Source organism: Ochlerotatus camptorhynchus, unplaced genomic scaffold, assembly GCF_037179485.1.
Source record: "Ochlerotatus camptorhynchus isolate MF236.1 unplaced genomic scaffold, CSIRO-AGI_Acam_v1.1 ptg000794l, whole genome shotgun sequence".
In the NCBI taxonomy this organism is placed as follows: Eukaryota; Metazoa; Arthropoda; class Insecta; order Diptera; family Culicidae; genus Ochlerotatus; species Ochlerotatus camptorhynchus.
This window is the reverse complement of record NW_027041259.1, coordinates 16,394-88,482: the sequence shown is the minus strand read 5'-3', so window position 1 is coordinate 88,482 and position 72,089 is coordinate 16,394. Positions and strand designations below refer to the sequence as shown.

Here is a 72,089-nt window from a genome sequence, read left to right as displayed (position 1 = left end):
CGCAACGTACTCTGGTAGTACTGAGTTCGAAAGCGAGTAGGTTTTCTTCGTTCCAACGAGGGACACTGAATGCAGTCTAGTATTTCAACTTCGTTACTTGGAGTATACACTCGATATTCCAACAAAAAAAGCTCAAAGGCAACAATCTTGTTTGCCTGCACACGATCGCTAACGGTAACGCGCAGTTATCTTCAAAATCTCGATCACGGCTGAAAAATGTTTCATCAGATTCTTTGAAATCTGATGAAAATTCAAAGCCTTTTGTTTACGTTGGGAAAAGACAACCCACGGACCTTTCGAGTCTTTTAGGTAAGCCTTAGAGCAGGGCGAAGTGATGATCTCGGGGGAACGGGTGGAACAGGGGGCAAAGTAGGAGCTGGTGTAGAAGGGGGCTGTGGAAATCGTTTAACCTTTGGATACGCTCCGGTGTAATTATGGGTGGCTGAACCATCATCACCAGATGCATCCATCGCCTCAGAAGAAGTAAGTTCCATTGGAGAATCATCGTCGGAGAGTGAGATCCTCCCTGTCATCACCTAAAATATCCATTGCGGGCACTCACGTACCACCGCAACAGATTTACCTCAACACAGAGAAAAGGGAACGAAAATAAAACCAAGAAGGGGACAAAAAAAAGATAAATACAAAAACCGGAATTACTATCTTCAACATATCTCGGCACGCTAGCACACAGCGTGTGCATGGTGATGACGGCGATCTTGATGTGCGGATCATGCCCAAGCAGCATTGCAAGTTTTATCGAGGTTTTAATGCATTCTACAAGTCTAAACCATGGCCTAAAGAACCCGCATAAAACCAGAAATGCTATTTGGGTGGTGACGATGTAAGTAATGGTGAAAACAAAACGATGCGATGCGGCTGTGAACGGCTGCTTCCCTTGAACACTTGATCACTTTGGATAACTGAGAGTGAACGGAGCGAAAACAAAACTTAACCGCCTTGTCCGAGAATCAAGATCTCTAAACTGAAACAAATTGGCATGTATGGTTTATTGGGTCCATCTTATAACATAGTAATGTCAGAAGTTTTATTTATTCTATGTGATGATTGATAGATTCCATTGCATTATCTGTTAAAAACTATGATTGCGATATGGAATGATTTCTATGATAATTTCCCATACTTAGCACAAGACATTCCTTTACCCCGACACGAATGCCACGATGATGGTAAAGTGTCGTTAATAAATAATAAAAAAAAAATCCTTTACTTTGAACGTGGTAAGCGATGGGTAAGATGTACAGTGTATCACAATAGTAAGCGTACAGATGTCCTTAAATTTTAGAAAAAACAGCTGTAAAAGCCCAACTTAAAAAGAAACCTTTTGAATTTTTGGTTGCTGAATCATCATACATTCATCAATTATTAGAACAGTATTGGGTTGCGTTCAGTGTTGGCAAAATCAGAAATCAATTGATATTTTTCCGCTCTCATGCGCTCGCAATATCACGCGTGATATTGGAACAAAACATCATGCTTGATATTGATTTTACAAGCTCCTTTGATATTGTGAGACTATTCACAACGTGTAAAAACCAAGCTGAGAGTTGACTCGACACAAAAATGATTCCATTGCACATCGTTTTCTTAGAAAGAGAAAGCATAGTTTGCTATCTCTTTTTAATCTTCACCGATGGCAGACGCGAAGGGACTGCTGCAAACCGTTACGAAAGTTTCGGCTGCATTCGGGTGTAAAGCAAAAATCATTAAACTCAATCTCACCACAGTTTGGTGAGATTTGCAGTTGGTGAGTTTTGTTAGCTTGATATTCCGAGCTGCCATATCACAGCTTGCAAAATCAACCGCAGTTGTTAGCTTGTTGATTTTTGTCTACGAAAATCAAGCGTGATATTGGGCGTTAGTGATATTTGATTTTTTGATATTTTCCCAACACTGGTTGCGTTTATTAAATGTAAACCTATTTGAGAAAAGCGCTTTTTTCTTGAAATACCTTAACATCTTAAAATACAATGAACTAAACTTCTTGAAATTTTGCTCATTTTTAGTAAAGATCATTGATATTCCACTCTTTTTTCTAAAATTCGTCCAATAGCGTTTTACTAAAATTAATCTAACTTCATACATGTTCTTCCAATAAAGTTCAAAACTATAGCGAAAATCAATAAATATCTGTTTAACCACCAGCCAAGATTAAAAAAAAATATATTATTTACAATGTTTCAAAAAAATCCACTACGGTGTACGCTCAATTTTGCGATACACTGTATATGAATATTATCCGATGTGTTTTATAATGAAGAACTTTTGATATGTCATGGCTGGGAAGAGACATCTAGAAACTATTATTGGAAAGTCATATAAGTATGCACTTTAAGAAATTCCAGTAAAATATACCTGTATTCGTGATGAATATTGCTCACTAAAAATATATCTTATATGATAATCATGTTTTTTTTAGTGGAGTTGCTTTTAACGATTTTTAACGTTGGTTGATATTTTGCGTATGCATGAGTACGGATTTCCGGATAAACTGATGCGATTGGTCATGTCGACGATGGATCGAGTGATGTGCGTTGTTCAAGTATCGGGTACACTCTCGAGTCTTTTGACGTTGGATAACGTCTTTCGGCAACATACGGGGGTACAAAATTGAAAACAGTCATTTTGGATGAGTTACGAAAAATTAAAAGATTTTGAACTATAATAACTCAACCGTCTCTCGATAGATTTACGAGATAATGGCATCAATCGATTGGAAATATTTCTAGCAATTTGCTGAATGTTTCAAAACTATTGATTTCATTCTGTAAACTATTGAAAAATGGTTAAAAGTAAACCATTGTCTAAAGATGGTGAAAATCGATTGATTTTTTTATATTCTTATACTTTCTCCAACTGAGACATCAGATGCGAGTATCTGACACCCCTTATATTTTCTGTTCTACTATATAAGCGTCCAACAAGGTCGCCCGTTCCATCATTGTCCATCCGATCGTCGACCCAGCAGCAGAGCAGCAGAGCAGCAGAGCAGCGGAAGCAGAGCAACGGCAGCAGAGCAGCGGCAGCAGAGCCTGGGGGCGAAAGGGCAACTACGCCGAGTGCGTTGGTGCCAGTGCTCCGGTATACTGGGCCGCCGTCATGGAATGCCCAGCTGCTGCAGTTCTCAGTCGGTCGTATTCACCGTCTGCTCCGCAAGGGCAACTACGCCGAGCGCGTTGGAAAAATGGCCCTTTTCAGGGCCACAACATTATCAAGAAAGGGTTTAACGATTAATTTTCTAGGGTGGTGTACAAGGGAGTACCCAGCACAATCATGGGCATTGGCTCCAAGCAATATTTCATCAGATTCCAGACAAATCTGTTCGATAGTAATTAGAACAGAAAATGAAAATATAAAAATGAGGTAAGGAAAATAATTAAAATATGGTTCAGATTAATACCTGCCTGAATAAAGATACACATTACCATTTATTATATTAGACCACGTAGTCCTACGTATCCATTGCGTACAACCCCATAGGGCTGTCCCTTGTAGTTGGAGGGTGGTGTACAAGACACAACCGCATTGTTGACGTAGGACTACGAAATTTTTTACGGTTCAGACTCCCTTGTACACCACCCTCCAACTACAAGGGACAGCCCTATGGGATTGTACGGAAAGGTGACGTAGGACTACGTGGTCTTAGGGATGGTCCATTAATTATGTCACGCAAATTTGGCCCGTATTTTTTGTATGTACCTTAATTTTTTTTTGTATGGCTCGTCACAGTTTTCAAAACCCTCCCTCCCCCTAAATGTGTGACATAATTAATGGACGACCCCTTATATAATAAATGGTAACGTGTATCTTAATTCAGCCAGGTATAAATCTGAACCATATTTTAATTATTTTCCTTGCCTCATTTTTATATTTTCATTTTCTGTTCTATTTAAATACTTTCGTACAGATTTGTCTGGAATCTGATGAAATATTGCTTAGAGCCAATGCCCATGATTGTGCTGGGTAATTAAAATTTTTATTCAACAGATTGCGTTCAACGTATCCACATCGTATATAATGGCCGTATCAAGCAGATCGCTTGTAAGTCCACCGGAGGAAAGGCTCCTCTCAAACTGATGGCCACCGGTGGAGTGAAGAAGTCTCATCGCTACCGGCCAGGAACTTTCGCTCTGCGTGAGATCCTTCGTTACCAGAAATCGACCGAGCTGCTGACTGCAAGTTGCCTTTCAAGCGTCTGGTCCGTGAAATCGCCCAGGACTTCAAGACCGATCTGCGCTTCCAGAGCTCGGCCGGTAATGGCCCTACAGGAATCCAGCGAGGCCTATCTGGTCGGTCTGTTCGCCATCCACGTCAAGCGTGTCACAATTCAAGACCAACAATTGACAACAAACCTTGTAAGGCCATTTTCTCGCGAACGGAAGTCCGCAAAGGCAAACCAACATAATGAACAGGTAGGAGAAATTCTCCTCTACCCGATTGTGGTTTAGGTTTGCAAATGTAGGTTTCGGTTCGCGAGCAAATGGCCTTACAAGGTTTGTTTACAAAATGGAGTTAAGGCCATTTCAATTGTTGGTCTTGAATTATTTTATGTTCCATTTTCGGTTTTCACAAACTGTACCCCCATATAGAAATCACAGACGTCAAAACCGTACGGTCTTATTCTTTTTGTCAACATTATTTTCATAATGCAAATCAGCTGATTTCTTATTACGAACTTTGCTAACGCTGCTTTCGAACATTTAAAAGTTCAATAAAATCATCAAAACCTCTTTCACGTTGGAAATCGATTTGTGGCCCTGAAAAGGGCCGATTGATTGTTTGGATGGTACGAATCTACTTTGAGCTAGTGTACTTGGTGACGGCCTTGGTTCCTTCAGAGACAGTGTGCTTGGCCAACTCACCCGGAAGCAGCAGACGGACCCCAGTTTGGATTTCGCTGGACGTGATCGTCGAGCGTTTGTTGTATTGAGCCAGACGGGACGAGTTCGAAGATGCTTCAACACCTTGTAGATGTAGATGGCATAGCTTTCCTTACTGCGCTGTCTCTTCTTCTTCTTCTCTCCCTTGACGATGACTTTCTGCGCCTTTCCAGACTTCTTAGCGGCCTTTCCACTGGTTTTCGGTGCCATGATGAAAAAAATAACTGATAGTCGTTTCGACGGTGGTGTCTCGTTTTGTGCCCGTAGCATAAGAAGCGAAACTCCTCCCTTTTCCAGTATTTTGCTGTATGTATTGTTCCTTCCCTGTATTAATAATATGCTACTCGACGCAGGTATAAGTATACCCTCGACGAGTGAAATAAACAGACATTCGCTGCCAGACTGTTTAGCAGTTCAGTCGATTTAAATTCTCTCTAAGTTTCGTTCGTTCGTTCGCAAGTCGAATTAGCTCCGCGTTGTGTAGTGACGCTCTCGCTGACCCAGCCATGGGTAAGAAATCGCGCGGTAACGCGAGTGCCGGTTTACCGGGAAAACAGACTCTCCCAGGAGACGGCGCGACCACCGAGCCAGCCCAGAAGAAGCAGAAGAAAACCCCATTGCCCATCCCGACAGGCGTTGCGGACCCGCAGCCGGGGCCTCCCGGAACTAAACGACCCAGACCTGAAGACAGCAGCGCCACCGTATCAGCAGCAAAAAAGCTGCTGAGCAACAATCCGTTCTCCGCCCTGCAGAACGGAGCCCAGCCGCAGTCGGACCCTGAGACGGTGCCGAAAAAAGTTAAGTTGCCACCCTTCTATGTGAAGGGCTTCCCTCCCGGGCTATGGGAGCAGCTGGATTTCTACATTAAGCAGGGCCTTCGCTGCACCATTCAACGGTGCACGGAAGGCTACAAACTGATGGTCCCGGCCGAAAAACACTTCAACGCAGTTCAGGCCCTCTTGGACAGAATGAAGCTGGAGTACTTCTCCCACGACATCGAGGCCACCAAGCCGCTGAAAGTGGTGCTGCGCGGGCTCCACGACATGGACACCACCACCTTAATGGACGAGATTAAGGCGAACGGCCTCAAGCCGGTCGAAGTCCACAAGATGACCCGCAGCAAGGCCATCAAGTATCGTGACCAGCTCTACCTGGTCCATCTGGAGAAGAACTCCACAACCGTGAAGGATCTCCAGACGACACGCACACTGTTCCACATCGTAGTGAAGTGGGAGTGGTATAAACCCACCCACCGTGGCGTCACTCAGTGCTCGAACTGCCTATTGTTCGGGCATGGCACCAGGAATTGCCGCATGGCCAGCCGCTGCATCAAATGCGGCAAAAACCACAAGATCGACAACTGCGACAGCATCGAGGAAGCCACTCCCACATGCGCCAACTGCGGTGCCGCCCACAAGGCCACAAGTAAGGCCTGTCCGAAGCGGGCCGAATACGCCGAGATCCGGAAGAAGGCCTCGTCCAACAGCCAGCCCGGTCGCAAGAAGGTTCCAGAAAACAACGCGCAGAACTTTCCTCCGTTATCACCGGTCCAATCACGGCCAATTCCAGTGTTGCCGCCGCTCCCGCTCAACCAACAGTTGGCTGCCGCTGCAGTACCCGGTCAAGCCTCCGGGCCATCGACGGATCCCCCTGCTCCGGGATTGGCCGGTACAACCGGTGAAGCTACAGACGATTCTCCGCTGTCAACGGATGAGATCGTCACACTGTTGGCCCAGGCCATCATCATCAAGCGCACCTGTGCAACAAGAACACAACAGCTCCAAGCTATCATCTCCTTCGTCGCTAATTATGGACCGTGAACCCATAAAGATCGCCAACTGGAACGCTCGCTCCGTAGGGGCGAAAAACATTGAGCTTGCAGACTTCCTCCGCAAGCACGACATCGACGTGGGCCTTCTCACCGAGACCCACCTCAAGACCGGTGACAGTTTCTGGCTGCCCGACCACAGCATTGTCCGGCTTGATCGCACCAGCTCCAGGGGGGGCGGTGTCGCGGTCATCATCAAGAAAGGCATCAAGTACTGCACCCTACCCCACTACCGCACTTCCATCATCGAGGCCGTCGGCGTTGAGGTGGAAACATCGACCGGAAACGTCCGGTTCATCGTTGTCTACTGCCCCCGGCAATGTACCGTTAGCAATGGTACAGCACAGCAGTTCAAGAACGACCTTGCCATCATAACCCACACCAATGCCCGCTTTGTAATCGGAGGGGACCTGAACGCCCGGCACGAGGCCTGGCGGAACTACCAGCAGAACCAGAACGGCCGCCTGCTATTCGACCATTCCCAGCATGGTCTCTATTCCGTCTGGTTTCCGGACGAACCAACCTTCACATCACCGACGGGCAACCCATCGACGCTGGACCTGTTCTTGGCAAACACCAGATTAGCCAAGCCGGTTGCCGTCAACGACCTGAGTTCGGACCACCAACCGGTGCTGACCGAGCTGGGCTACAACGTGGCCCCTGCACCGTGCCAGTGGAAGGACTACCATCGAGTCAACTGGGTCCAGTTTCGACGCGTGGTCGACCGCCACATCGACGACAACCCACCGCTCGACACAGTGGAGGACATCGACCGGGCCCTGGAGGGTCTCCATCAAGCCATATCCGTGGCTGACGAAGAGTGCGTTCGACGAGTTCCTGTGAGGGGTAAGTTTCAAGCAATTGATTCCCACACCAAACTCTTGATTCGGCTCAGAAATGTTCGTAGACGCCAGTTTCAGCGGACTGGGGATCTGCAGCGTAAATACGAAATGGTCGATCTGAATCGGCAGATCGCTTCCAGAATGGTCTCAATCCGGAACGAGAGTTTCGGGCGGCTCGTTCAGAACCTGGACGACCGTTCCAGACCATTCTGGAAGGTTGCCAAGGTGCTGAAGTCTCACCCCAAGCCCATTCCACCACTTAGAGTCAATGACGAACGGCTTATCACCAACGAAGAGAAGGCCAATGCAATTGGGGAGCACATTGCCCAGTCGCATTTGCTTGGCTCTACAATCCCAAGTCCACTCGAGAACCAGGTTGTGCAGTGCGTCCAGACGTTAGATGCCTCCCCTTGTGCCGTCCCTCCAGAAGAACGGATTACAGAGGAACAAATTTGCTCAGCGCTGAAACACAGTACGAACATGAAGGCTCCCGGGTTTGACGGAATATTCAACCTAGAGTTGAAAAATCTCAGCGCGAGGGTGCACTCGCTGCTGGCTGCCATCCTCAACAGATGCTTGGAGCTGCACTACTTTCCAAGCATCTGGAAGGTGGCAAAAATCATCCCGATCCGCAAACCTGGGAAAGACCCTTCACTACCGTCAAGCTACAGACCGATTAGCCTGCTCTCAGCGCTGAGCAAGCTGTTCGAAAAATTGATCCTCAGCCGACTAAACAAGTTTGTGGAGGAACATGACATTCTTCTTCCGGAACAGTTCGGGTTCCGCAAGGGGCATTCCACCAATCATCAGCTAGTGCGGGTGATGAATAACATCCGAAGTAACAAAGCTGTATCCAAGTCCACAGCCATGGCCTTGTTAGACGTCGAAAAGGCGTTTGACAATGTCTGGCACGACGGACTTATATACAAGCTTTGTAACTCCAACTTTCCACCATACCTTGTGAAAATCACCCGTAACTATCTCCAGCAAAGGTCGTTCAGGGTGTCGTTGAATAGTTCCCTTTCGGGACAATTTCCGATCCCAGCAGGTGTTCCGCAAGGGAGTCTGCTGGGACCACTGCTTTACAGCATCTACACGTCGGACATCCCTCCTCTAGGAGACGGTTGCGTGTTCTTTCTGTTCGCAGATGACACCGCGATAGCCGTCAAGGGTAGGATGCCTCGTGAAATTACGAACAAGCTCCAACGATGCCTTGACACCTTGACTGATTATGCCACCACGTGGAAAATCAAAATCAACGCCTCGAAAACCCAAGCGATCATGTTCCTTCACAGACAATCACCAAAACTTAAGCCGTCTCCCTCCTGTACCGTAATAATGGATGGTACAAGGGTCGAGTGGTCCACTGATGTTACTTATCTCGGGATGTTGTTCGATGAGAAGCTCCTGTTCCGCTCGCACATAGAGAAAACCCTAGTTAAGTGCTCCGCCTTGGTTAGGTGTTTGTATCCGCTCATTTGCCGCAGATCCCGCCTCTCAAGGCAAAACAAACTGGCTGTTTACAAACAGATCATAGCCCCCGCGATCTTCTATGCCGCCCCGGTGTGGGAATCGTGCGCTCAGACCCACAGGAACAAAATCCAGGTTGCACAGAATAGAGTGTTGAGGATGATCCTAGATCGTCCATTCGACACAAGAATAGCAGACCTCCATCAAGAGGCAGAAATTCCCAAAGTAGATTCCAAAATTGATGATATGACAACCAAATTTATTCAAAAATGCAATCTTTCTGAACATGCTTTAATAAGCAATTTGTACATAGTAGGTTAAGTGTATATAGTAGAGTAGGTAAGTTTTAAGCTGTAAATAGTAGTATTAAGTAGTTTCTCTTCAAATTCTAAAAACAAAACAAACCAATCCTACCAAGGTGGTCGACCGTGTACTAAGTCTAGGACTAATTCTGTAAAACAAATTTTGAATTTTGCCCATACCTAAAGATGAAGAAAGCAATTAAATCACTTAGTAAAAATTTATATGGTAATCGTCCAAGTTAAACTAAAATAAAGATCATTTAAACTAAACTAAACTGAAATAAACAGACCTGGTCGGTCTGTTTGCCATTCACGCCAAGCGTGTCACAATTATGCCAAAGGACGTTCAGCTGGCTCTTCGTATTTGTCGTGAACGTTCTTAATTTTTCCGTCGAAATCTATCAAAACCGGCCCTTTTCAGAGCCACTAAAAGATTCCACAAGAGAGTTGGGAAGGAAATTTCTGCTGCTTACAACTGATCGCATCACAGTGAATCCTGATCGAAAAATTGCAACCAGCAAGTGCCCTAGAACCAAAAGCGGTGCGATGCTATAACGATGACTGTAAGGGGCTTAGAAGCAGAAGGGTGAAAGCCAATTCTCTTTTTCGATTTCCTCTTTTGTGATGACCATGGTTTCCTATTTCGCACTATTTCTGCTATGCCTTTCTATCATCCACAACAACAAACGTGTCAATGAATGTGTTTGCCGTCGAGTTATCGTTATCTGACCGTGCACTTCGTAGTTGCTCCTCCGTGAATGATCACAACTCAAGAGCAAATTTTCATTACGTCGAAAGTAAAGGTAAACAAAGTCGAGCTATCAGTGTCAATCGATGCTCCTGCTATTACACTATATACTGTCCGAATATAGGATCACATCCCATTTTTAAATTTATTTACTAGTCAAATTGCTTTTTGACGTAATCACCTTCCGATCAAAATAGTTTTCGATGTTACTTAAGTCACCCGATTTCTATGGAGCTGCCGTTTGCCTTAAGTAACAGCGCTGAGAATCCCGTGAAAAGTGTTCGTTCGTCGTTTCGCTTTCTCATTATTAAAGTGAATAAATCGAACTGTTGGTTGCTAAGATGATTTCGGTGGTCCTAAAATGATGAGGGCTGCACGTAAGGAGACGTAATTGATAATTCTCCCGAATATCCTGGTAAATACACTTTGACTTAAGTAACAATAGGGGCCATCAAACGACGAATAATAACTTTTGACTCAAACACTAGTATTTTTTAGCATGAAAGCTAGCGATTTGCATTTGTATGATTAAAACCCTGCTAAATATGTTAAACATTGCTATCACTATGATATTATATGTGTTTAATTGGAAATAGGAATAACTTTTCGGCGTCTGGCTCGACGTGGTTATGTCAAGCGCCTCCGGTCTGATCTTCGAGGAAACCCGAGGTGTGCTGAAGGTGAAAATATGCGTGATGCCGTCACCTACACTGAACACGCCAAGCGCAAAACCGTCACGGCCATGGATGTCATCTATGCTCTGAAGCGACAGGGACGCATTCTGTACGGTTTCGGAGGTTAAAACTTATCACCAATGTAACAAAACGGCCCTTTTCAGGGCCATCAAGTTCATTTCAGAAAAGAGTTAGAATAGAATTTATGTAGAGTATCCCCTGCTTCCAACTTTGGTTACAAGATTACAACTCTAGAGAGCAGCGGCGCCCGTGGTGTAGTGGTAAGCGTCCCAGCAGGTCTGGGTTCAATCCCAGTCAACGCTGCCGGGAAGTTCTGAGGCATAACATCTCTGATCACGCCTTCCTTCGGGGTTCCCGGTTCATGAGTTGATGGGTGATAGGTAGGGTCCAGGTGTGGGCATGCACAGTTGTACACACCAACTGCTAATTTTTTAATAACTTTTCACTCAGATGTTGAAATTTATTTTTCTTTAAAGTAATTGATAAATTGGGCTCATAGTTTACTATAAATATGCGAAGATTAGGTAAAACTTAACATTTGAATCAACACTAATCAATTTAACACTTAAATTCCGAGATGTGTAGTAAGCATTTCTCACCTCATTTTTACAACGCAAAAACAAATACAGTTTACTACTAGCATTAAAATCTACTTTATTTTACATATCTATAACAAGCTTACACTCTATTCTATCTACTGCTTCGAAAAGAACTATGTTCCGTCAACTGTGTGCAAAGTTATTAGCAAATGAGCAGTTCGTGACAAAACTGTGTATGCCAAGCATGGGTGTGGGTAGCATTGGTGCTCAGCACGAAAAACAAGGAATATTCCTAAAATATAATATACACAATTAAGTACAACACATAACAGACGTTATCCAACGCCAACCCTGCGGTCGTATCTAGTATACAACCCTTCCAACTTTTTGAATCTCGAAGGGGGTGATGGACTTTCGTGTCTGCTATTTAACATCGCGTTAGAAGTTGTGATCAGAAGAGCAGGGATAGACACGATCTTCAGGAAGTCCATCCAGCTCCTCGGCTTCGCCGATGACATCGACATCATGGCACGGAACTTTGAGACGATGGCGGAAACGTACATCAGACTGAAGGCTGAAGCTAGGCGGATTGGACTTGCCATCAACGCATCAAAGACAAAATACATGAAAGGAAGAGGTTCTAGGGAAGACAATGTTAGCCTCCCACCCCGAGTTCAGATTGACGGTGACGAAATCGAGGTGGTCGATGAGTTCGTGTATTTGGGCTCACTGGTGACCGCCGAAAATGATACCAGCAGAGAAATTCAAAGACGCATTATGGCAGGGAATTGTGTCTACTTTGGACTCCACAACACACACAATTTATGTCATTCGTAACTTGTCTAACGATGAGATTTAAACTCGTGAATTATAATATAGCGTGAGAAGCACTACCACAACGCTGGACCCGTCGCCCGAACAAGGACATAGTAAAATAACATATACCATCTGATTGACTGTAAACGCTATATTTATTATTATTTTTTCATTATTTTTCGCGTCACCATTTGCTTAGTTATACTGACGGCGTGGGTATATGATGTTGGTAGCACATTAGAATATTTTCTTACAAGAAACATACATCCATATTTTACACTTTCATGATGTATGCGTTATCCACTGATACTGTTAGTTTAAAAACTATTTCCATTTGGCATAATAAAGTTCACTGCAAGTCCATTGCTGCTAAACAGAAGATACGATAACACCATTTGTCCAATATCAACACTGTTTTTTTTTTAGATTGTAGCTCTTCACGCATTTCGTTTTCCAGTTGTGTTATTGCATTAGCGCCCTAAGTGTTATGTATATAAAACAAAATTCAATATCGAAAAACAACTTATTCTATAACAGACTGTGTTGTGGATATATACAAATTCAGTGAGCGGTAGTTGGTGATAGGATAATTAGTAACTATTGCTATTGCCGCTATCTCGTTTGCCCCAGGACGATGATAGTTTATTCCATTTCTCTGATCTTTTACCCCACAGTCCTTTCAGGTTGTTCCATCCTGGTTCGCGTTTTCCCCATGCTCCTAAAAAATGAACCATTATTACATTTATATATTTTTTATTGAATGCACAACTATACCTCTGAATTTGTTCCACTGAGCTGGGCCAGAGTTGACTCGCTTTCCCCAACCACCGTTAATCTTATTCCAAGCTCGCTTTTCCATTGGGTATTCTTCGTCAGAACCGTCGTACTGCGTATCCATTTGTGCCAGACGCTGGTTAATTAATCCTTTTATAATATACTTGTTGAGTTTATCCAAATCGTTTTCTGCGTTGTTATAATCAGTTGGATCCTCATTCTTTCCGGGGTATCCATAATAGTCTACATTCGCATCGGGTTGTTCATTCGTAGGATTCCGTTTACCCCATCCCCCTTGCAGACTTTTCCACGTACGCTTCTGAAGGCTATGTGATTGCGTTGACTGGTCGGCGTGTTCCATCTGATGCTGCTCTGCGGATGCGTCGTTAGCCTGGATGTGGCTAACTAAGGTGCATACAACAAGCAGCGCTAGAATCTTTCCGAAATTCTCCCATTGAAGCAAGTGTCGGTTGATCATAGCTACGAAGTGCTGTGAATACAGAAAAATGTAAAATTTTATTAAATGGACTAGTCTAGACTAGTCTGCACATTGTGCTATTTCTAAAAGTGTGATACAACATTTATAAAAGTTTAATTTATTTTAATTGTGTTTAATGTACTGTCACAGTCGAGTATAAGTACAAGACACTGAAGAAGCCTGCACATTGTAGACGAAATACGCGTATCTGTCAAGGATAAGCAAATATGGTAGTGGAATTAAGTGGAAATTACTAATCCTTCTCTCTCTCTCTCTCTCTCTCTCTCTCTCTCTCTCTCTCTCTCTCTCTCTCTCTCTCTCTCTCTCTCTCTCTCTTTATACTGGTATTCTACTAAGACGCCCATTCATCAGGATTCACGTTTTATAGGTCATTTGGTGTTGGTTAGTAGGATTGCATTAAAATATTGTAATTTTATTAGAAGGCATTTATTTTGGATTTGAATTTGTGGAGTTTGATTGAGCCAAAAAACTTAACTTATTTTTGTCACATTCACTTCAAGTCTCCGCGTACATCGTACGGGTTAGGCAAAAGATGTGCGTCTGACTTTAAAAACTGTCGCATTAATGGCCCTTCGCTCATTTTCAACTTCTATTCAATTTTCATACTGCCGTACTCTAACGGAACTATCCACCTACCCTCTTCTAAAGATCATTCTCTAGCTAATAAACTTTCACACTAAAGCTTCATGTTAGCATTTCCAACCAACTCTTATTTTTGTCGCTGTCTGAGGTCCTTAAAATCTAGCTATTCATATGTAAAAATCACGACAATTCGATTGGTGTTGGTTTCATCGACGGCAGATGACGGGAAGGAGTCTATTTTGACTCATTTCCCCTAAATTTTCCATTGATCTTAGGAAATCCTTGTATAGTGTACCGTTTCTCAAATTTTGATGGATAATTCAAATCATTTCTTGAATGGAAAATGTCTGTGAAACATATTTCCACTTTAAAAATAATTCCACTGCCTTGCCCGAATTACCCTCTACTGTCTCGGAAGTAATTGTATTCTTCAATGCACGACGCGTAAATATTTACATCATGCGCAAATATCAGGTAATCATGACATTTTGATCTTTGAAAACAACGCGAATGAAAAAAGAGACCTACTGCATCGATGTGCGGTATAAGAGGTGAGGAGAAAGGAAACTAGTGGACTCTTTCATTCTGACGGTGTTCTTATGCAACAGTAGACGTGACGTCACGTCTGTTGCTGCATAAGAAGACGCGAGAACGAAAGAGTCCACTAGTTTCCTTTCTCCTCACCTCTTTTACCGCACATCGCTACTGCATTAGGATCTGTCATGATCAGAGTCTGTTTTCCCATTTACTCTCACACGCACTGACTATCGCTTCTACTCAGTGTAGATGAATTGCGAATGTTTTGAAAATCTGCGCTGTCAACGTATGAGTGAAATGCTTGAGTTTCCAACCCAAAATTGTCTAAATCGGAAACGATCCTCAAAAGCAAAAAAATCAAATTCATTTTGCCATAAATCATTGTTTTGAATATTATCGATTGCAGAGCCTAAAACCTCGATATTATCATCAATTTGGCAAAAGGCAATAATCTTCTATCGATCTGAGTGAAATAAGCAACATAAAACGTTCCATATTGACGTAAAACGAAAATAATCATTTCCTATTTGATACTCAAAATCACCCTCACCAAGATGATTCTGAATATTGATATGACAACAGAACTGACGATAATGAATACGCATCTTTGAATGAAGAAAAACAATTGTTAACTTCGAAACTCAGCGGTTGGCTTCATCAAGAGCATGTTATCATATCAAAATTAAATCATGTCAAATTAATGCAGGTAGTTGGTTCATCTTTCAAGGTTGCCTACATTTTCAATTTATTTTAGTGTAGAATAAATGATTTTTATCAGCACTGATCATGAGTTTGGTAAAAAAAAAGTAAATATTTTCACTGTGTCACGAAGAATAAAACTATTGTATAATATAATATTAAACTACACCTGTCTCGAATGAAAACATTAGGAGACTCTGATCGCTCTTGCTCAAAACCTCGAAAAGGTCCACTTTGTCTAAATTCCACCTTATTCGGCATTAACATCAATTAACTGCACAAAAACTAATATGACTCTCGGAAAATAAATGTATTCTACACTTTTCTATTGATAATAAGATATGGCGAATATGGCGAACTTAAAAAAGGTCCACTTTGCCTATGAACTGTATGAAAATGAAATCTAATATGAACCGTTGCGAGCGAAAGTGGCTCATAGACCATTTTCATCTATTTTCATGTTTTTGCATAAACGGCATCAGAATGCAAGGTTTTACTGGAAAAAATCACAAACAAATTTGGTATTTTTTTTTACATGTTATGAACAATTTAATTTTTGATACATATCACAATGGCCGTACATATTACAGTTGCGAGGAAAAGTGGTACATGTCCATATAGAATTTGACTTCATTGGTTCCAACGTGAAATGTCTCGTGATCCTGCCCATAGAGAAGGTTACTATCTTCGGGAAAGTTATTCAGTAGGTCAAGACCTTCCGGATGTTGGGCGATTAGTTTAGAATTTTCTCACTACGTGGCGCTAGCGTGCATGTAAATTTCCTGTATAAGCTGTGTCTCGAGATCCTGGTCATCTAAGAAGTTGGCGTCATTGGCAAAAATGTTCTAGAGGCCAAGACCTTTTAGATGGTGGACAAATTAGAATTCTTCCACTACGCGCAGAAGACTCACTCATCTGACCATAGGTAACCCACAAAACATGTTTTCAAATAATTTTCCTTACGGAACACATCTTGTAGATATAGAGTATTTCCAGCCAAAAACGTAAAAAAAAAAAATGTAAATTTTGTCTCGACTCCTTCCGATTTAAATGAAACATTGTTTACATGTTCGCTGCTACCAATGGTTGCAATTTTCATTTAAATATGATTTTTTTCTTCACAGTAACTTTTGGATTATATTTTACTCAAAAAATTATAACATGAGAAGAAGTTGTAGGTAGTTAAATTATCTTTGAGGAAAAAAGAAAGAGGTTGTATTCAAGGCACGAACGTAGATTTGATGTAGGATTACGTGCTCGGTATCAATATTCGGCGACTGTGTTAAGTGAACCACTTTTCCCATCATGAAAACGGCTCATTTTCTGATGACAAAACTACGCATTTTCGTGCACTAAATGTACGGAATTTTTGGTTTATTCAATAGATAATAAAAAAGCGAAAATTGATTGGAGGAATTTCTTGGTAGAATTTTCCGTTCCCAAGATTTTTTATTATTATTATTATTATTATTATAGCCACTTTAACGCTCTTGGGTCATTCATGACTTGTCCGGGGTTGAGATTTGAACTCATGACTTTGGCGTGAGAGGTATCGATGCTAACCACTACGCCGGGGTCGCCCCCCATTCGCGAGATATTAAATTCGAGATTTTTTTGCTTTTTTTTTTAAATCATGATGATAAAATGATGATGATGGTCCCACCTCTTAACCCTACAAAGGTTTGAACTGGACAAGTTATCTTTAAGATAATTATATATAAACATTTTAACCAGATTTGCAAACAAAATCGAGCTGCTTACAAGTCCAGATATAGCGGCGCCGGTAGTGTAGTGGTAAGCGTGATAACCTCTCACCCCAGCAAACCTGGGTTCAATCCCAGTCGGCACCGCCGGGATGTTCTGAGGCATAACAGGATGTTCTGAGGTTCACGGCTTCCTTCGGAAGGGGGAAGTAAAGCCGTTGGTCCCCGGGTTCATGAGTTGATGGGTCGATAGGTGTGGAAGCTGCCTCCCTGGCGTCGGTAGCATTGGTGCTCAGCACGGAAAACAAAATCGACGCAAAACAAATCAAGGGGAAAAAAGTACAGATATAAATTTCCTGTAAAATATGCTATAGTACACTGGCCTACAAAAATAAAAGTTCTAATTTTCCACGGGCCAACCCCTATATTTATGCCATTAGGTGAGAAAACCACTGTGGGGCTGTTCATAAACTACATAGACACTCCTACACTCCATCGATCATAAAAAAAAAGTTTCCTTATTCTTGAATTGATTCAGCAAACTCGAATTTAGCTCAGAATTTCAGCACACGTAGCTTAAACTATAAGCACAGACAAACAGACGTAACTCTTTGAAAAAGTTGTTCTTGAAAACATAGTATCTCAAAACATAGGACCTCAGTAACGACATCTCTCTGGCTTCTCGCGGAAAACAAGCTTGCTCGCTAACTCGCAAAGAATATTGTATAAAAGTTGTAATGTATAGAAACGTCAAAGTGATCCGATGCCAGCGCTGCGGCGAGTAGTTCGCGGAACTGATAATGTTCAAATCAACAGTTAAATGCGTGAACGAAGATACACAATGAAGAGTTACGCCTGTTTGTCTGTGCTATAAGGAACAACTTTGCTGATTGCTTTGCACGATTCAGGATAGTATTATGCAGATATTAATTGATTATGTGAATTCTACCCGTATATTGCAACAAAATACAGGCAGCTTATGCAAACGTACCAACTAGATTACCATTAAAAATAAAAGATCATATTTTCCACAGGTCAACATCCAGGCTCGTGTATTTTGGTGTGACAACCACTCTCTGAATGTTTCAGCTTTTTTTGACTTTACACGGGTTGGCGCTTTTGATTTAGTATTCATATAAGAGATTTGGTTGAAATTTTCATAAACAAAATGCTCATATTCATTCAAAAGCGAATATCTCAATAAAACTGACTGAATTCATGATGTAATCTTCAGCAAAGTTGTTACTCATTAATTGAACAACTTTTATACCTTTGAAAAATAATGAATTTTGTCGCTTTTCTAATGTTTATATCTATGAAAATCACTTCCTCTTTCAATCCGATCACACAAATATCGAGGCAGCAAACCATTAACTACTTCATAAATGAACACTATAGTCAAATACACAATTATTTGCTTCACTGACAGTCATTGCAAAACGCCCTGCATAAAAGTTGAGGAAGTGAATCTATTACATCGCATTGCTTTATTCTGCAAACGCTGTAATCTCGATATTTGTGTTTCATTGGCCAAAAATAGAATGGACGGACGAAAGTCTAGATGAGAGGAGATGATTGATTTGTGTAACTGTATTTTACTACCAATAGTTAAATCGTTTTTCAAGTGACCTAGAATTCCATACTTCTTGGCAATTTTCTTGATGACATTGTCAATATGAGAATTGAACTTGAGTTTGTCATCAATAATCACGCCAAAATATTTAGTTTCCTGAACGCGATCAATTGTATCATCATCTATAACAGCAGAGACATCGTCATCTACACGAATCCGCGAAATTACGATGCATTTAGTTATACTTATATTCAATTTCAATTGTTTATACTTCAACCAACTACTTAAAGAACGCAAATCTTCATTGAAGCGTGAAACGGCTTCTTCTAAATCTTTAGCTGCAATGACTAACACAGTATCGTCAGCAAAACAATTAATATCACAAAACCGTAAAACTCGTCGCATGTCATTAATATAGGCATAATAAATAAAACGGGCATGGGCTAACTGTAAAAAAAAACCTGAAAACTTATCCATTGTGCGCCGGCCTTAACTCTGGTTTGCTCTGATCCACATCGGAAAAAAAACTAAGAACAAGGCATATCTCGCGTAACATTTGAAAAGGGTCTATAATCAAAATGTAAACAAATCGGTTTTTAATACCATTCCATAGCATCGCTTGATAGCTATACCAATCGTGCAGGAATGTTCCACATAACCGGTAAAATTCATTATAAATAACTCAATTTTCAAAACGGTCGATCAAAGAAATTTTTCGAATCATTTATTAGCCCGCACGTTGAAACGGCCAACAATGTATTATTTGGGTGTTGTGTACTAAACTGTATAAATGCTAACAAAAAAACTTAGATTTTCTTATATAGGAATAGATGTAGGCAGATTATTTACAATCCATTTTCTGGTTTGTTTATATTTTGTTTGTAAGTCCTTTTAAAATGTTATGCGAGATTGGAATTAGAATGATTAAAAAGGCAGAGATTATTTACAATCCATTTTCTAGTTTGTTTTATAACAAAAACTAACTGTCCGCTTTCCGGCTTGCTTGGAGCTGCAACCTGAGTGTGACTTCGATGATGCGGAAACATTATTCTGTATCCCGATTTAAGTATTTAAGACAGTTAAAATCAACAACAGTGAAATCTAAGTCTAGCTGAAGATTTCAAAAAGCTTTAAACGAACCTTAAACTCGAATTGTTGTCAAGAAATAAATAAAACCTTTTGCAAAAATACACTAGCAATGAGAGAAAGATTCGCTCTCAGAGCAATAGAGTTTCTCAGAGTAACTCTAGATTGCTCTAAATTTTTCACTGACCCCCCTCGGTCCTAAATTTGCAATTTTGTCAAATATGAAATGCAGTGTTTCATTCTCCCCAATTACAATTGTACTTTAGCGCTATAATTTTTAAGTAAATTGTGTGTCCAATTTATGTAAGTCCATATCTGGTGCGTGGTTGACACGTGGCTTCAAATAAAAGTTTCCCAAAATGAAGCACCCTGATTTCCGAGCTTATTTCAGGCTGACCACGTATATGCACAGGGGAACCGAAATAGTTGTTATTTGTCTTGCAAAAGTAAACACAATAAATAACGATTAAAACATTACTACGTCCAACATTAATTGCTCTGTTACTACCCTAGAGAAAAATCAAAATGAATGGAAGAAGCGGTCATAATTTCCGCCAAATCCAGTCAATTAGAGAAGATGAGTGAAAATGAAACGAACAGAGGTTCACCTACTTCCGGTTTTCCGGACGTAACGGGTCAACAATCACAGGAAATAATCTCATTTAAATAACCCTAATTTGCATAACGTTTTTGTGAGGATTATGTATGAGATGAATGCTTCACGTTCGCATTTCTCTTGAACGCCCACTAAGCCGTTCCGGAATAAACAACTCGAGGGACCAGGCGCGTAAGTGTACCTGTGCTGTTCCTGATAAAGTGACGTGGTTTTTTCCCGCTCACTTGTGCCAACTGTCACCTGTTTCCATATATGGAATTCATGGCGTAGGAATCTGCTGCTAGTCAGTCAGTCAGTCGTTCGTGTCGAGCTTCTTTAGCACGTGTTCCTTCTTTTTGATGCTGCATCCAGAGACACTTCATATTATTCCATTCTATTAGCAATTGACTATTGCTGCAGAATGTCCTCTTTAAGTGGTGGAAGAGAAAATAGCTCCCCACTCGAAAACTTTAACGAATGCTCAGTCCGTATGCAAACAAAACTCTTGAACATTTGACGAAGACTGTCCTCTTGACAATAGATGCAATTTTTTGCTACTTACATACATACATCACAGTTTCATTTTCGAAGATCACAACGCAACGACGCAACGACGCAACGAGCATAGAGTAAGGAACTGACTAGAAGACTTCCATATGAGCAACATGTTGACTTGTTTTTAGGTACAATTACGGTCGTGTTGTTTACCCACTTCATGGGTAGTGTCAACACTCCCTTCTTATGTTGGTTTTACACGCATCTTACAACTCTATGAATGTACAGAGAAAAAAATGCTTTATGACAAAGCTGTACAATAGGGTGGGTTAACTGTTCAACCGTTTGCTCCTCACTGCTCTTTTGATTTGTATTGAGGTCTCCATCAACTGTGCCACATTTGAATCCCTTTTGAGATTTTTATTAACAGTATCGAGTCTTGCCAATGATTAGTCCGAGCATTAGTATACGAATACCTATTATTAGAATTGTGATAGAGAGAAGAGTAAGCAATGCCATTTTTTTTTAACTCTTGATTTGTTCCAATTTCAAAATAAATTACATTTAATTTTAACCTAGGTGCTCCAGTTACTACAGTAACTTACCAGCCTTAATTGTTATGATATATATCTAAGTGTTTTTACATTGTTCCTGTCTTGGCAATTCAGTATTTTAAACAGGTTTTTTAAACCTGCATGTCAGTATAACAATTGATATCTTAAAACTAAAAACTAAAACCAAATCTTATCAAAGTATAAAGAGAATTAATCGTTGCAATTGAGGATTGCAACGATTTTTGCCTGAAATTATTAATTATTTTGTTGGACATTTGTTCTAAAGTCTCAACATTCGAAATTCTATGTACCTCGGTAGTACTGTACCAGGGAGGCAACTTCCAATCATCTTCAGAACTTTATTCTGAATCCTTTGATGTGCTTTTTTCCTGGTAGTGCAACAACAAGACCATATTGGCACAGCGTAAAGCATGGCCGGTCTAAAAACTTGTTTAAATATTAGAAGTTTATTCGTCAGGCAAAGTTTGGATTTCCTGTTTATAAGAGGATACAAAGATTTTATATATTTGTTACATTTGGCTTGAATGCCCTCAATGTGATCTTTGAAAGTTAATTTTTGGTCAAGTATTAATCCAAGATATTTCGCTTGGTTTGACCAGGAAATTGGAACTCCGTTCATAGTGACTATGTGACTACTACTAGGAGTTTTGGAAGCGTTGGGAGAAACCTCCCATTTTTGTAAATAAGAAGAGAAAATATCTAAACTTTTCTGCAGTCTGCTGCAAATAACACGAAGACTTCTTCCTTTAGCGGAAATGTCTGTGTCATCAGCGAACAAAGATTTGTGGCAACCCTGAGGCAAATCAGGGAGGTCCGAAGTGAAAATGTTATGCAATATAGGCCCAAGAATGCTACCCTGAGGAACTTCAGCTCTAACAGGTAGTCGATTAGATTTGAAATTTTGATAATTTACCTGCAGAGTTCTGTCAGTTAAATAATTTTGAACTAATTTTATAATGCAAAGTGGAAAATTAAACTTTTTCAATTTAGCAATCAAACCTTCATGCCAAACAATGTCGAATGCTTTTTCTATATCTAGATGAGCAACTCCAGTTGAGTGGCCTTCAGATTTGTTTGAACGAATTAAATTGGTAACTCTTAAGAGTTGATGAGTAGTTGAATGCCCATGGCGAAATCCAAACTGCTCATCTGCAAAAATTGAGTTCGTATTGATGTGAAGCATCATTCTATTTAAAATTATCTTTTCAACGAGTTTACTTATTGAAGTAAGCAAACTTATTGGATGGTAGCTAGAAACTTCAGCTGGATTTTTATCCGGCTTCAAAATGGGAACAAATTTTGCATTTTTCCATTTATCAGGAAAGTATGCCAAATGGAAACATCTGTTAAACAATTTTACCAAGAAAGACAAGGTACTCTCTGGGAGTTGTTTGATGAGGATATAGAAAATTCCATCATCACCTGGAGCTTTCATATTTTGAAACTTTTTAGTTAAAGACCTTACTTCGTCCAAATCAGTCCTCCAGGAATCATCAAAAATATTTTCCCGAGAGAAAATATTCAGATAAAATCCCGAGCAACCTGATTCTCAATAGGACTAGTAAGACCCAAACTGAAATTGTGGGAACTCTCGAATTGCTTAGCAAGTTTCTGAGCTTTTTCCAAATTTGTGATCAAAATTTTACCACCTTCTTTAAGCGCTGGAATAAGCTTTTGAGGTTTTTTTTTCAAAATTTTTGTGAGTTTCCAAAAGGGTTTGGAACTCGGGTCTAGTTTAGAAACATTATTTTCAAAAGTTTTGTTCCTCAGGACAGAGAATCGTTTTTTAATTTGTTTTTGCAAATCCCGCCAGATAACTCTCATGGCAGGATCGCGTGTTCTTTGATATTGTCCCATACGGACATTTTTAAGACGGACCAAGAGCTCTTGCTTCAACTATAGAAGTAGTCAAAGATTCAAGAGCATAATTAATTTCATCTTTGGTTTGCAAAGGAATGTTTGGATCGAAGTTATATTCCATAAATGTTCGATATTGCTCCCAATCAGCTCTATGGTAATTGAAAGTAGAGCTGTTGGAATTACAAATTATTTCTTGGGATATTTCAAAAGTTACTGGAAGGAGATCAGAACCGAAGTCAGCATGGGTAACCAATTGGCTACAAAGTTGACATGAATCAGTTAAGACCAAATCAATAGTGGAGGGATTTCTTGCAGAAGAAAAGCATGTTGGGCTGTTTAGATATTGAATAGTGTGATAACCTGCAGAAAAATCATCAAACAGAATATTACCATTGGAATTGCTTTGAGCATTATTCTATGAGCGGTGTTTTGCATTAAAATCACCAATAATGATGAGTTTAGACCTATGACGGGTAAGTTTCTGGAGGTCACCCTTGAGAAAATTCTTTTGCTGGCCCACGCATTGGAATGGCAAATAGGCAGCTATAAACGTAAGTTGTCCAAATTTTGTTTCAACAGAAACTCCCAAAGTTCCAAAAACTTTGGTTTCAAATGAAGAAATTTTTTTATGTTTGATTCGTCTATGAACAATGATGGCACCACAAGGTCCATCAAGACGATCATTTCTATAAATGAAATAATTTGCGTCCTTCTTAACCATATAGTCAGGTTTAAGGAACGTTTCAGTTATAAAGGCAATATGCACGTTATGAACTCTCAAAAAGTTAAATACCTCGTCTTCATCGATCGAGCATTCCAATTTAAAATATTTAATGCTTTAAAATCCATTACTGAATTTTAAAGTCATGAGTCATGACAATATTATTTGCAAATTTTACTCCAGTTTGAATAGCATCAAACATGGAGTTAGATTTAAGCATATCAAAGATCATGTCAATTAATGATTTCTGTAAAAATTCAATTTTAGGGGCAGTAATGCTTCCTAAGTCAAAATTGTCAAAATTTCCGTTAGAATTACGTTGGTAAGTATTTTGATTTCTACCCGGTGCAATAGCAGCATAGGTAGCTCCATTAACTCGCTGAACATTGTTAGCAGCGAGAAGAGGGGAGGTACAGATGAAAGCAAGGGTGATATTTGTACCTACGGGTACGAATGTAGAATTTGTTCCTCGCTGACCGTTGTTAACAGCAGAGTAATTTGTGCCTGGTCTGAAACGTGGAGCGTTTCCTACCTGTCGCTTAGAACGAGATTGTAGGATCGCTTTGCGAGTCTTACATTCCCAAAAATTGGATTTGTGGTTTTCACCACAATTTGAACATTTAAATTTCTTAGGATCTTCCGTCACAGGACAGTCGTCCTTTGCGTGAGAGGAAACACCACAATTCATGCATTTAGCTGGCATGTAGCAATTTTTAGTTCCGTGACCCCATCCCTGGCACTTACGGCACTGAGTGAGGTTTTGGAAATTTCCTCCAGTCTTCCTGAAGTGTTCCCACTTCACTCGGACATGGAGCATAAGGCTAGCTTTTTCTAAGGCCTTAAGGCTGTTTAGTTCACTAGACTTGCAGTGAACTAAATAAAAATCATTAGAAATCCCGTTGCGTGAATCGCCAGAAGGGATTTCATTTTCATTTTGATTACTTGGAGTGGCACAACTCCAAGTAATGTTGCCAGTTCATCTTTGATCTGATCCAGGGATTCACCACTGGGCAGTCCTTTGATGACAACCTTGAACACACGCTCAGTTTTGATGTCGTAAGTAAAAAATTTGTGCTGCTTCTCAGTAAGATACTTGAGAAGACATTTAAATCCGTCCAAGGTTTCAGCCAATACACGGCATTCACCCCGACGTCCAATTTGTAGTGAAAACTTAACTTTCACGAAATTCAAAAGTTCCATGCGAAGAGCATGGAAATCGGAAGTGGTTATCACAATAGGGGGAATCTTTTCCTTCTTGGCATTAAGCCGGGAAAGTTTACTAGAATTTTTCTTGGATGATGGATCATTCTCATCATCCGTGAGCAAATCAAATTGATTGCTCAAATTAATTTCATCAGAAGGGGGGTCAAGAGTTTGCCCCTTTCTTTTGCGTTTAGGTGCCATGGCGGCAGTAAATTTTTATCCAAATCGATTTCCAAGCAGAAAAAATGGTCAAAAGTATGAAAAAATGGTCAAAAGTACTCGACATTGCTTTCTTTTTCAAGTTCCATACACCGAATAGGGCCATTTTTTGGATATGCATGTCCATCCATCGATAGCTAACTCCCAAAGGAACAAGTAGGTTATATAATATTGCCAAATAACTTTCACTGGGATTAGTTACAATTCAAATAAAAAATCCAAGATCGATCATAAAATTTGCCATCACTATTGACCAATGCACGGAATGAACTCACGAAAAAAATGACGTTTGATCGGTGCTGTGTTTACTAAAAATGAACACATGATGTAATGCTCACGTAACTTTTGAAAAGGGCCAATCAACTTTTATTAACAACTTCGTATGCCCTTTTCACGCGAACCAAAGAACAGCCACGCAAACCAAGAGCTTTATCGGGAAGGGGAGAATTTACCCTCCCCGATTGTGTTGTTGGTTTGCGTGGGCGTACTTCGATTCGCGCGAAAAGGGCTTAACAAGCTTTGTGTACAGAAGTTGATGGGCCATTTTTAAATATTACGCGAGCATTATCAATGTGTTCATTTTTAGTAAACACGGCACCGCTCAAACGTCAAATTTCTTCGTGCAGTTCATTCTGTGCATTGGTCAATAGTACCATCTTTACAAGGCCACTCATGAACCTATCGAGATTGACCAAAATGAACAAAATTAATCATCAGAGTAATCCACTGTGCGGCATTTCATAAAATTAGAACTGCAAGGCTGGTGACGATATTTTTTTTTATCGAATACTCAGAATTTGTTCACGTTTTCCTGAAATTCCTCAATTTTATAAGAATCGTTGAAAAGTTATTAGTTTACATTTTCCTGAAAACAAAAGCTCCATATGGCATACCACGAACTACATCAAATTGAGCTGCACTGTGATATAATAGTGCAATGATAAAACGGGGTAGAACATGGATAATTGCTAAACATTGGAACCCTACCATAACTTCTTCTTACCACAATTTCTAACAATGCCTACTATCCAGTTTTTTGCAGATCGAACGATAGTTTCAACCAACATAATTGCATACACCTACCATAATCATTGTATTATGAACTCCTTTTTGGTGCACCCATTTATCCTGTGCGGTGAATATGCTTGTATAGGTGCGCTAAATGGACATGATCATATTACCCCCGTGATTGTTTGAAATTTTTATATGAAATTATATACATATATTTTATAACAAATAATTACTAAGAGCTAAAGCAATCCAATGATGCCAATTATAGAACACAAATAATAAGTTCATAGCATACTTTTTGGAATTCCAAATCATGCACAAACATTCCCCGCTATAGCAGCAGCACGCAGTGTGAGGTGGAAAATCTTCTTCTTCTTCTTTCCTTTATTTATCGTCCGTCTCTGTTCCGCAATCTAGTGCCAATCACCGACGGACATCGATTGCCATCCATTGACGGCAATCGAATGTGCAGGAAGGCAGCTTCCACACCTGCGTAGGATATCACAAACACACATGGGCCGGGACCAACGGCTTTTACTTCCCTTCCGAAGGAATTAATTAATTAATTTATCTTTATTAGGGAGGCTTTCAGCCTTGGGCTGGTTCGCCTCCAATTCCGAAGGAAGCCGTGACCAGAGATTTTTATGCCTCAGAAAAATCCCACCGACCTCAGCTGGGATTGAACCCAGACTCATTGGGGTGAGAAAGCAGTCACGCTTACCACTACACCACCGGCGCCGGCAGATGGAAAGCCGAGAAATAAAAACAACCAACAGCGTTCATCTACTTTGGATTCATTTTCGTTATGGATAGCGATAGACACAACAAGCAGTTAATAATTTTATAATGCAATGCGATCAATGCCAGTGATGGGCATGTGATTCAGAAACATTTAAATATAATTTCCTAACAATTTTCTTTTACGTCCTATTGTGTCATTGTGGGCAAATGTTTATCTTCCTATTCATTATGTTTCTATGTGAAATGTGTTTTTTTTTGTAACTTGAAGCCTCGGGTGTTCAGCTAGCTAATTTGTGTGGTCTTAGCGTCAACAGATAAGCTATTGCGTTGAAATGCATATCAAAGCTAGGTTGCAAGGTCACCCACTTGGCACCTACCAACTACCCTTCGATCTGGCTCTCCGTTAGCTATTTCAGATCAAAGTACAAGGATAAAATGTTTACTGAACTTCTACATGAACATTTCTTTTCGGTTATAGGGCGCTCTTATAGTAGCGCTCTTTGCTACTTCGTCGTAATCGCCCATTTCCGTTCTATCGAGCAGAAATCATCAATAATATCAATAATTTCACCATGCACAAAACATTAATACGTTTGATCCGATCCGTTAAGTGGACCCTACACGATTGCTTTTATTGACAATAATCGTATTGTCAATACATTCTATATTGACGTCAATACATCGAGATTGACAATATTTCTGAATTCACATCATCAATATTATTTTCAATAATTGCCCTTCGCGTCAATATATTGATGCGTGTGGGGTTTGCTTTAGTTCATAAGCCACAACATGAAGCCTATTTCAGCGCATTGTATGAATATTTACACTCATTGTTCTCAAAACAAAAGAAGCACTCCTAGCGAATCCACTTTTTCTACCATTATTCATATGACGAAGAAAATCTAATGGCATTTCAAAGCGTTAGGACGAAATTGAAACTCGTAGGACGAATTTAGAATGAAGAAGCAGTGTTAGATTTTTAATAATATCTCAACATTGATTGACTCTTTATCAAATCCAACGGTACGTATGGAAAGGTGAATAAATTTAGAAGTTATCTTTGATGAAAACATTCCATGTTTTGTTCAAAACCTTTCAAAAAAGAGAGGTAAAGTGCGGGATGTGCTTAGTAGGACGGAAATTAGATCAAAAACCCTATTTGGAAATAATTTCAACTTGTTGCGATGGCTCTCTGTAGTAGCATATGTTTGCTGTTCAGAGTGGAGACTAGGTACATTTACAATGCCTAGCTCGTTGGTCGAAAAAGCGGAAACAATTTCTAGATGAGAACCAGAATGTAATGTCTATAAATAGGATGCTGCACGCTGACGCCACGAATGAACGCGATGAACCCGCATTCATCAGTTTGACATACAGTGGTGGTTTGTTTACCTCTGCTTGTTAGTCGATTCAAGTGAATTTGAGGTTTAAAAAATAAAGAATTAAAAGATATGATATCCGACTATGTTCGTTTGAAAATATTCCTCTCCAAAAAATCTAAAAAAAATATTATTAATATTTATTTTCTTTAGTCCATGTAAACAAACCACTGCCAGATGTCAAAATAATTGAGGTTAACCGGACGGTGCAGCTCCCTATTGTAGAAATGATTTCCTCTGACGCATTCCGAATCTATTCAAAAAAGGAAATGTGTGCATAGCTGGATGAACACACGCTGCAGTAACTTATTTATTTTTTTTTTTTTTTTTTTTTTTATAGTGCGGCGCCGGTGGTGTAGTGGTAAGCGTGATTACCTCTCACCCCAGCAGGCCTGGGTTCAATCCCAGTCGGCGCCGCCGGGATGTTCTGAGGCATAACATCTCTGATCACGCCTTCCTTCGGATGGGAAGTAAAGCCGTTGGTCCCCGGTTCATGAGTTGATGGGTCGATAGGTAGGGTCCAGGTGTGGGAGCTGCCTTCCTGGCGTCGGTAGCATTGGTGCTCAGCACGGAAAACAAGATCGACGGAAAACAAATCCAAGGAAAAAAAAAAAAAAAACTGATTTTTTTCGTTTCTTGGTTTCCACATCACGATGGTCTATAGCGAGAATCGTTTTCATTTGTTTTGAAAACTCAAAAAGTATGCTACAAACTTTCTACTTGTGGGCTATTATTGGTACCATTAGATTCCTTATGATTCGAGGAACTTTTTGGTATAGAAATAATTGCATACTTCTATATGAAAAAAAAAGCAACTAATCATAGGTGCTAGATGATTACTCCCATCATGCTTACCCATGCACACATGCGCGCGGCGTAGGATGAATGTGTACAGCAAGTACCAAGTAGGAGTTCATTTCATTTTATGATTAGGGTGGGTCTTGACATTGGCACCGTTTGCACCACAAACGAAGTGACAGACGGAGCGGCTCGAAAACTTTGGTGACTAACCTGCTATTGCAATTTTTCAGTGTACCACATGGCAACACCACTACTACTGGATTGTACCACATGGCAACACTACTACTAGATTGAACTAGCATTTTCACCAAATGTACTAGAATGTTTTGGTTCTATCTCTTTCACTCTACTCAAAACTGAAATGCATAAAAAAAAATGACAAAATGATACGCACTCTTTGCACACTGTCAAAGAATCATTGTACACAAAATCAACTTTGTTCAAATCAAAACAAAAAAACTAACCCATCTGGTGGATGATGGCACAAGCTTCCAAGAAAATTCTATTACAGTGAACCACATTATTTTAATGGATTTCTTCGCCAGTTAGTCGTCTGTCACTTCGTTTGTGGTTTGCACCATTCGCTTCTAAGAACTTAGAAAACTGATAAAATTTGAAAAACAACGCAATTCGAAAAGAAGATCGATGATGGTTATAACCACAGCCCGGGACCACATTGGCGACAGCTGGACATGTTCCGAGTACCCCTGCGTGTTCCTGAGTTCATCTAAACCCATTATGCGGCACCTCGCATAGAATCTGAATTCAAAAGCATCTTTTTTTTTAGAATGGGAAATTGTGCAATGAGCAAAATTTAAATAAGATGAAGGAACTTCTTTCACTCAGTCGGTAGATGCGCAACCAGATTCTGTTTTTGCACGAGGAAAAAAGTGACATAGAGAAATCGTGCAGAAAAGTTGATCTAGAGAACCCGGGAAAACTGAAAAAACCGCGGAAAATCGTCAAATATCAGTATTTCCGGAACCAGAGTGTAAAAGCCAAAAATTCATGCTTAGCGCCATTTTGAAATCCAAGATGGTGGCTTCCGGTTTGCTGATAAACTGCGAAAACTAGTCAAATATTATACAATATGGATATTTCCAGACCCGGTGTGATATATACAACCTGTGTGACATGTAGATCCGGTGTGACATATAATAGCAGGAACCGAAAGTTACCATCTTGGATTTCAAAATGGTGCCAAACATGAATTTCCGGCTTCTACATGTTACACCGTTCCGGAAATACCCATATTGTATTGTATTTAACCTTTGAGAAAAAATTAAGTGATATGGAAGAAAAGTTTACGCTGCCTAATTATCGTGTAGCTTCAGATTTGGTTAAAGGAAAATATGCATGGAAACTTCGGGTATGTGATCGGGATGCATACATATATAAATTTGGTGAGTTAGACTGGCCCACAAAAATAAAAGTACTAATTTTCCAAGGGCCAACCCCTAGATTTTTTCATTTAGGTGAGAAAACCATTATCCGAAAGTTTCAGCTTTTAGTTTGAATTTTGTATGGGGAGTTTCTATAAAATACATGAAAAAATTACACTCCTACACTCAATCATAGAAAAAAAGTTTTCTTAAACTCGATTTGATTCAGATTCTCAAACTTTGCTGAACATTGCATCATGAGTCCAATTAGTTTTATTGAGATATTCGCTTTTGAACGCATATGAGCATTTTGTATATGAAAATTCCATCCAAATCTCCTATATGAAAAAAAAAACCAAAAGCGCCAGCCCGTGGAACGTCAAAAAGAGCTGAAACATTCACAGAGTGGTTATCGCACCAAAAGCCACGAGCCTGGATGTCGGCCTGTGGAAAATGTGATCTTTTATTTTTAGTGGTAATGATACGTTGTTACGTTGATACGTTGCATAAGCTGCCTGTATTTAGCGGCGCCGGTGGTGTAGTTGTAAGCGTGATTGCCTCTCACCCCAAAAAGACTGGGTTCAATCCCAGTCGGCGCCGCCGGGATTTCCTGAGGCATAGAATCTCTGCTCACGCCTTCGGAAGGGAAGTGAAGTCGTTGGTCCTCGGTTCATGAGTTGATGGGTCGATAGTTAGGGTCCAGATGTGGGAGCTGCCTCCCTGGCGTCGGTAGTATCACAAACGAAATGACAGACGGAGCGGCTCGAAAACTTTGGGACGAACCTACTATTGCAATTTTTCAGTGTACCACATGTCAACACTACTACTGGATTATACCACATGGCAACACTAAATGTACTAGAATGTTTTGGTTCTATCTCTTTCACTCTAATGACAAAATAATACACTCTTTGCACACTGCTAAAGATTATTGCACACAAAATAAACTTCGTTCAAATCAAAACAAAAATACTAGCCCATCTGGTGGATGATGGCACAAGCTTTTAAGAAAATTCTATTACAGCGAACCACATTACTTTAATTGATTTGTTCGCCAGTTAGTCGTCCGTCACTTCGTTTGTGGTAGTATTGGTGCTCAGTACGGAAAACAAGATCGACGGAAAACAAATGAAAGGAAAAAAAGCTGCCTGTATTTTGTTGCAATATACGAGCAGAATGTACATAATTAATTAATATCTCCATAATACCACAAACGAAGTGACAGACGGAGCGGCTCGAAAACTTTGGTGACGCACCTGCTATTGCAATTTTTCAGTGTACCACATGGCAACACCACTACTACTGGATTGTACCACATGGCAACACTCCTAATGGATTGTACCACATGGCAACACTAAATGTACTAGAATATTTTGGTTCTATCTCTTTCACTCTACTCTAAACTGAAATGCATAAAAAAAATGACAAAATGATACACTCTTTGCACACTGTCAAAGATCATATTGCACACAAAATCGACTATGTTCAAATCAAAACAAAAATACTAGTCCATCTGGTGGCTGATGGCACAAGCTTCTAAGAAAATTCTATTACAGTGAACCACATTATTTTAATTGATTTCTTCGCCAGTTAGTCGTCTCTCACTTGGTTTGTGATAATACTAACTTTAATCGTGACGCTTTCTTCAGCTAAGTTGTTCCTTAAAGTTTAAGCTACGTGTGCTAAAATTCTGAGCTTAATCGAGTTTGCTGAACCAGTTCAAGTTGCGGTCTTCGGCAAATTTCTAGCTGGGAAAAATTTACATTAGTACAGATACCGTAGATCATTACCGCAAAGGGCTAGAACGATGGTGATCAAAAAGTTCACTTTTCCCATAGTAATTCCCATGTAAACAATATTCCAGTGCAGTATGAGTTCGTATCCAAATGAGCTAAAATCATAACCTGTTTTGAAATCGATTGAGCTTGGTGGACGATATAACGATATTTTGAACTTCCCTAATACTGTTGAGGATAAGCAATAAAGGTTATACGCAAGTGGAAACTAGTACATTTTCGTTGATTTAATTAATTCTCGGTTGCTAGCTTCATATAGAAGCAGAAAACTAATTCAGCGATTTTCATTTTTGTTTTCAATAATTTTTGCTGAAAGAGTCACCACCGAGAACGACACAAAGCAAATTACTTGTGTTTTATTATGGGAGTATTATGCTAATTTCAGCCAACATTCGTCAAAAGTCACCTATTTGACTACTATTGCAATAGTATTCCTCTGCTCACTGCCTCTTAGTCTTTCAACTTCGAGCATCTGCCTTTTTAACAGAATCTGCTACCACCGCAGATATGCAAATTACTGTAGCTTCCCCTATAGCGAAATGGATCTGAAAAGCAAACAAATTAAATTTTTACATTCGCTTTCCTCGGGAAATAGTCATTACACTGGACTTTGGTAGATTTAGAAATAGTCATCTTATTGGCATTTATTTCTACACCCTTGATTGATTTGATTTTTATTTTCACATTATGGTTTCCGCTGCTCTAATTATCATGCATATCAAATGAATTGTAGTGAACATAAAATCCCGCCTTCACTCAACATCTCTGGGATTAACGTGCAAAATTAAGAAAACTTGTAAGCCAACTCCACGAGGTCAGTTATACGCTAGCTATTAGGACTCCTACCCGTTATGACTATGTCTGAAATGAGCCACCTTTCATCAGATTAAGGTGTCAAGGGGTATTTATCTAAATTAAAATTTCAACTAAGCAATTATTATGGATCTTAAACTTAAAGTCAAAAGTACGCTTGGTGTAAGTTTCGAAACATGTTTTCTTAGATGCTATGGAAAATATCGTTTTCAGCTGACGATTTCGGTCGAATTCGAAATTCCACCACAAAAAGCAAAACCAACAAATTATTTCTTCTTCTTATTCGCATTTCAAGCTTATTGCTTATCGCATATTAGCTTATAGCGTGCTCTCAACTTAGTGTTCTAGATGCACTTCCACAGTTTTTAATTGAGAGCTTTCGATGCCTGTACTATTTATGCATTAGTATAATTATGTAGCAAGTACAATCATACTCTATGCCCAGGGAAGCCAAGAAATTTTCAAACCCGAAAAAATCCTAGACCGGACCAGGAATCGAACCCCACCACCTCCAGCATGGTCTTACTTTGTAGCTGCACCTTTACTGACTGAGCTAAGGGAGGCCCCAGATGTAAAATTTATTAACGATCTAGAAAGCGAAAGTCGACAAACGATTTCGCTAAAGTTTTGCTCAACACAGATTTCCAATCATAATACTCGCCCAAAGTATGTCCACTGATATAAAGTTATTAATGGAGTGCACAGTAGCAGAATACAAAACTTGCTCCAGTTGGCTTTTTGCTTTGAAGCAACTTTGAGCAAAACGGAGAGGATACGTCATTCCTAATCTGAAAAATAACTGCTCAACAAACTGCTTGCCCGTTTTTCCTACGCTGGCTGTGGAGTGCAACGGAAAACAACACAACATTTCAATATAAACGTTTTCTTCTGAGTGGATGGATTCGCAGCTCCACGTGGGAGGAAGAACCTAGTCGGTAAGTATCTAGGAAAAAAAATGTCGCAAAGTACCTTTGTAGAACCAGCGTTATTGATGCTTGCAAATCACTCAACTCAACACATCTAGCGTTCAAACGGGACCAACAAATCAATGTCACGCTGTCTCATATCGATGAACCATACCTTTTGCGCTATAATAGTAAAAAAAAAGCTTGGATGCTTGGTTTTTTTTTTTTTTGCAACAGCCTTCGGAATTTCCTTCAGGCAGGTACGTTTAGCCAATAACACGCTCAGTTGATAGAGGGAATTTGCAATTAATCAGATTGTGCACGTCACATTGTGGTTGGGCTGAAATATGACTTCGTTAGTTGGTATATTTAAAACATGACTTTTATATCCTATAATAATCATGCTTTGACGATGCCTTTGGCTAAAACATAGCGACTGATAAAACCATAATCATTTACACCTTATCATTGCAGATGGAGAAGATTGCTCCTTACTAGACCTAAAGCTTGCTCCAGTTAGAATCTGAACGCAGAATTTAATCTATAGCAGCGCCCCGAGTGGTCGTGCTGAATTTAAACATATAGGGGAAATGGCTCTAATGTTGGCCTATGGATCAAAGATTGGGCCCATCACTAAAAATCTGCTATTTTATCAATTTTATCTAGATGAACGCATCATTGGGACGGTACTAATGGATAGTTTTGGTCGCTATTGAAAATTTAGTCAATTGCTGAACTAATGTATGGGCCCAAATTAGGAGCATTTAGGCCGACATTACATCCATTTCCCCACCGATTCCTAGTCTTGACTACTTCAAACTGACTACTTCAAACTAGGGGAACAGGATTTTTCAGTAATCAAAGGAACACATCTTAGTCCTTGTTACTTGTTATGCCTTGTTGATAGTGATAAGTCCTCGGGTTGCCTGGATCGAGGATGATCTTGAAACAAGGAAAAAATGAGTTAGTTAGTCTTCACCTATGTTATTCCCGAGGGGTGCGATTGATGAAGATTTTTAGGATTTCCTTCAAATAGTTGGAGAGCGATGTGAGTAGATCGATTTAGATACAAGAGTTGAAACAAGATTTTTCGTAGATTGATTCGCTAAGGTGAGATTTTCCGATGCTTGTCATTGTGTAGAATCTATGATTTTTTTCCCCTTGTTTGATTTTCGTATATATGCGGACGGAATCACCCACACAAAGACGGAAACTCCAGCTAGACGCTTTAAGCCCAAGTAGACATGTCAAGAGATTCTTGACTCAGAATAATTGCAACGTCTTCGGTTGGGCTTGAACCCAAACCCACGCGGTTCAACTTGTCAGTTAGTACAGAAATCATCAATCAAAACTTTTTAAACCTTTGTTTTACATAGGCTCTTGCTGTTTACATAGAATTCACTTCTCCTCATTGCATCAATTATCATTCTTTTAGGTTAAAAGGCATTGCCAATATGACCACTTGTTTAACAGCAGTTCACCATTAGGAGAGTCCGATGAGAAATCATAGCTACTGTGAAATGCAACATTCAATTCAACACACCAGTCTTATTGTCATTGCCACAGGTTCGCTTTGCTACCAGGTTTAACTAACACTTTTTGACAAAACGTATCCGATATGGCTTTTACTTTCTCTTGCGGTATTTCTCCATCCTTTCTCCTTTCTATAAGGTAGGAGAAGAAATATATGGGAACTGGCCACCCACTGCGATATGGGGGTACAGCGCTTTTCTATCACTTGTACATGATCTTGCTTTTTGTTAGAGTTCAATGTCGTAATGACTTTTCGAATCCGAATGCATGCAGGTTACCATTTCGTCATGCAGCGAAATCTTATAGTTGTAATTGCCATCTTAACACGTATACGAGTAATATTTGTTCTAGCCAATTGGATTACTCTTGTGGTATGGTCGGTGAATATAGACTTAATAGAGTTAGGTACAGTTCACTTGTTGCTCAAAATGACATATTTAACATGTTCTTGTCGATACCTTCATCTACCCTTTTCAATGGAAACGCCTTGTTGCTTGTTAGCTTTAAAAGTCGCATCCATTCTCGTATATGTATAATCGCACATCAAGCAATTCTGCATGGTTTTGTGCTCAAGCAAACATGCAACAGCATTTGTTACTTCTGGGTGAATATGGAAATTTCAGCAATGTACGTCCTGGTACCACAGTCTGACGAATTGGACATTTCACACCGTCCAATTTAAGCGTTCGTCGCAGCTGAAATTGCATTGTAATACTTTGTGCTAATATAATATGGCTCAGCATCATCCCCTGCTTCCGTGCAAAACGTTCAGGCATTTGAAAGCGATAGCGTCAGATGTATTGTTCTCAATTTGCGGGGGATTTTATTTTTCATATATTCATCTTATTTTGTGGTTTACGACTAGGGTTGGTATAATATATCTTCCATACAATTACTAAGTACAATGATAAACACACATAAAAATATTAAAGTTCATAGGTCCAATAATTTGAGTATGTTAACAATTATCATTCATGGATAATGGGGGGTCTGCATTTAACATGACAATTACCATAACGCTTGTTAACATTATTTTGGAACATGACACCTGAGACAAAGTTTTAGGAATATTCGTTCCTCCTGAGCCAAATATCCGATGGGAATAAAATTTAGTAGAGACCCGGTCACATACCATCTGTGGAATTGAAAACATAAAAGTTAGCTTGAATCAAACGTCATTCATCATTTACCGGGATCCTAGAGAAAACAGACCTCACAAAATTTGTTACAGCAGCGATCAAATGGGTTATGTTTACCAAAGTTCGTACAATGCCTTGGAATCAGAGTGAGTTGAATTTGTTGATGACGTACTCTTCGAGCAGTAAGCGTTACGGTCTGAGGTCACATGTCCGCCATTTTTGATGGTTCATTAACTAGTGTTTTAACCCAATGATCTCAAATATGGTCAAGATGATCTAAAGAATATTCTGTGAAATGGTCAAAGTCCTGGGAGGTCTCAAATAAAAAAATTGATTTATTGTCACCCTTTCTGGCACCATATTTCAGTGACTTTATGCCCTTCTCTCGAAGTTTTTAGTTGTTTTAGAAAAAAAATATCGAGAATTCCTCATGACATAAGTTTTGCATTTCCCTAAGGATCATTCAAGCATGAAAAAACACGTGTGTATTCGCTTTAATTTTTGAGAAATTTAACTTCAAAGTTGCAAAATGTTTCTTCAAGTGTACATGAATTTCTAAATTGGGAGAACATCCTTGAGATAAACCTTTGTCATTCTCTCTGAGTAGAAGAGTCGAGTCGAGCAAGAACTGTGTTGCCAGTGGGCGGTTATGTTTCTTTTCGCAAAGTGCGTTTATACATTATTTCATCTTTTTGATGATCCCCAATTATACTGTAAATGTAGCATCAGACTATTTTCGAGTCTGTGATTAATGTCTAAAATACAGTTTATCAAACCACTGTGTAAAATTTGGGTTTATGAGAAAGTGTAAATAAATGTTATTCCTCGATCATGTACTACTGTTAGAAGCACATAAATGAATCCTATACGAGCTGGCAACTCGGCTATGTCTGATTTTTGAACCCGAGAGAATTTAAACAGTTTAGTAGTGTAGAAAATGAGAAAACTTCTCGAATTTTTATTCCAAACTTACGTAGCAAGTTTGGTGTCGGTCTGAACGTCTCATTATTGTTATTTTTACAAAATTGGGGTTAAAAAATCATCGACAATGCCATGAATCACAGCCGGTAGAAGCAACGTCTCCAAAGCGTCCGAGACACACCTATTTGGGGTGATAATTTAGATGGTGGTGAAATAATGTGATATTAGTTTATAAAGATTTCTGAATATGTATAGAATATACTTTTATGATGTGGTAATTTTATTTATTTTAGACGAACTTGCCATTCGCGGCAGTGTTTCAAACAGTATTTGATGTTACTCTGTGAAGATTTCAGTATATGTTGTATATTGGAGCATAGTCTTGCAAGTATCGGGGAAATATTGAAGAAAAAAGAAATTATTCTGCTTATTTAATATATATTATATATAAGGTATTTCAGGTTTAAATATAATAAGTTAAATTGAACCTCAATTCTCATGAGTTATTTCATAAGTATTTGAAGTCCCGTAAAAAATCCAATAAAAATACAATAATTTTCATTGTCATTGTAACCATGATATTTACTGTAAAAATATTGAACATGTTTGTCCACTACCATGAAATCACAACGAAATTCATGGTTCACAACAATGAAAATCATGGTATTTGAGAAATTTACCGTAAAAAAGGGGGTTTATTGTCTAAACAATAAAAAAAAGTGATTTTTTCGAATAATTGATCTCATCACATCATACTTATTTTCATTGTTTGAGCATTGTATCGTTAAAAATCGAAATTAATTTTTCCTCCCGTTCAATAATTTAACAATAAATTTTAATGTACTCGAAATTCAACAGTAAAAATCATTGTAATTTCGTTGCTTCATTTTTTTCGGGGCTATTCTATAAATTTTTCAGCTTATTTGGAACAGGGACTTTTATGTATGAGGGTAAATAGTTATAATTGTAGTAATTTAATTAGTATTGCCATTTCAGATTAAATATTTATTAGTCAAATTGAACCTCAATTTCCATGAGTTGATTGTATTGTGATTATGCAAAGCTATATATTTTGGATCATTTTTGGAAATTATTTATGCTTATTTAATTTATTTTAGAAATCACCCAGTTTCACCATTACAGACATCGAGTTGTGGAGAGTTGACTTTATCTCAAAATGTACATGCCCGATTTTTGAAATTACTTTTTCAAAATAAAGGTTATGAACAATGCAAACATTTGGGATGTTCAAAACCATAGACATTTAAATATTCACAGAAATCGTAGAACAAGAACTTTTGACCATATTTTTGAACATTTTTTTTAGTTCGATTTTGTGTGTGTTGTTTTAAAAAAAATGTTTAAAATGTCTCAAATATTGTTATCTGACTATAACATACATGAAAAGAGAACAAACATTTTACCAAAAGTACTTGTTTTAAGATTTTTGTAAATTATTAAGTGTCTATAATTTTAAATATTCCAAAAGTTTACATTTTCATGAGCTTGAGATAAATTTAAAAAAAAACAGAAAACGAAATTTTGAGGTAGGGGAATTTACGTATTCTCGGCAATCTAAGCAGCTTCCGCACTTCTATTAGCACTTCCTCAGTGTCACGGACACATATGACGTGTTTGTTTGTTTACATTTATCTGCTGCTAGCTACTCTATCCATTTCAATCGACAGAACTGTCCAAAACGGTTTGAAAACGTTTTTAAGGCGCTCCAAACTTTTCAGGTGAGTGTGACTATTGTCGGCAGCCTCTTTTACTTCGGCAACCTTTCCGTTTAAACTGTGTGTTAACCAGTTGTTCTATTATCGGCAACTCGAAATCAGCCGTATTTTCATGTGCTTATGTTTCATTTGAAGAAACACATGACATAACAGGTTTTATCAGTCGTGAAAATGTATTAGGATTGAACCTGAAAGACTAAGGAATCGTTTGAATACATTCAGCGAAGTGTTTTAGTGAGAAAATAAAGCTAAATTAACGTTTAAATTGTGGTTGCCGAAAATAGTCGATGGCTGCCGAAGCCATCATTTACCCTATTCAGATTTACATTTTTTTGACATATTTTTCTCAACAACTTTATCTTAGACGTCACTTTGAGAAAAAGCGTTTCTGATGAACCTTTATGGTCACATAAAAGATAAAAGTATTTGCCGATTCCCATTAATGAGCCATCAGCTATTTCTCGATTCATGGGTATCCAAAAACGGCGATAAACTGGAAACACTAGCATAAGACAATTTTAAGGAGGAATAAGGTTTTGGTCAATAAAGGCCTGATATTACCAACCGGTGGAAACTAACGATTTAAAATTGGCTCACTACTTGACTAGCCTATTGGTCCCAAGTAAATCGATTAACGTACCCCATTCTAGTCGAAATTCTAGTACTACACTATGTATGTTTTGATTCGCTTTGAAAGTTTGACAGATAAAATGAGGGGTTCGTGGATTTTCCTACGTTTCGAGGAGTGCATCGATTAGCTTGGGACCGAAGATAGTACTAGAGCTGAGCCAAAAAGTTGAGCACGTTTCTTCGGGATCATCTAGTCTTAGAGTTACCTCTATGATATTACCAAGCCGGAGGGGGCGGGTTCGATTCCCGGTCCGGTCAACGGAATCTTTCGAGTTGGACATTTTTACAACTTCCCTGGGCATAGAGTATTGCCACACAATATTCATGCATTGGTATATTGGCATCGAAATTAATAACTGGGGAAGTGAATTTAGAACACTAAGTTGAGAGCACGCAATAAGCTACACTCAGGTCTTTTTTTACACAGGGGATATGTACCTTGCAAAAAAAAAACCTTGTAAAAAAAACCTGCGAGATTTTGATTTTTCACATCTTAAATGTTTTTTAAAAATTCGGATTTTGATGCCATTTGTAATTATAGCATGCTATAGTCCATATATACATATTTTAAAAATTTCTGTATTTACATAAAAAAATTGTGATTGTTTAAGTATGCCATTCGATTACCTATAGCTTGAAACGGATAATGTGATTAGAATCAAGTCGATAGGTTGTATTATTGTCGAGAAATTGTGTAAATTTGTACGTGTAAATCGCGAAAAACCGTTTAAAAAAACCGACTAAAAAAACCGCGTAAAAACCGTGTAATTAATGTTGTAATATGCACTAAGCAATAAGCTTGATGTGCGAATAAAAAGAATAAGAAGAAGGTCTTGAGCAATTGAAGGCTGGAAAATCTTTCACAATAGTTATCTCTTACATTTTTGGATTATTAAAAAATCGGTATAAATCGGTATAGAATCTAAAAGGTATTCTAAGAAGTCTTATCTGTATATCGGTATCAAGCTCGAAAATCGGTACAAATACCGATAAATCGGTAAATCTGGCAACGCTGGGTGAGATTAAAACTTACAGCATACATTAATTCATTTTTTATCTAGAGCATCATTTTCAAATCGAACATCGAAATTCCGACCGATGACGAGGTGTAGGGATTAATCATTATTATAAAATCTTGAAGAATTGTACACTAAAAATTACTGACCATAACATCTGTTTTGCATGGTATTTAGTCTCAAATCATCGAAGCACATTCGCTTCTACGACGGACAGTTTGTTTCGGTGGAACGAGAAGATAATTATTGTTATCAGCATCCCAATAGAGATGTTAATGAGGTCAGTTTAATTCACTATCATGTACTCATCTGGCGTCTGCAGCTCCTCTACGTAAAGCATCCAGTAATCCAACCAACTGTACAAGAATTAATGTGCCTTTTGTAACAACCGGTGCACTGCAACAGTTGCTCCCTATGGTAAATTATTCTTCAACACGATTGTAGTGTTATCTTATGAGATGTTTTTGTACAGAAATGTTTTGCTTGTTGACGACTTTCGCTTATTACATATCTGATTAGCAGAGCAACACCATTCAAAATTATGTGTGTTACCGTCGAATTTGACATGTCGCATGATGATAGTACATATTTTCAACCAACATCAATTACGTTAGGATGACGAATATCAGCGTACATGGCATGGTTTAGATACGTATCTGGTGGTGATTAAATTAGGCGCAATTTATTTTCCGCAAAGGAAACATCTAACCACAGTGTTGGACGGCTTCCTTACCTTGACGGGAACGGTATTTTAAATTATATCTCGGTTTTGTGGGGTGCATTAGGATACTGGTTGATATATGAAACAGCCTCGGGATGACTTTATTTCGTCCGTTTTTTGATTACAGAAAAAAAACATGGTTGTGGTTAAGGAGACTCCCAGAGTTTGTGCGTCATTCCACCCAGGTATGGAGCATCTTTACGTGGCAAAATTATCTTAAAGTGTAGTGTGATATATTGTACATACTATATGTATATAAAAACGGACGGTGATAAATCGTTTTACATCTATTAAAGATACGAATGTTAATATTTACAGATTAGATATTAGATGTTGTGGTGAGTCTAAGAGAAATGTTCAATAATTTATCGAAATCTAGATTTGACATTGAAGAGACAAGCAATGATGCCTATGATGAACAATGTACAGGCCAAAATAATAACGAATGCAGCTAAGACGTTTTTAAATGGATTGTGGCAATCAGGGGTTGAAACAGTTGACGTTTTTTTACTACACTCGCTCGGCAAAAATTGCCTTGTGACATGTATTACATGTGTGATTCGTTCTAATTCCTAAATTTGGTGTAAATTAAACCATTTCTGATCAGAAATGTTATTGCTAGGACATCATTGCTTGCTATTTTCAGAATTCATAGAAGCACAACATCAGCAGCTCTTATTAATATTATTAAAACTTAAAATTACATTCGTGACGGTCTTTGGCGACAGTGTCTTATGAAAGAGACTGTCATATGGCATTTTAGTTTGGTACTGTATTATGATAGCTTGTTTTGCAAGTGTCGGACGGCGACGGCGGTCGATTACACTAGTTTACAGCATTTTTGAACTCGGTAAGGTGGTGATCATTTCCAATGCAAAATTCTACGCTGAATTCAATGCCGTGGTCAGAAAAAATTAAAGTAGAGCCATTTTTTAGATATACAAAATTTTTGATTTTTTGAATTTCGGACAAAAGTACGATTACTAAAATATCAATATCTTTGGAACTATTGCGTCAATTTTAAATCTTTTTTATGAAAATGAAGCTTAATAAATTTGCTATCGTTTATTAGAATATTATGCCTCAATTAAAAATTTAATTTTGAAGTCATTTAAAAATTTACAGCATTTTTTTTAATTTTTCCTGCGAATTTTCCATAAAAATCTTGTTTTAATCAACATTTTTAATGGGATAAAAAGATTCAAAAAATCATTCCATAATTTATTCTTAAAGTCCATTCAAAACCGGAGAAAATGAGCCTTTAATGGATGAAATCGGTTGGAAATTGTCGAAGTTATGAGCATTTTTGTAAAACATTAAAAAATGTTGCTGAAATACAACAGCTTTAGAGTTCCTTTTCTAGGTGTCGTTGTAAGCATCCAAATCGCATGTAAAGTTTTCATGGGAGATTTTTTTCTCTACATATCAATTTGATTAAGGCATATCAGGATTTAAAACCGAGTTGATACAAAAGAAATTTATTTAGGTTTTATTAAAAATTATTGAGAATCGAATGCCTTTGTCTTCGATGTTTTGAACTTGTTTCTCGAATCAGAAACCAACAATAGTCACCCATCATTGCTTCATCCCAAAACCCTTGGTAACGACGTTCCATCATCTTCATTTGTTGGTGAAAACGTTCGCCGTGCTCATCACTCTCGTCACCAAGATTTTCCGGGAAAAAATCCATGTGAGAATGTAGGAAATGTATCTTCAAAGACATATTCACACCTATGTTCAGTGAAATAAAAGGATTTGAAATTAATTATATGCAACAAACACAATATTTTTGATTTATACCTATTTTCTCATAATTTTTGAGCAATTCATCAACGGCTTCCTCATAATCTGGGCTTCTGAAATTTCCTAAAAAGGTTGTGACAACACGCTGGAACGATTTCCACGCTTCTTCCTCATCTGGTGTCAAAACTGTATTGAATGCGGAATCATTGAGCAGTTTTTTGATCTGTGGGCCAACAAATACACCTTCCTTTATCTTTGCGTCAGATAAATTTGGAAATACTGATTTCAAGTACTGGAATGCCGGCCCTTCTTTTTGCAACGCTTTGACGAAATTTTTGAATAGCCCAAGTTTTATATGTAGTGGTGGAAGTATTATGCGTTCTTTTACCACAAGAGGATCATTTTTAACGTTGTCTTTACCAATTGTGAAATTATCCCGTTTTGGCCAATCTTTTCGGACGTAGTGTTCCTTACGAGCTCGACTGTCCCATTTACACAAAAAACACATATATTTTGTGTATCCCTGTTGCAATCCAGTCAACATGGCAACCACTTTAAGATCGGAACAAATTTTCCAATTGTGTTGATTGTAATTTATCAAATTGAGCAATAGAGCCATTGATTCATACGTTTCCTTCATATTAACGGCATGAGCTAATGGAATAGAAGGTTTCTCATTCCCTTGTTGCAGTAAAACGGCTTTCAAGCTCAACTTGCTGCTATCGATGAATAAACGCCATTCAGCTGGATCATATGGCTCACAAAACTCTTCAAACAAGCCGTTTACGTCATGGCAAAAACATGCCTTGTCCTTTGTAGAATAATATTTGTCAAATTTCTTGTGACGATTCCTGTGACAAGAAATTTTGACCTCCTTGCTCAGCATGTTGTGTTCTTTCAAGCGTGATGCCAGCAATTCGGATTTCTCCTTCGATAAGTCGAGATCTCGCACCAAATCATTAAATTCGGATTGTGTAAACAGTTTTGGGTTTCTTTCCAATTCCACCTCGAAGTCTTCCTCGCATTCCTCCTTAAATTCCTCCTCACTTTTTGTAACGGTCGATTCAACAGAGGGCGCTCGTTTCCGCTTTGGATAAACAGGATACGGGACCGAACTAGAATGTGGAACAGGTTTTGTCATAGAAGCCACTTGTGGATACTCAACTGTTTTGTGACGTCCTTGTTGCTTAACTTTTGTCAAGCAGAAATAACAATCCGTTGCATGACAAAACGGTCGACGCCATATGGTGGGCATGTCAAAGGACAAATAGCGACTGACAGATAACAAATAAGTGAGTTAGTAAGTAAGACATTAACACTTATCAAAAATAGATGAAGTAAGATAATGTCGATCAGGAAAGAACAAAGCTCTACCATGCTGTACATAAATTGTTTATATGAAAGTTATTCAAAAAATCAATTTACCTTGCGCCTGACATCCACCTAGCCAAGCACGTTTTGCACGAACTACATAATACTTTTGGAATCCATGGTTCGTCAAAGTCTCCAGGATCAATTTTAAAATAAAGCCTGTATGCAGTTTGCAACGAAGCAGTGAAATTGACCGATTTTGTAAATATATAGTTGCCACACGCGTAACAAAACTTTTGAGGATCATTTTTACACTTGAATTCACGTTTTGTCGTATACATCGTTAAGCAATGTTAAAGAAAGAAAGCTGTCAAATTGAGTTGGTTGCGTTAGGTTCTCGCCGAGCGGTCTCACAAACACTAGCGTAAATTATATTGTTGAAAATATCCCATTTAATTTTGGGTGACAGCTGGTAGTGTTAGTGAAATGTACCGTATGAGTACACGTCCGCAGAAAGGCTTACTGGAAGTGGTGCATGAACCTAGGAGCGAGACAACGGCCAATCTAGGAACATTCAATTTCCATTATTTTACAAAAAATTTCATAACTTCGGCAATTTCCAACCGATTTCATCCATTAAAGACTCATTTTCTCCAGTTTTTAATGGACTTTAAGAATAAATTATGGAATGATTTTTTGAATCTTTTTATCCCATTAAAAATGTTGATTAAAACAAGATTTTTATGGAAAATTCGCAGGAAAAATAAAAAAAAATGCTGTAAATTTTTAAATGACTTCAAAATTAAATTTTTAATTAAGACATAATATTCTAGTGAACGATAGCAAATTTATTTAGCTTCACTTTCATAAAAAAAAGTTTTAAAATTGGTGCATTAGTTCCAAAGTTATTGACATTTTAGTAATCGTACTTTTGTCCAAAATTCAAAAAACCAAATTTTTGTATATCTCAAAAATGGCTCTACTTTAATTTTTTCTGACCACGGCATTGAATTCAGCGTAGGATTTTGCATTAGAAACGTTGGTCAACCACTAAAGTTCACACTTCTTATGTTGTTTTGTAAACTAGTGTTATCAAAGAAAATGTGTCGATTACAGGGACCGCTCACAAGACTGGTGGCATTGAATATAGGATCTCCCGATAATGAAGCGGCGTACCGGCTTAGAAAATTTATCTGAATATCTGGTAAGTGGTAAGTTACCATACAAGATAGGAATGCAAAAATGGTATTGTCGGTCAAGTTGACCACCGGGAAACCTCACACACACGACATTCGATTTTACTCTTGTTCCGTACGTTAAACATAACATCGGACATAGTGCGCATTATAGCGCATCATTGGGCGAATACAACGCACTCTGTCCGACAATATGTTTAATGTGATGTTTACAACTGTTCGGATTTGCTAGCGCTAGTGTACTAGCACTGTGCAAAAAAGTAACCAGCATAATGTAAACAGGGCATCAGCATGAGATTTCAGGAGCAACTTAAATTCGTGCTAGTTGGCTAGTACACTAGTGCTAGTAAATCCGCACAGATGTAAACACCACATAATAACGTACAGCACAAAAGTCAAATCGTTTTTCGCGTGTGGGGTTTTCCGGTTTTCAACTGTACGATAATATTGGGATATATGAAATTTTGGTTTTCAAAAAAAAAAAAAAAGAGGAGCCCTTTTCCGATGAAAAACGCGAGTATACTTTAATAAATGATTTCATTGAATCACTCTATGTATTTAAATAAATAGAGGGGTTGCAACCATTGACATTTGTATGAACATTACTATGATAGCAAACTCCTTGACACCTGAAAATAAAGCACGGAGATCCACATGAGATATAATGGACCAAGTTGAGATACACTTCAACTATTTGACAGTTAACCCATTGATCTATACAATTTACCGTTCAATTATGTGTATACCATTGAGAGAATTTGTGTGGATACAGATATGGAATCGCAGAGGTTTCCATTCATTGCTTATACACTTATGGTCTTAAACATTAGTTTGATAAAGAAATTATATGACAACCGCAGCATGCTCTTAATTCTCATTTCTATTCATCTATTTGAGAGGTTATGAGGACCACTAAATTGTGCTTAATTTTTTTTTTTTTTGGTACTGTTCTCCTTAACAGTGCGGAATCACTTATAATAATGAACTTTTATTAGAATCGGAACCTACCTAACTAATAAAAACCAAAGATTCAAGTAAAGTAAAGGTGAAAAATCTATTCAAATCTCTTGCCCAGTAACGCTTGGTAGATTACCTTTTCGTTGTGCGTTACTGGCATTTAGATCTACCACCGAAGCCTGGTTCGAACTACTTCAAACTAGGGGAACAGATTTGTTTTGTAATCAAAGGAACACATCTTAGTCCAACAAAATTGCTATTTGGACTTTTTACTAACGAATATTTATGAAGATTTCTGTGTGACCGAATCACTAAATCCACTGTGGAAAAATGAAGCGTTTCACACAGCAATTGAATATTCTTTATTTGTGCATGAAAACCAAAGACCCAACGACTGCGAATACGAAGAAGTCTTTGAATACAAATTAGCAGACTACGAAAAAATAAAATTTAAATTAAACAGTGTCAATTGGCAATTAATTTTAAGGAATGTAGGAAATGTCGAAATTGGTATAGACGTGTTCTACCAAATTTTAACAGAAATAATTTCGGAAAAAATTCCTTTGAAGAAAAAAAGACGCAGCAGAAACACACAAAATCCAGTCTGGTATACAGACAAATAAAAAACTTGAAAAATCGGAAGCAAAAAGCACATAAAATTTATAAAAAACACAATAGTAGTAATAATTTATTAATTTATTTGGATATATGCGATAAACTGAATTTAGCTATCAGTACTGCATTTGAAGAATATAATGCAAAAACAGAACTTGAAATAAAGTCCTGTCCAAAGAACTTCTTTAATTACGTAAAAACCAAATTAAAATCTGACAATTTTCCTTCAATAATGCAACTCGACGAAAATGTCGGTGATAGCTCGGAAAAAAACTGCAATCTGTTTGCAAAAAATTTTCAAGAAATTTATACGACATTTTCTGAAGAAGATCGCGGCCGCGATTATTTTGCATTTTTTCCAGAATTTTCAAGGGACATTGGCCTCAATCAACTTCAAGTGCAGGATATTTTGCAGGCTTTAAAAAATTTAGACGCCTCAAAAGGTCCTGGACCTGACGGAATTCCTCCAGTTTTTATTAAATGTCTAGCAATGGAACTCACTGCTCCATTGTTCTGGATTTTTAATATGTCCCTGGAATCTGGAATCTTCCCAAAAACATGGAAAAGCTCATTCCTAGGGCCTATCTTTAAATCTGGCCGAAAATCTGACGTACGTAATTATCGTGGTATAGCCATTATCTCTTGCATTCCTAAACTTTTCGAGGCAATTGTCAACGAAAAATTATTTCTCCAAATCAAAAATAGAATTACTGACATGCAACACGGCTTTTTCAAGGGTCGCTCGACCTCGACAAATTTACTTGAATTTATAGACTATTCATTGAATGCAATGGATAATGGAAACCACGTAGAAGCTCTCTATACAGACTTTAGCAAGGCATTTGACCGCATAGACATACCAATGCTACTTTTTAAATTGCAAAAAATTGGAATTGAGTCAGGGCTCCTAAAATGGCTTGAATCATATTTAACTAACCGCCAACAAATAATTAAATTCAACGGAAAGAAATCGAGTCCAATTCAAGTCACTTCAGGCGTCCCAAGGCTCTCATTTGGGACCTCTTCTTTTTATTCTATACGTAAACGACATTTCTTTCATTCTCAAAAAACTTAAATTGTTTATTTATGCCGACGACATGAAGCTCTTTTTAGAAATAAGAAATGAAGAAGACATCAATATATTCCGGAATTAAATACACATATTCTACATATGGTGCAAAAAAAGTCTACTAGAATTGAATGTAAAAAAATGTAACTTAATATCATTTAGCAGGAAAAGAACAACTTCAAATATTTCAATTGCACTAGGAAATCAAAATGTAGAAAAATGTGAAAGAGTTAGGGATTTAGGAATTATCTTAGACTCTAAACTAACTTTCATAGACCATTACAACACAATTATTCACAGGGCAAATAACATGCTAGGCTTTATCAAGCGCTTTTGCTATAACTTTCAGGACCCATACACAATTAAAACACTATATATCGCCTATGTGAGGTCAATACTGGAATATTGCAGCATTGTATGGTCTCCTTTTTCAATCACGCACGAAGAAAGATTAGAATCCGTACAAAAACAATTTCTATTATACGCTCTTCGTAAATTAGGTTGGACATCATTTCCTCTTCCATCATATGAAGCACGCTGCATGCTTATAAACATACAAACATTAAAAGAGCGTCGTGAATATGCAATGGTTTCATTTGTAAACGATATCGTTTCGCAACGCATTGACTCCACAGAACTTTTATCAAAATTAAATTTCCATGCACCTACTCGGCAACTCCGAAATCGAAATTTATTTGCCATAAAACATCATCGCACAAATTATGCAAAATATGGGCCATTAAACCGCATGATGGCCTCTTACAATCAATACTGCGAAACCATTGACTTTACAATGTCTCGGCATAAACTAAAACAATATTTTTACTCCATAAGGCATTATAACTCATAAAAAATAGGAAAGCTGACACTGCTTAATTTTTATTAAAGAAAAAATTATACTTTTAACCTTTTGTCCAAAGTTGACGAAATAAATAAATAAATTTAAGAAAACAAAACTGTATTCTAATATGTACTAGTCTACGTTGGTTGACGAAATAAATAAATAAATAAATAAATAAATAAAAAAAAAAAATAAATAAGTCCTTTTTACTTTGTATGCCTTGTTGATAGTGAAAAAACTCGGCTTTGTACACCGAGGATGATCTTGAAACAAGGAAAAAATGAGTTAGGTAGTTATTTTTCATCTACGTGATTTCTTATCTTTTATTCGCTGTTCTCTAGTTTGAAGTGGTTAAGACTAGGATTCTGATGCATGTTTATGATCGGTGTTATTGTTTGATTTTGTTGCTAAGGAATTCGTTTTTGACTGCAAAAGGGGCGAGCCTTTGGAGGGTGTTCCAACACTCCAAAGGGTATAAAGAGCGGGACCTTACAATTAAAGTCGGATCCTTGCGATAAAGGCAAGAATGACAACTGTATTAAAACCGATTACTTCTTCATTTCTCAATAGTGTTGGAGTAATACGACATGCACTGAACAAAGGACACGGGGTATACCACAATAGATCAAATAACTGGTCGCAGTGGATTTATGTCCCGAACAGAGGAAACAAATTCAAATCTCTGATCAGGGAAAATTCCCAAAGACCTGGTAGTCATCATAATGAAGTAATGAAATTGGGTTGTTAGCGAAATGTTTAATTAAAACAACAACAAAAAAAGGTTATCTTGCATTTAATTCCACTTAATTAATTTTGGTATCCATGACAGATACGTATTTTGACTACAATGTGCAGTCTTCATCAGTGTCATTCCCACTAATGACTTATCAAAAACCTTATAAGTACTTAATTAAGTGGAATTAAATGGAAGATAACCTTTTTGCTGTTTTATTTAAGCATTCCTTTAACAACCCAATTTCATTACTTCATTAGTGAAGTTATTATTTTGCTTGTTGTTCATTTAAAAATCGAGATGAAAGTCTATGGGTTCGAAAAAAATATCTTTGTGCTCAGAAAACGAAGCTCTTTTCGATAGTGTATAAAAACTTTTTTTTTCAAAAATTAAAGAACCCAATCGTCAATAATTTTTCTCAGTGTATATTTTTTTCAAGTTTCAATATCAATTTTCTTCAACTCATCCTTAGATACCATTTCGGTACAATCAATAGTTATACTTTTTTTTTTTCAAATATAGTGCTCATGAAAATACATACGCCCCTTTTTTCACAAAGCATTAGTAATATATTTTTGATTAACTTACATATGCGGTTAAATAAATCAATGATAAATATTAGCTTTCAAATAAGGTTAACTACCCCATTTCCGGCCTATTAAGCACAACCCGCACTTAGTCTTTCTTAATCTATCGCAGTTTAGCAGCAAACGGAATGTTATTATTGCTGATGGCTTCCAAATTTATTTACCTTTCCGTATGTACCGTAAGATTTGATAAAGAGAAACCAATCGTTGAGATATTGTCAAAAGCCTAATACTGCTTCTTGACGCCAAACTCGCCCTACGGATTCTAAACTCGACCTAACGCATTGAAACGCCAATGAATTCACTTCGGCCTATCGGATGAAGATAAAAGATTCGGTGGGAGCGCTTCTTTTGTGTTTGGGAATAAGGGGTACAAACCTTCATATCACGCGTTCTCATTGACTTCGTTCGGAAGCTTATTAACTAAAGTATCGTACCAAACGCATAATTGACCTGTTAACTCTGAAATCATGGATTTATTTGAAGTTTCCGAAGTAGTTCTCTACCCTAACTTATTCAATTCAGCGAAACGTGATATTTACGAACCATTTCTCGTTATATAAACGGACTGTGCAAAAAGCGAACCGTGATAAAACCGGAACTCCACTGTAGTAGATTGTGTTCAAAGTACAATCATACTAGGTCCAGGGAAGTCGAGAAATTGTTCAACCCGAAAATGTATATAACGGACCGGAAATCTAACCCAGCCGTATCCAGCATGGTCTTGTTTTACAGCTGTCCGTTCACCGACTGAGCTAAGAGAGATCCGAGAATGGCCTTAATGATTGCAAATACTTTTTACAGAATCAAGCACCCTACTATGCAATGTATAGGGTAAACGTTCCTATAGTTGCGGTATGTTAGAAGCGTTAGATTTCTATAGTCTCCATACACAACTATAGGAACCGAACGCTTCTAACATACCGCAACTATTGGAGCGTTCATCCTACCATACACACTGTACAAGCAACATCTCTGCTTTGAACAGTTACTGTCGTATGTCGCCCAACTATTTACATCGTGACACGCAGTTTGCAGAATACAATTTAAAAGTCAGATCATTTAGCGTCTCACTATTTTTCCTAATGAAAAGACTTTATGCTCAATTGGTGGCATGGAATGGAAAAACACGGTGTCATATTTCCGACCCTTGTTGGAACACAAAAGAGTAAACGACGATAAACCTTGTCCCACAAAAGAAGCGAACAACCATCACTTACTACTAATGAAGCCGTTCATCAAACAAAAATCCTCGTTCCTACTCATCCTCAATGCATCACTATTGCAAACATACGGATGATTTGCACTGCAACCCACTTGATCGAAGACAATGTTTGCGTAAAAGCAAAGCACACCGAGGAATATAAAAAATCTAGTATAATTAGGCGAATTTATGCTCGGTCATAAACGGATAACCACATTATTCCGCCCACCGCTTGGAGCATAGAGTGAATTCTTTATTTTTGATGTAGATTATCACCGAGAGTTCGAACACTATCAGTTCGAATGCTTTCCTACAGGAAAAAAAAGCCAGTGTATAAACTCGGTTAACGGTTTCAGTTCTTTCCTCTACTTTTCTCGATGGTAAAATGAGTGGTGACACCGTAAAGTTGTCTTCGGCAGCAAAGCTCGTTTTGAAAGATATCGTTTCTTTTGTCGAATTGTACACATTGCATTTCGGATATTGTCATACGACAACAAGGGCTTAGATCTATCTCAGCTCTCTCCACAGTTATTTTTCATTAGCTATAAAATTGAACATTCCAAATGCTACTGTAGTACATATGTTCTGAGAGTAGTACTTCAACAAAAAAGCTATGTATGTTGCGTCTTTTACGATTTGTCTTTGCTTTCGACATCGAACTAGCAGCACATTTGATGGCTCATTTTTGTTTTTTGCCGTCACAAAAGCGTTGCTTGGCATGACATTATTCTACGAAGGCATTTCAATTAAACTTTGATTTTTCCTGAACAGATTGCTGATGAAAATAGATACATGGTTAAGAAAAAAGAACTCTCGTTCGTCAAAACCAATGAGAATACCCTATGTTGTTGGGCAATATTTAGATCAATTTAGCATACCTAGGGCAACAATTTTCGACCAAATTCGGCATGCTGAAACTGAAATTTAAAAGCAAAGTATGACTAAAATTTCAGCTAGAATCAATTTTTGATGCTATAAGAAAATTGTCTGAACATTGCTATCGCTATCGAGTTTTTTTTTAGTCAAATTTAATCTATGCCTTTTTAGCCAAATGATTAAAAGTATTCAAGAGATAGTAGATAAGTGGTGCATATGTCCCAAAATTGTCAAAATACTCACCTAATTTTAGCCTGGCTTATGGAAAGCTTTATTGCAAGCATTTAAAGAAGAATTATCGGGATATGTTTTGGAGAAAAACTGATTATCTGATGATTTTGAATCATTTTGATCCTTGTTATCATAGTATTCAGTATGCGGCATTTTCTTTATTTAGTTCGGCTATTTGAAATGCTCAATAGCGTTAGAGGGTTGACATTTTTGAAGAAAGGATCAGGGGAGGAGTTTGGGAATGAGTTTGGGAATGAGTTTGGGAATGAGTTTTCGTTGTCTCATCAGTGAGTTATCGCCAAAAAGTTAACGTTAACGTTCTACTTCGCTGTCGATGGTGGATGACTATTAGACTCATCGAGAAAAAATCACAAAGGATTTAAAAATTAACCATTTCCAAGCAGTTCCAAGCCAATAGCGAATCGGAAAAATTATACCATTTCCAATTTGCATGAAACTTTGCATTTTATTAACTCTTTATTTGTTCCAAATTCAAAGTAAATTACATTTCATTTTAACCTAAGTGCTCCACTTAAATACTACAGTAACTTACCTGTCTTAATTGTTATGATATATATCTAAGTATATAAATTAATCGGGTTTTAATTTTATTTAATATTTTCATGATATGAATTTCAGAATGAACATGGAATCCTGCTCTGTATTATTATAGAATTCATGTTAAATTAACCAGAAAACACTCTGCGTAATAATTACCGTTGAATTCTTTTTGAATTTCCTTGAAACCCCTTCTAAGAAATTGTTTGAAATCCGTCTTAGAATTCCCTTAAACCTATTCGGAGAATTTGATTTCATTAAAATCCTTTTCAAAATTTTCTTTTAACTCTATTCAAAAGAGCATAAATCTTTCGAAATTTGGAATTACTTTAGTATTTAGAAACCCCTTGGAGTATTATAAAGAATTTCTTTCTAATTATTAGCATTTTTTTTTTGCCATAGGTTTTGTTTGAGTTATTTGATGAATCTTTCACACTATGGTTTAAATTATTTCCAGAACACTCTTAGAACTCTGTGTCTTGTTGAATTCTCATCATAATTCTCTTGGAATTCTTCAAATATTACCTAATAATTTAATTTAGAACTCGCAATCTTCTCCTCAGAAATCCTTCCAAATTCTTCTAACAAATTGTTAAGGACTTCTGTCAGAATTATTCTGGAAATTCTGCTCAAAAGTTCTCCTTCGAAAACTTTGTGGGAATCCTCCTCAATAGTTGTCCGCAAGATTCTGTCGATTGTGCTGTAATTTTTTATAACCCTTAAAATGCTTCCAAGTCTCAGAGCCTTGACAATTATGACTGCACGACTATTTAATAAATGTAATTTTTTTTTAATCAAATCTCTGATCTTGGGAAATTTTTAAACTCTCACATTTTAACTATTTTTTCTCCAAATCTTGCATCACAAACATTGTTATTAATCCCAAATTTCGAAGAAAATTTCTATTTTCAGACTCTACACAAATTTCAAAGCCCCAGAATCTTGGGAATCTATCTTTTTAGTTAATAATCTTTCAGTATTTTTTTTTTATGTATTGGTCTATTGGTCGTGGGTATTAAATTTCATGAACCATGTTTAGTTTCACGTTGAGCGAGCTCAAACGTCAGTAGATTTTACATATACATATATTTTTTTCGTGTCTAACTTTGTACATCAGCGCGAGTACTGAAAGGTTAATGTTTATGTTAGTATAGACAATGGAGTGAATACACATTTTCTTTATCCGATATCACTATCAATTTGCTCTAATTCTCATTTGTATCAAGTTCATTTTTCTGAAACAGAAAAGAAGTGCCTCAAATAAAAAAGGCACGAACAATTAAAAAAAAATGTTTTAATTTTTTGATATCTTCAGTTGGAGAAAGAACGGTGTTTTCATTTTATTGTTGAGTTTTCATTTCACCAAATATTATTGAGTTTTCATTTCACCAACAAAATATGCTTTGAAAAATCATTCATTCGATTGCTGCATGAAGTGTATCACCGTTCTTTCTCCATCTGAATGTGAAATACATACAGTGTATCTCAAAATTAATCGCATAGCTGGTTTTTAAATTTTAGAAAAACGGCTCTAAAAGCACAAATTAAACGTCTATGAATTTTTGGCCGCTGACTCAGCATACATTGTCTCAGTATTAGGCATATTTGGTTGATTTTACAAAATGTTAGAATAATTTAAGGAAAACGCATTTTTCTTGAAAACCCTATTTTATTGAAATAAAATGATCATAACTTCGAAGGCGAACCAGCCTCAGGCTGAAAGCCTCCCTAATAAAGAAAACTTAACTTAACTGATCATAACTTCTTGAAATTTTGCTCAGTTTTAGTCGTAGTAAGGATCATTCATATGACACAAATTTTACTAAAATTCGCTCAATAGCGTTTTATTAAAATAAATCTAACTTCATACAGGCTCTTCCAATAAAGTCTATGCTGGAGAAGGTGCATTTTGATGATCAACATATTTATTTCCTCCTAATTTTCATTCCTGGACCATTGTGCAATCGCTTTGCCAACTCGAAAGGTTACTCTATCGTATTCAACTGTGAAATTCATGTGTGAAATGTGTCTGTAATACAATTTGTCTTCCTGCGTGCCCACTTTTTCGACTTGTTTAGCATATATTCCTCTCTAAGTCCAACCAAATTTTGGAAAATTTTAGGTACGAAATATCAATTTAAATGGAATGAAAAACGCATAAATCAATGACATTTTCATTACGAAAATAAAATTTTGTTTTCTGTGCGGCTCTATTTTTTTTTAAATATTGGGAAAAACCATCAAAAATCCAAGAACATCAGTTTTTTCTTAGATTCATGTAAAAATTTATTTTCTATCTCACCATGAAAAAATCGATCCTCAGTTAAATCGAAAGTTCGATGTTTTGTGGTTTTTTGAGTCCAACTTTATGCAATTATGACTTACAAAAAATGTTTTGGCACGTAGATTTTCTTTAGAAAATTAGAAAAAAATGATTGTTTTAGATTTTTGATATCTTTTTCCAATTTTTTTTATTTTAATCAAAACTTAATTATTATTATTTTTTTGAATCGGTAATCTTCCCCTTAAATTTCTGAGTAGTAGTGATTCGTACAGCAAATGCAGGCCAATGAACCCTTAACTGTCTGTTACCTGCAATCGTTTAAATGTCAACCACCTGTTAGGCCTGTCTTTCAATTCTGTTGATACCTAGGTGCCTTCTTATGTGAGAATTCATGATAGATGTGGTTTGTTTCATCAACCTCCTTCTAAATCGGACAGGAAAGGGGCGCTGAAGGCCATTTCGCCTATGCTATAACCACCAGCCACCACTGGGCAAGCTAACAACGGAAATACAAGGATCAGCTTTAAAGTGTTGTGAATCATGTCTGCATACATTTGGTTTGCATGATGATGGTTGTCATTATCTATACCTACACATCACCATCCTGTGGCATCTCTTCCACTTTGGATGGTTGTTTGTGAAGTGTAGTGATGATTGTGTGGGTGTCTCTGTTCTAGATGTGCCCGCTCATATGTACGTGTTACTTTAGTTGTTGAAATATCCCGGCACATTTTGCACTTCTTCACATCATCTCACACAAGGGCCATCATAAAGCGCCCAGTTCATTTGTCATCGCCTCGCTTGTTTGATAAACACTGCATTTGTGTGGTTTCATGTTTTTATATATTTTTTGAATTCAATTTTATACATCGCCATAAAAGCAGAGCACGATAGCAACGGTTTTTGGTTCGTATTATTGTGTCAACCGCATCTCGCTTTCAAGCTTTCTCCACGCTTTCATTCGTCACTCATACGTGAAGGACACATTCAAAACTAACCCCACGGTGACAGACAAGTGTTTCAAAATCTATCAAGCTTTGTAGCGGTGTATGGAAAACTGCTATGGAAAACCTTTGAGGGACTTCAACTTACATTGAGATTACCATCGTTTTCCAATACAGTAATGAACCCGATTTTGTCAACACTAATTTTAACATTTATTTCTAATGTTATACGAAACCCATGCGCTTTTTCAGTGGTCAAATGATACCTTAGTGAACATCCATCTTGATGATGAATAAGAAATATTTTGAAATAGGGTTATGTGAAATTAGGGAGAGATAAAAGTCTGATGCTGACGGGCAGACAAAATCGGGTCATTGCTGTATATTTAAGAGTAATGATAGCTTGGCGTTTAAAAATTTTATGTTTTCATCAATTATAAGGTACAGGTATACCTCAATTTAACGTAACTGTCTTTTTTGACTTCTATCGTCAATATCTCGCTAATAACAATTGAATCATACAAATTAATATTAGCGTAAAACTGGGTATCTTTGATAATGCGGGTAGCTTTGAAAGTAAAATATAATTATTAAATTTACTCTCAGCGCTTTTCCGAATTAGAAACTTTAGTTCCATATTGTAACTTAAGGTATTTCCTTTGATATCGTTTTTAGTTTTATATAGTATATGTTACATGTATTACAAACATATTAAAACACAATTTTCCTGATTTTCGTCTGTTCGAAAAAAAAAACACTCAAACCATCACTTATGAACTATGTTTCCGACTATATATAGCCATCACAAATTCAATGTTGTATTATTATTGCTTATGATGTTTTCTGACTATATACTCATGCAAAGTTTCAAATCTCAAGAACTAAATTATTTGAGTTTCCCCCTTTTCTTTCTACATTCATCGAGCATTATCAAAGTAACCCCAAATCAAAAAAATGATGTTCGGTCACAAAACTAATGCAAATTCTTTAATTTTCGTTAAACATATTACTGTTGAATTAACTCTAGGATCCTCAGTACTTGTTTTAAAAATATAAAATTTGAAAACATGCATTGCTGTAAAAAAATATTTAGAATATGCTTTGAAAAACTATTAATGGTACCCCGTTTTACGGTACCTACAAATGGGAGATTATCTCATCTATCCGATGATGACATTACTTTGCTTGTTTGAATGATAATTTGCGGGAAATCGACGATGGAAGTAAAAAGTGAGAGTTACGTGATATCGAGGCATACCTGTATGGTGTTTTATAATATATGAATTCCTGCGATAAGATCCCCAAATTTTAAGAAAATACACGCGAAGAAATTTTGCTTATCATGTTTGTGGTACATATTTGATATCTTTATAGCAATGTTTTTTTTTGTTACGGTGTTGTTAGATTTTACGTTGGTGGTTTTACTCGATAATTTTGTTAAGAATCTGAAGAACAATGTTTAGATTTTCGAAATGATTTAGCAATGTTGCTTATGGAAACACAACAAATCAAAATATTTTTTAATCCACGGTGGTAAACTTCAATATATTTTTTTTTATTTACACTCAATTCTTTTTTTACGCGATTGTCATGTTTTCGATTTTGCACTTTCAATATTACAATATTTTTCTTTGATTTTTAAGTGATTTTTTGTAACAAGCTGCATTAACTTTGGTTGCGATTTGAGATCACACGATCACAAATTTCGCATAATGGACGTTTATCATACTGGAAATTTTGTGTTTAACCATGAGGACCTTCGAAGACGATTACCATAGTGATCGATTTGCATGTTTGCGTTTCACTATTGTGATAAAATAACCCATTTTTACGTTTTTCTTTAACGAGCATTGAAATTTGTATACAGATGCAGGGAGAGGGTGCCGAACAGTGCAACAAGGCAAAAGGGAGCATTCCGAGAATTTTGTCTTAGCATATTTTCCACGAAATTCATTTCATTGTAATTTCTCGCTCAACTATTCAAAAAGATCGATTCTCTTCATCGACTTTCTCTTTGGATCTTTGGCCATGTAATGGATTTTACAGTGGAGTGAAAGGATAAGGAACAGTCTGAATGACATGACAGTTATTTATGGGATTTTTCTATATGAGTAAAGAGCTACTGAATTAGCGGCGTCGGTGGTGTAGTGGTAAGCGTGATTACCTCTCACCCCAGCAGGCCTGGGTTCAATCCCAGTCGGCGCCGCCGGGATGTTCTGAGGCATAACATCTCTGATCACGCCTTCCTTCGGAAGGGAAGTAAAACCGTTGGTACCCGGTTCATGAGTTGATGGGTCGATAGGTAGGGTCTAGGTGTGGGAACTGCCTCCCTGGCGTCGGTAGCATTGGTGCACAGCACGGAAAACAAACCAAAGGAAAAAAAAAGAGCTACAGTAACGCCGTCAACGCCAATTATCATGTCCACGAAAGAAATGATCCCGGTGCATTTGGCCGAAGGCCGATTGTCCAAATGAGTCACTTGACCGAAATCAATTGATTAATTAATATCGAAAGAAAATTACAAGAATAAAAAAAATTAAAATGTGTAATTATAATCGCATAAAGAAGAAAAAAGCCTAACATTATTAAATTCTTATTCCCCATCAGATAACAATCCTGATAAGAAAAAAATCACAATTTTCATGGCAATGCAACAATAATCAGATCAGAAAACCCCTAAAAACTGCCCATGTTTAAAAGAAGCAAAACAAAAATCACTATGATTATTAAATTCTTTAGTAGTAAGCGTGATTGCCTCTCACCTCAAAAGGCCTGGGTTCAATCCCAGTCGGCGTCGCCGGTATTTTCTGAAGCATAAAATCTCTGATCACGCCTTCACGAGGGTCCCTGGCGTTGGTAGCATTGGTACTCAGTACGGAAAACAAGATCGACGGAAAAAAAATCAAGGAAAAAATAAATAAATACATATTTATCTTTATACGTGTGGATGCTATCCCATAGGAAAAAAACAAAGCTTTTTTCAATGAAAAAAATAACGAGAATAATAAATTATGAAAGTTCATGTTTATAAGAAGAAAAATTTCATAAAATATTTAATTCTAATTTATGATTGATTTGTTGAACTACACTAGCCTCGAAGAGTGGTGTCGTTCTAATATCTTATGAGTTCCACCGAGACATTTTATTTATTCTATAGCAACGCCTTTGTGTGGTCGGATTTAAAATGTTTTGACAGTACACGTGTTTCAGTAGTCTCAATACGTATTAAAAAAGTTGTACTAGATGGAAGACGATAAGAAAATTGATCCTACACACCCACGCCGAAAACCCGTTTTGGTTAGTAAGAAATATCCCTGGAGACAAACCAGCCCAGGCTGAAAGTCTAAGATATAAAAAATAGAAATATCGCGAAAAAGTTGAACATTGTCTATATCAGGCAGGTTCCCGGACAAAAGTTTTATCTGGCTACAGCACGGAGTGATGTCCCCAGCAAATACTACTTTTCATAAAGGCTCACAAAGGTACAGTGAAGCCACTACAGACGAAAAGTGCTTACAGTAGTACCGCGACAATCAATCCACCCAACTACCCCCAAATTCCACCCAATCGAAAAGTATTGGGCAATTCTCAACCGGAAGTTAAAAAAACTCGATGTTGGAAAAGAAAAAAAAGGTCGCTGAGGTTGACCAGTCCAGTGTGTGGCAGATGATGGCAGATGATTCCAAAGAAAGTCCGCGAGTTCATCTGAACGCCATCGGAGTAATTTTGCAATTGTTTTTTTTTTTAATGAAAGTACAATATACCTTAATTTTGACTAAATTACATTTTTCGTACATCAAACCAATCCCGAGAAAAACTTGATTTTATGTGTCCGGATTCTAAGTGGACCAGACTTTAGCTGGTGTAATGTTTCGCAAAATGGAAATTTCCGTAAGGAACGAACAGAGATGCAAAAAAGGTAATACCATGTCGCTGTATTAATAATTACCAGTACCAAAACTAATGCCATCGACAAAAATGAAAGAGTGAATTTGAATATTTTTCAACCCTTCAGAAAGCCTTAATAATTCTGAAAAATCATACAGAGATTATTTTACAGGGGTTGGTAATTTTTACTGGGTTTTAAAACAGCTGAAAAAGTCAGTAAACCGAAAATAATCGTCACACGAAATGTTAACAATATTAATGTAATTTATTTTATTTTATCATCAAACAATGTTAAAAGAACACAGTCTGCATAAATTAATTAAAAAAAAACGATTTTTACAAATTTTTTTTTAGAAGTAAACTGACTTTTTTTAGCTATTGAAAGACATAAAAAATAGCAAACATGGAGACTGTATATTGCTTATCTTTGACCGTTACGCGTATGACAAGTCAATGCAGTATTAGTTCAAAACATTGAAGGAGTCACATTGCAGACGAAATATGCATATCTTTATCTTTTTCAAAATTCACTACACTACACTACACTACAGACGCCCGCATTCATCACGGTTCAACATTTCTGAGTTCTTATTTCAATTTACGATATAGGGGAAATGGATTTAATGTCGGCCTAAACGCGTGATCTAGATGCACTTCCACAGTTATTAATTGAGGGCTATCGATGCCTGTACCATTTTTGCATTAGTTTAATTGTGTGGCAAGCACAATCATACTATATGCCCAGGGAAGTCGAGAAATCGAGCTTTTAAAAGTAGCAAATATTAATCACATGAAACTTTTGAATCTTGGTTTTGCAAAGTTTGCAAGTTCTCAGAAGAAATTAGCTTGACAAGAAGGATGTTTGGTGGCGAAATATCCTTCGACGAAATGACCCATTCGGCGATTTTTTTTCCGGCGGAATGACATTTGGCGAATTTTCGCGCTCCCATTAAAAACTATTTCACCAAACACAAATTAATTCACACTATATTTAAGGCATTACGATTTGAAACGTTACCCTCATTCCATTACCAATTTGGTCAACGATCCATCTAAAATGAGAAACACCGTGAACATAAAATCAAATCACGGCCATTCCTACATCCGATTTCATTAGGTTATCTTTCGCATCACACTTGTAAACTTGTTAAATCGAGAAACGTGACAAAATGCATTTATTGGCTCAAAATACTATCGAAGCATCAGGTTCGTGTCCTGCCTTACGCCCATTCAATCAAATCACGATATGAAATTTTCATAATTATCCTGCTTGATGCTTTGCTGTCATTTGTTCAGATATGTTACACTGTAGAACAAACACTCACAAAAAAACCTGAAGATAGCAACATGATTTAGTCTACAAACCTTTTAACAAAGCCGAGAACTGACTGTGCGTGGATATTGAATTATAACTGCTGTGATGTATTATTTCCGGCCGGCTTGTAATCTAATATATTTGCGATACACTCTGTACACCTGCCTTCGGTCACTGCAACACTAGTAGAGTAAACGAGTCACAATAGTTGGAAAGTGCACACAAGCACACACCTCTTCTCCACTGACTGCCACTTTGAATTATTACCCCTGATTCTAGGCAAGATCGCAGCCAACGGCCAACAAAAAACACCAAGATGGGCACGTGCGTTCTCACTATATTTTTCTCCCGGTGGACAACTTCTTCTGCAACCGGAAACTTTACTACTGTAGCCGGAGACAGTGTTTTGACGACTTTATATAGAACAGGCCGGAAGAGGAAAAAACCGCGCAAGTCCTTCGGTGCGTACCAGAGGAAATCGGGGAAAAGCGAACTGCTGCGAAGTGAAAACCGACCGTTTTGGTTTAACGATGGTTTCGATGCGTATGTAGTACTCAGTGCCTATTGCATAGTATCATCACTCACACGAAATAATTCGAAAAAGTCCAGAGTGGCTACATGCAAGATCACTTAGAAGCAGATTTGACGTCATCGTTGGCAATCTCATTGATGTGGGCCTTCGAGAATCGAGTTTGCTATAGGCAAATAATAATTAAGTAACTTGTGCGAAAGTAATATGCGACCGAGAAGGTCACATTAAATTCCACAACGTTGATTAATACCAAAACTTTATATCCTTGGGTAAGCGGAAACTTTCCTCTTGGTCTAGTCTGATTTTTAGCTTAAGCTAAATTGAATCGAATAGGTGCGGTTAAATTAGCCTTTTGAATTACAAGGCTCATCGCTTTTCATTAAAATTATAAATTTAAATGTACTGCAATAAATATAGAAATGGGACAACCTTAGTGTATCGTTTTTTAATCAATCAACACTCCAAGTACAAGGCTCATTACTAGGAACTAAATGTTCATCCAGCCTGATCTCGGTGGTTTTGCAACCGTTTTTCAAAACTCTTTCATTAATGTCTTACTCATCTAATCTAGCTGAAACTTGCTGAACGTTTGTGTTTTTAGGGTTGTTGTAATTTCCTCTGAAGCGCTGTGAGCGTGTCAAGAACCAAATAATACTACATATTTTATGATAGGTACACCTAATTTTACTGAAATTGTCATCAAGCTTCATAGTTCTTCAGCACCCAGCACCAGATCAGAGTGCGGACCCGATTGGAAAGAAAATACATTTTTTTAACAGAAGAACTACACAGTTTGAAAAAGTTGTGTAAATTTATGTTACTATGATGCACATAAATGGAGCGTTATATATCATACAAGTTTAAATTATAGAACTCGTAAATTTATGGGACATACCATGATATATTCCATAAATTGTATGCAACCGCCCACCTTTGTTAGCAACACTTTTTGTAAGTTGCTGGTTTACGTGAAAAGGAAGTTTACATGCATGAATAGATATTTACATCTCTATTAAAATTCAGATTTTTTTTTCTGTGTAATTCATATATGCAACTAACCCAAGTAACCAACAAGTCCGATAAAGACGATTTTTGCTATATAAAGCTGATATACGACTGATAGGATTTTTGATATAATTTCCGTCCTACTAAGCACAGTTCGTGAGTGGCGGAAAGGAAAACGGTGCGTGTTTGCGAACGATCCGATTAAACGTGAAAAATCCATATCAAATGGAATCGAATCCGGTCGGAACCAGTGTGAAAGTGAAGTGCTACTAACGATGCAGTGGAAATTATGATTGAATCCTTCAGGGGAGGTCTTCTTCTTCATCTTCTTCATTCCTTTATTTAACGTCGGTCTCTGTTCCGCAATCTAGTGCCAATCACCGACGGACATCGATTGCCATCCATTGACGTGCAGGAAGGCAGCTTCCACACCTGGTAGGATATCGCACCCATTCAACACACATGGGCCGGGACCAACGGCTTTACTTCCCTTCCGAAGGAAGACGTGACCAGAGATGTGTATGCCTCGGAAAAATCCCACCAACCTCGGCTGGGATTAAACCCAGACCCAATCCCACCGACCTCGACTGGGATTGAACCAAGACCCATTGGGGTGAGAAATCAGTCACGCTTACCACTACACCACCGGCGCCGGCTCCGGGGAAGTCATTTCTTTTGTATGGCGTCTTCGCTGTCGTTTGCCTGTTGATGTTTCATTGTGTGCGCGACCGTCGTTGACGGCTAGTCGGCACAAATACCATCCTCCCTGGTCGGTTCGGGATGACACCAACACCATGATCGTCCATAGGAGAGTTTTGTGATGAAAACGAATGACCTCTCCCCACTTATTTACCTCGGAGCAATGTGGAATCGTTTCCTACTCTGAGTTTTTGAAGTGGTGAAGAAATCAAAAGGACATGCCAATGTTTTAGGAGTTTTTCGTCATCACCGATTGTTTACCTCTTTTTTGCTACTAATACCATCAAATACACTCTTGGAGTCGAGTTTCGAACGCCTTTGGATACGGTTGTGTTTGTTCTCTGTTTTGTGCGTGCATTCGCTTGCATAGTTTTTGGCTGCATTTGCCAGATTAGCGCTGGCACTCTGCCTCCCGGACGGTTATATATGTGTGAGTGGTGGTTTTCTCGCTTTCCGAGAAGTTTTAAAATCGGGAAAGAAAACATGATTCATCATGTTTGCATAATTGCAAGAATCAGAAGATTTGGCGCTATCTGCGGGGTTTGATTTTTTCTCCCGGACCAGAAATTTGTGGCATCGCGAGTGAAAATTTTAATTTCAGTTTTTTTACGCGGTGATGAGAACGGCGCTGATCCATTGTTAGGGTTTTGCAATGTGCATTGCTTTTGTGCACGGAGTGACTTGAAAAAGGAAAGCGAAGAAAAGTGATATTTGGTTGTTGTGTGGTTGGAGGCGCTGCAGGAGGGATTGTTTAGGGATGACTAGAGAAAAATATGCGTGGAAGCATCTGGAATGCATTCTCGGGCGAAGTGATTTGGTGAGTACGTTCCAGTTGAAGATTGTTGACAAGTGTATTTGTGGTGATGCAAATTATGGTTTAGATGACGCATGTCTTCAAACATTTTGTGTATCCAAATAAAACATATTACATACTAAATTCGCACAGGGCATCGTCTGCTGACCATTGCTGCGGGTATATCGTGGGAGTCCCAGGTACCCGGTTCAAGCTTTAGTTGGCGGCGGTGGCTCTTCTTGACCTTCTACCCCCTGAATAGTTAGTGTGAATAAGGGCGTCTATGTGATGTTTTGCTGTACCTGTTGTGGACCTCTAGTGCAACCTGTTCCCTTAACTTGTTGAGGACACCCTGTCTTGCCTCAAAAGTTACCCTTTTTGAAGTACTAGTTTTCACAACATAAAGGGCACCATTACGGAGCATAAGGTTTGATCAAATTATTCGCAGTTATACTTGTCCAACGCCCCCGGCTGGGTGAGGGATAGAAGATGACACACACACACAATACCATCAAATACACTCTTGTGCCACACCTGTATATATATATATCATTGGGCTGCTATAAGATATGTTTTGCAGACAATGACACATGGTGGACATGAAGATCCAGTGGAGGTGCCAAGAAAAGGTGTTGTATCCTAGACAAATGGTAAGTTCCAAGTTTGCTATTTTCGTCATGGTAGTCACCGTTGGCAGTAATTATATTATATTCTTATATTATGTATATTTTCATATAAACATATAAATTCATTGGGTAGGTATGGGACCATCAGGGTGCTTGATTGAAGTGATTTGGATGGGGAGAGTGGAATTTCCAACTCCCTGTTCTTAACATTTCGTGAATCGAAGGTGGGCTCTGCTCCCCACTCATTGGGACATCCCCTCGTATGATGGCTTGTTCTGTATCGGGTTGGAACATTTTTATCATTGGAAGGAGTACTTTGACTATATGTTTTAGTATTACTTCTACGTGAAGTCAACGATTTACATAGTTGAAGATGCTAATTTCAAATAACAGACTGTAGTGGTAATTTTTATACGATAGATGGAGTAGATGAAAGCATAGAGTTGATAGTTCCGTTAGAGTACGGCAGTGTGAAGATTGCATATAGATATTAGAATAGCGAGCTAGGACAACTTTTAAGGAAGGTACAAATCGGTTTTTTCATCTCTCTTTACCAAACTCCCCCTTTGGAGAGGGATGGTGAGGGGTGTCCCCCCCCCCCCACCACCACTGGCAAAAAGAGATGAAAACCGACCGCTCAAGTACCAACTGCGTGTTTGAAACAGTATTGGAAGGAGATTCTTTTTGCTCCCGTGGATCACGCGTAAGTGTCTCTGCTTATGGGTCCACGCTCCGTTATTGGCCCTACATACAATGGTAAATTGAATACAACCAGGTATAGTACTTGATCAAGTCATACGAGGTTGACAGTCCACTGTCTAATGGCTGTGCCCTACAACAATGAGTGGTATCCTTTACATGCATACATACCTACAATATCATTTTAATGTGTCTAAGACAATATTTAAGAATAAGAGTATAGTAAGAACTGCCTGTGCGACAAACTGATAAGACCAATGATAAAAAAATGGGATTTTGGAACAGGAATGAGCTTACGGCTCAGAGCTCAGACTATTTTCAAAACCATGGAATATAGAAAATATTTTAAAGCTTGAATCAAACAATAATCAAATATTTAGAGACCTCAAAAATGTGCTATAGGGAATTTTTCTTTAATTATCGGACAAAATAGGCCGAAGGGTCTCAGAATTTTATGAAATTGTGCACACAGGTAGAGTTTATCGTTATATGAACGATATCAATGTTTCTTTTTAGTTTTCCTCCACCTTGAAAATGTTTATGGAAAACATATTTCAGTTTACATTTAATATGAATTGCTGAGATAATTCTCGTATCATTTTGATGATGTTTTCGATGGTTCGTTAGTTATGAATTTTAAAGTATGTGAATTTCAAAAAAAAAATCAGAGAAGTTGAACCAACATTTTCCCGGCCGTTTTGGTCAAAAGCAGTAAGAGAAATTTTCACCAGTGAAAGATAAGAAGTATTGAAGTATGAAAAATATTCACACCCTGACAATGTTTTTTCCATATGTCAATTGCGATTTTCCTCCAGCGTGAAAATGTTAATGGAAAACATTTTACAGATTATATTTGTTATGGATTGCTGAGATAATTTCCATATCATTTCACTACACAACGTTCTTTCTACGATGCGCTGAATATGATTTATGAATTTTCAAAGTACGTGACGTCCGGGAAAATCAGAAAACTTCAACTTAAATTTTCCAGGAAAATTAACCACCTCGATTTTTTTTTTCAGTCATATAATCATAAAATTTACCTGTTAGCAAAATTTTATAAAATTCAGCGACCCTTAAGCTCAAACTTGTCTGATAATGTAAAAATCCCCTGTAGTCTTCGCGTTTATTTACAAATTTCAATAATAATCAAGATATATATATGATAAATTCAATCTGTTACTGAATTTTTGCATTCAAATACCGAAAAATGGTTGAAAAAAAACTATACGCCTTCCAAACATCAACTTTTTAGTTATTCGAGATAGACCAGTGTCATGTTTGGCAGTTATTTGAAGCAATCTTGATGAAGAAACAATTTTCTATCTCCAATGGTTCACGATTTATTCTGATTTTTAATAAGTAACTTATTGTGGCCCCTTAAAAATCAGTTTTTCAACAGTTACTTTTTTACACATTGTTTATACATGTATTTAAATTATACAATATACAGTGTATGCATATTGCACACCCACTCATATCTCAGCTTTCTGTCCGATGTATAGCTGGAAAATATCACGACCGTCATGTGACAATGACTCTCACAATCACGAGACGAAACTACCTATCATGAGCTTTCTTGTCATTTTGAAATGTTCATGTATTCATGGGAATAATTTCCATACGGGTTTGACATCAAAATTTCTAGCTTATTTAGATGAATTCAGGCAAGCAACAGTATGTAATCTGCTGAGTGAATACATTCTTAAGATTTTCGCGGCGCATATAACAATAATATCAATAAATGAGCTAGAAATTGCAATGATCCCAATACTTTCACGTTCTGCCATGACAAATAGCGAATTCGTTTATTTTTCAGTTCTAACCTGGATCGAGTATCAAGATTGGGTCTGTTTGTTTTCTGACAAACGTCAATTTGCTCGAAAACCTAGCTCAGGTTGAGGTTCGTACTGACAAAAAGTTCAGTTTCACACTGGAAGAAAATATCTATCATTGTTTCTCATCCAATGATAGCGACAGAAGTATCTCTGTAAATATCGCGTGAGATTTTTAATTGAAAATGGCATTTTCCAGCCCTGGTCCGATGTACTTTATTGGTAAATCGTGGCTAAATCATTGTGCCAATGAAATACATTAGCCAATCATAAACGATACAATAACCAACCTTGAAATGCTATCTTATGCTTGCTTCCATCACATCGTTTTCTAATGATTATACCAATGTCAGTGCACTTTTTATATTGTACTGTAAGTACAACAACGCCATAAGTCTGAGTTTGGAAGAGGACGGGTAAGGATACGTTTTTCTTTTCTGCACGTATAAACCGACGGCAATCGACACTCAACCCATCACGGAAATCTCACTTGTGTCGTGGTGTGCCGCTAAGGGTGTGCTGATTGAAGAAAACTCACATGGAAAAACCGAATGTTTGAAAAATATCTGTAAAAAAGACGTATGGTGGAATCTGAAACGGTGGAAACGATGCACTCAGTAAGTTGGTACACGATTCAAGTGGAAAACTACGTAGCACATAGAAATGTGCGTGTATGATGTCGGAGACAAACCATTCGAAATTTACCGATAATAAATAGCCATCTTCAACAACTGGCTCGTCAAGACGACAATCTACCTAATGAATAAGAATGTCATGCCGAGGAAATCGTAGGAGAAAAACCACATGTATGGGTTAGAGTAGACCACCAATGGTCATCCCGAAAAATTTAATTTGATGTGGTGCAAATAAAAAATCATGTGAAAAACGATATTTTTTTTTTCTAATTATGTATTTCGCTAAACGAGCAAAAATACCATAAAACAATAATAAAAACTTTAATTTTTCTGAATCCATTACTCTTATATTGGCTTAGAGATCTGTTGGCAAATCCAGAAATTGCATGCAATGATGAACTCTAAGAGTGTGCCAAGATATGAATCTATTTCATAATATCTATTTTTCATAATTTACATAGATGGGGATCCCAACATGGAATAATAACAGTTTTCTCCAGCAAATAAGAGCAATCGTAGGGACAAATTGCCCAATGGGCAATCAATAAAGGCATGTTATGGGTATGAGTCGGATAAATTAAGACAGTCAAGTCTGGCTAAAAGAAAATTGGGACACAGGTGTCAATATAACACCGTGCCCCAAGTGGTCGGAGCCAGATTCTTTTGGGCACAATAAATCACTTCAAAATCATGAATAACGTTGGTATGAATTTTCTTATTTCAAGTTTCATTGTATAAACTTTAAAACGGGTTGATCAATTTTGATAAAATGTTGTTAACGGTCAAAATACAATAAACAAAATGTTGTCAAAATTTACTGCCTCCGACAACTAGGGATGCGACTGTATAAAAACAACCTTCTTTCTAGTTGAGTTATCAAGTTAAAGCAATTAATTAGAAGTCAAATGCCATGCTAGCCCCTCCTGGTGAGATAATTCTACTACACAGTTCACCAGTCGAGCAGTCAAGTTAAATAAACTATTAGAAGTCCAATGGAACACTAGCGCCACATGGTGGAAAAACTCTCAACTGAACTGTCCAATAGATCATGTTCATCTGAACAACTTTGTCAAAGAGCATACTTTTATCTAGTCAATCTCGCTAGCTTGATAAATGTATTGACGCTCAGAGAATTACTGAATCGAAATGATTAGTAAAATGACTATTTATTTCCATTGCTTAAACTGTTACATTTTAGCAGTTCCACGATGACTGACGAAACGATTTTATTTTTCCCTCTCCGAATTCCATGAAACATCACATAATTGTTCCCTAAGGGAATGAACCAAGTTTCGGTTATTTTAACTCACACCGAATGTCTCAAATTGGAAATTCGATATGTTTCAGAAATAGGAAACTGGATTGCCTTTTCAGAAATAAAACCTGAAAAATTAAATAAATGCACATCTGGCCAAAACGTTTTAAAATTTTACTAAACGATTATGCTCTACTATTCCTACTACGAATTTGATTCCTACTTAACGACTTGCACCGTGCAAAAAAAATAGATTTAATAAAACCGCATAATTTCTAAATCCGCGTAAAAATTATTTATGAGTGAATTAAGACATCCACACAAACCCAGAAAATTACAAAAAAAAAACGTAAAAACAGAATCCAAATACAATAGAGAAAAAAAGTTAAGCGATGATTTGAAGTACCTAATAATTAACAATGTACATAAATTAAAAAAAAAGATCAGATGAGAAAAAATAAAATTAGGTACACCATACATTTCTAACTCTATGTTCAAAAGCAATCCACAAAAAAATAATTTGAAAAGGAACAAAAAATGTAACAATAAAATAAGAGTTATTGAAAATCATTTAAATGAAATTTTTTGTCTGCTAATAAAATAAATAGTTTTGCCTTCACGTTTTAATGGTAAATTAGTATTAATCGGTCGATATTAATATGGTACTTACTTTAATTTGATATACTTATCTGTTAAAGATGTTGCCATTCCTGTTTTGTTCGAAGAATTTTCATCATTTATCCTCTCGTTGATATTATTGAAGTTGCGGCATACTATTTTGGGAGCCCATAAGGGCATGTACCATGTAGGGTTGCTTATCTCTCGTCGTGATGTCGGGATATAGCAGACAAATTAGAGAGAAAACAAAGAGGTCTAAGTATTAGTTATATTTAAACAAAAGAAGAAAAGAAAGAAAGAAGAGCAGAAAAATAAAAAGGGAATAAAGATAAAGTAGAAAACAAAGAAAAAGAAACGTAGGCAGATTATTAGAAAAGTATAAAATAAAATAATATAAAGAAGCATAGACAGAGTAGTAGGAAAATAAAACTACTTTATAACTTAAAGTGCAATGAATGAGCCTTAGTTTCGGGATCATTTTAATATTAGACTGAGTGGTGCGAAGACGGACCTCAAAATCGAACCACTTTCGAGCTGTCAAATCGAACCACTTTTTTATCATTGTGGTTCGTTGAAATAGATAGAAGTATTGTTATCGTCCAAAATAAAAAATAAATATTTTTCAGTAATGTTTTTGATCTTTTTAAAAACGTGATTCGAAACGACTCAAACAATTAAAAATAACAGTATTATTGCGTATTTTGGACCAAAGTGACTCCTGCGCTGAAAAAAACCCCTCCGATTTTTTTTTCGCTCAGGAACGACTGTGACTTCGGAGAATGTTATAAGGAGATTTTTGATGATAGTACAAAAGTTCCAGGAAATTTCAACAGATTTTTCCCGCGACAGAAGAGGTTTCAGTGGATATTTTAGTTGCTGCCAGCGAGGTTCTACGGGGGTTCTATAGAGTTTTCATGTTCGAGTTTCACACGATTTGGAGGGAAGTCAAATCGTTGCCATTGGAGGTCCCAGGGAATTTCGACAGCACTTCCATAGATATCGTCGGCCACATTAAATTTGCATCTGATTTGCAACAATTTATACAAATAAAAATTACTATGTTTGATTGCAAGTCAGGTAGAGGATGTGTCAGGGTTTTATTCTTTCTTGACTTCCCTGAAATGAAAAGTATATTTTGCAGACAGAAGACAGAAGAGATCCACCTCACAGAAACTGAGCCACTCTTTTCGTACTGCTGAATCCTTGGGAAACCTGAATAGGCTTCGCTTTTCGTCGTGTTCATCTTTATAA

General features: G+C 37.6%; 1 protein-coding gene and 1 pseudogene across 1 annotated transcript; both read right to left on the bottom strand.

Annotated features, from left to right (window-relative positions):
- Nucleotides 1-4,815: 4,815 nt before the first annotated feature.
- On the bottom strand, nucleotides 4,816-5,111 carry LOC135715067 (histone H2B-like; annotated as a pseudogene).
- Nucleotides 5,112-12,277: 7,166 nt separating this feature from the next.
- Nucleotides 12,278-62,501, bottom strand: Mip (Myoinhibiting peptide precursor). Its single transcript, XM_065238482.1, has 3 exons — nucleotides 62,192-62,501; nucleotides 12,916-13,405; nucleotides 12,278-12,859 (listed from the first exon to the last, which is right to left on the bottom strand). Exons 2-3 carry the CDS (start codon nucleotides 13,391-13,393, stop codon nucleotides 12,732-12,734), a joined length of 606 nt encoding a protein of 201 aa, XP_065094554.1. The 5' UTR covers nucleotides 13,394-13,405; nucleotides 62,192-62,501; the 3' UTR covers nucleotides 12,278-12,731.
- Between the last annotated feature and the right edge of the window lie 9,588 nt (nucleotides 62,502-72,089).

What these genes read in the sequence shown, in the direction of transcription:
- Mip (XM_065238482.1), bottom strand. Translation starts at nt 13,393, where the DNA reads ATGATCAACCGACACTTGCTTCAATGGGAGAATTTCGGAAAGATTCTA. An exon ending in TCAGTGGAACAAATTCAGAG is followed by an intron (nt 12,860 to 12,915) that starts GTATAGTTGTGC and finishes TTCATTTTTTAG; the next exon opens with GAGCATGGGGAAAACGCGAA.